We start from the raw sequence: 72,089 nt of genomic DNA, 5'->3' as shown, positions 1-72,089 counted from the left end.
CCCTAAGTGAATCAGGCTAATTCTGCATTCCTGCCTTTTATCCCCAACTCCCTGGCCTCTATGTGTGTTAGGCAAAGCCCCCAGAACTGTATCATAATTAACCATCGGATTTGTCAAGCAGGGAATCTGGGGTTCCTATTTCATTAGCAGGAGCAGAACCATCTCCTGCTTTTAAACAAACCAGTACAGAGACGCCTGGGGTGGCTCAGTCCACTAGGCGTCCAACTCTTGGTTTCAGATCAGGTCATGATCTCAGAGGCGTGAGATCAGGCCACAAGGACTTGGTACTCAGCGTGGAGTCTGCTTGAGATTCTCTCTCTCTCCCCCTCTGCCTCTCCCCCATACCCCACCTCACCCCCCTCAATTACACGCTCTCTATCTCCAAAGTAAGTCTTTAAACAAACCAGTGCAAAGAAACAGAGACAGTGCTGTGTGCTTGACATTCCATTTCCTCTTTCTGAGCAACAAGATGTATGTGTGTGTGTGTGTGCACGCGTGCGTGTGCGTGTGTGTGTTAGAATGTTTCCCATAGTAAGAGACACATGCCCACAAGATATTGATGATCCTGAGATTATTTTAGGTGAGATCAAATATTATTAAAACTTATAATACAATTATCATAACTCTCTGTCTCCCTCGTCCTTGTGATTACACCAAAGGGAAGTTTCATTTTGGTGCTACTGTACCTTTAATGCCCAAGCATTAGCTAATCTCATCTTCTAACAAAGAAAAGGAGGCCTCAAGCTCAGAGCCTGACTCACGGCACAGACTATAGCTAGAATTTAATAACATTGCTTTGTTTTTATTTTTAGGTACCTTCTTTTTATAACAAGGTTCTTCATTTTCAAGAATGACATAAAGCTTTCTTCTAAGATAAATAAAGTGAAATGGAAAGGTTTATAGAAAAGGAATAGAAAAAATAGTTCTTGGAGAAGGCAAAAAAACAAGCATTTCATTTAATGTACACATAGTTCTTGCCATGTGCCAAGCACTATTCCAAATTCTTCACAAACATTAACTTGTCTATCCTAGGGATAAACCTGATGGATGATGAAATTTATTCAAGGCCACAGAGCTGGTGCCTGGTGGGGCCTGAAACGGGCCCTGGGGGGGGGGGGGCAGTAGCTCTCTGGGGCCGTGGGGAGGTGCTGGGTTGAGGCTTGGGTTATCATGATGAGATCCAGATCTCCATCATGGCCCTCCATTTAACTTGCTCCCATCCAAAGACGGATCCAGACTGTCCTTATGACTTTGACTCTATGAATTCCAGCTTCTGCTGGGCCATTAAAGGGTTAAAAAGCATATTTGGGGGCAAAATGCTTCCGGTGAATCCCCCAAGTTCCTTGCTATAATTCTCAGCACTCTTCCTGCCTCTCCTCTTTGCTGTGTTGGAACATTCCATGTAGCTGGCTGTGCCCCCACACCCCCAGCTGTTTTTAATTCTCTCGGAGACTTGCTCTCCCTGAGAGAGTGACACAAGATGGCTCAAGGATTTTAAGGCTGATTTCTTAAAGGACTCCCTCCATTTTACTAAAAATAATAACAATAAAATATGTTAAAACAACTAGAGTGTTAGATTCTTCATGATACAAAAAGATTTCTGTAGATCTCTCTCTCTCTTATTTTCTCTCTTCCTTTGTTGTACTCTCCACCAACTAGAATATAAGACATGACCAAAAAAAAAAGAGGTAAAAAATGTCTCTGCCTAGATAAATCTGCTTAAGCAAAGAACCAAAATAACTTGTCAATTTCTACTACTCCTGGTAATCCTTTTTCATAATGGTAAAAGCTTTGTTGGGAAAGAATCAATCTCATTGGAGATAATAATTTCATTTTCTTTGCAGGGGCAGGTAGAGCAAACAAAATTAAAGGAAGCTTATTTCACATGTGTATTCTAGAGGATTATTTGCATACTATGTGATGGAGTTTCCTGTCACTGGAGATATCTTATAAAAATGCTAATTCAAATCCTGAGAGATATAAGTTCAAACAAGATGAGGTTGCTGGTAAGGCTACTCACAGAACAGGTCCAGAAACTGCTTATCAGAGCAGCAGAGTGGAAATGGCCCTCATCATGCCTGCCATTCTAAAATGCTTTGCCATTTCCCCACACTTCATTTGATGCCAAGCACATTCATCTGCTGGCAGCTGAGCTCCCAAGTATCCTTGTGAACCCCACCTGAGCCCAGAGAACTCAGGTGTGTGAGCCCAGAACCTCTGCTATTTTGTGCAGAGAAACAGCATCAATCAGAGAAAATTGTACTGCTATTTTGGGAGCAGAGAGGAAATGGGATGTGAGAAAATATGCAAAATAGACAAGGGTTGGATAAAACCATGACGGTGAATAAAAAGAAGGCGACCAGTTCCAGACAAGTCCAATAAAATATTTTTAAAAATAAATGATTAAAAAATAAATAAAAGAATGACTCAGGTGGATGTTTGTCAAGTGCTTTCACGTAAGTTATATAATTTTGTCCTATCAGTAACCATTTTTTTAAGATTTTTTTATTTTTAAGTAATGTCTGCACCCAACGTGGGGCTTGAACTCACAACCCCAAGATCAAGAGTCACATGCTCCACCAACTGAGCCAGCCTATCAGTAACCATTTCTATGTGCCAAGTGTTGTGGTTGGCACCAGGGCTCTGAGGAGGAGAAGAAAGACCTGGTCCATGTCTAAGAGTCTTACAGACCAGTGTGGGGTGAGGGCTGGGACAGAGAGACCCACAAGCAATTATAAAGCTCTAAGTGCAGGGTGCTGGGGAGCACAGAGGAGGGAATGGCCAGCTTATCTTGGGGTCCTAAGGCACATAGAGTCAGGTAAGGCTTTCCTTAGGAAGTGACATGTAATCTAAGTCTTGAAGGATACCTAGAACTTTTGTCCATACAAATATTGACAAAGACTCTTCCAGATTCTAAGGGTATATTAGTGAAAAAAATAACATCCCTGCCCTCATGCAGCTTATATTCTAATTGGGGGAAAGATATCAAAAACACACACCTGTATCAAAGAAAAAGAAGATAGTAGGAAGGGAAAAATGAAGGGGGGGGAAATCAGAGGAGGAGACGAACCATGAGAGACTATGGGCTCTGAGAAAAAAACTGAGGGTTCTAGAGGGGAGGGGGGGTGGGGGGATTGGTTAGCCCGGTGATGGGTATTAAAGAGGGCACGTACTGAATGGAGCACTGGGTGTTATATGCAAACAATGAATCATGGAACACTACATCAAAAACTAATGATGTAATGTATGGTGATTAACATAACATTATAAAATAAAATTAAAAAAAAACACACATCTGTATCATATGTCAGGTGCTGATAAGCACTATGGGGAAAATCAGGGTAAAGGGACTGGAGAGTGATGGTCATTATTTTCTGCAAGGTGCTTAAGGAAAGGCTATCTGAAAGAGTGACATTTGAATAAACCTGAGGAAGGGAAGAAGCAAGCCATACAGCTATCTAGGAAATAGGGACAAAGATATCCCAGGAAGATGAACCAGTAAGTGCAAAGGCCCTGAGGTAGGAGCTTACTTGGTATGTTCAATAAACAGCAAGAGGGGAGTGTGGCTAAAATGCAGAGAGAGAGGTAAGGGTGGCATGACATGGAGTCAGAGAGCTGATGGGGGCCAGACTGAGGAAGGCCTTGTAGACCATTGAACAGATTTTGGTTTTTACTCTGAGTAAAGTAGAGAGCTGCTGGAGGGCTTTCAGCAGAGTGATATGATTTGACCTACATTTTTCAAAGATCACTCTAGATTCTGAATGGAGAATAGACTGTAGAGGAGAAAGTATAGGGACAGCCATGAAATCTATTAATACATACAAAAGACAAGAATGGCTTACGCCAGAATGGTAGTGACAGAGGTGGGGAACATGGTTAGCTTCTGGATATATTTGGAAGGAAGAGACTGCAGGGTTTGCTCATAGATTGGATATGGTATGCAGAAAGATGGAAAGTTGTCAGTAACCACGGCTGAAAGTTGGCCAGGTGAATGCAACAAAAAGAAATAAGAGGAAAAGAACCAAGGGTGTATGCAAGGTAGCAGTGATAAGATGGTCTCTACAGAACTGAAACTGATGGAAAGGAAAGTGATGATATGAGGGGCAAGAGGAGCAGTGAAAAGATGATCAGGCCAAGGTATTGTAGGTCCTCATGGCTTGAATAATTGTTGGATTCAGGGCATTTGAGGACAAAAAAATAAAGATCAGAGATTATGGTCTGAATGGAATGAGACACAGAGGGGATGCAAGTACAGATATTGATGAGTTCAGGGTATGGCCTTGGGAATGGGAAGCTGAGGTAGAGCAGGGGACAAGGTCACTGGACAAGACAAGGGTGAGAGGCTGAGAATTCAGGATTCTGCAGAGCCATCCATGCAGACATTGATATCACCAGACATTAGGAGAAGCAGGGTTGGAGAGAACGGTGGTGAGCCAGGATCTAAATCTTCAAGGAATGAAGAGAAATGTCCTGGAGTTCAGGTGGCCTGTAAACTATTTCAACAAAGAGTGCTAGCAGGTACTTTAAATCTGATGACCTAAGGTTCAAGCCGGAAGATTTCAGGAAGGAGAGAGAAATAGTGGTATAGAACATTGGTGAGAAGAGAGGAGAATAGCCCATCTCATAGCCCAGTGCTATGGAAGATATTATGGGTAGGAAAAAGCTGTCACTAATGGGTCTGTAGGAGAAACAGTGACTTGAATGTGAAACAGGTTCCCATCAGGCATGGAACATGAGAGAAGAGAGTGAAGATGGAGGGGATTGTGATGAGTTCCAAGAGCACGGTGGATGGATTTTAGGATTTGGGAGGAAGGCGAGGTAGTGTCAGATTAGAGGCAGTGTAGAGCCATAGGAGAGGAGAGTGCCGGTGAGGAGGAAGGATGTGAGTGTCTCAATCTGCTGGAAGTGGCCAATAGAGCCAGGGAGAAGGACACGGTGGATCTTGACCACCCTCAAGACAAATAACGGTTCTCAGGTTGTAAGTGATAGTGGGGAGAAAAGGGAAGGATGTGTTTTTTTCCAGGATCACACAAAGCTCTAAAGTCATGTCTTCATGAAAACAGCATGAAAGCTAGGCAATAGGAGCTCTTCACATGATGTTGTGGATCTCTGCAAGACAATGAGGGAAATGAGTTCTATGCAGAGAGAACATCGTGTCCAACAACATGCAAGTGTGAACAAGCACAGCGTGTATGGAGAGCCCCGTGTGGGTTGATATGGATGGTGCACAGAATTTACATGGGGACTACTGAGAGACAAGAGTTACAAGGTACACAGGGTTCTCATCAGGGGCCACCTTGTACACCATGTAAGGAGTTCATCCTACCCAGTAGATATGGGGATCCATTGAAGGATACCAAACAGGGGAATGACCCTATCACATATGCTTTGTGAATTAGAATTTTCTTTTTTTTAATTTTTAAAAATTTTAAATTGTAGAATAGTTTAGACTTATAGAAAACTTGCAAAGATAGTACAGAGAGTTCCTGTAGTTCCCATACCCCAAATCTCTTATTTGCATCTTGTCACTTGTCACAATCAATGAACCAATATTGATAATTATTTTCAACTGAAATCCATACTTTATTCAGATCTTCTTAGGTTTTTTGAAGTGTCTTTCTTCTGTCCCAGGATCCCATCCAGGATACCGCGTGTCATTTAGTTGTCATGTCTCCTTAGGCTCCTCTTGGCTGTGATAGTTGCTCATGTGGTAATGGATTAGAGCTGGAAACATCAGAACGTACTCATGTTTAGCTTAATGTAGATACAGATGGATCCATACAGAAATATTTTAAAGTAAGTGTATATGCATGGATTACTACACATAAATATATTCTGTCAGCAGAAAGGACCTGTTAGAAACAATAACACCCTGGTAGGGACAAACACATCTCCTCCAATGAGAGGAGCCAGGGTTCTTTGGGGAGATGGCAGATTCTAGGACTGGTGCAGAAAGTGTACAAGATGAGTCTGGAACACTTTGTAGTGCCAGAAAGTTAGAAAGTGCTCAAAAAAAAAAAAAAAACCCCACAATATTGAAGGGTATGTCAATAGGAAAAAAGATCCAAGTGGGAGAGATTCCAATGACCAAGGTTTACTCCAAAAGTGAGAAAAAACGGCCCCCACCACCAACCACCCATTTCCTTAATTGCTAAATTCTCATATGCACGTATAGTAGTTTTAGAACCACTAATGCATACCCTGTGAGAAACAACATTAGCAACTGAAGTACACTGTGTATGTAGCTGCTTTTGCCTTCAGTCTTACAGACTTCACTCATTTCCTAAGTCACTTAGGCCACTACCCTTACCCCCACCCTTTCAGTGGGGTGGTTCTATACATTTTAATACAGGTGAGTTATTTTGTCATGTTCTGCATTCCATCCTGGGATCCTCCAACCTCTTACATAATTTTTTAATGCTTGCATATATTAAGGTCCACTCTGCTGTGAAGTTTTATGGGTTTTGACAAATATGTACTCTCATGTAGTCAGCACTGAAGTGCTATACAGAATAGTTTCACCACCCTAAAACAATTCCTGTGTCTCATCTAGTTAATGCTACCCCACCCAAACCCCTGGCAGCCCTGAATGATTTATCACCTTCATAGTTTTGCTTTTTCTAGACTGTCACCTCAATGGAATAATATGTGTTTTTATTATATGTGTATGTGTTTTATAATATGTGTATGTGTTTTTATTATTATTTTACTTAGAAAAATGCATTTGAGATGTATCCATGTCTTTGCATAGCTTAATAGCTCATTCTTTCTTAGTGCTGAATAATATTCCATTATTTGGATGTAGCACACCTTGTTTATCCATTCCCCTATTTAAGGACACATTGAAGGCTTATAGTTTTTGATAATTTGGTAAAACTGTTATAAACATTCATGTGCTGGTTTTTGTGTGCACATCAGTTTTCAGATCTGTTGAGTAACTGCCTAGAAGCATGATTGCTAGATGACCTATGAAGATGATATTTAGTTTGTGAGAAATTGCCACACTGTCTTCCAAAATGACTGTACCATCTTGCATTCCCACCAGTAATGAATGAGAATCCCTTTTGCTCCACATCTTTGTCAGCAATTGGTTTTGTCAGCTTTTCAATTTTAGCCATTCTAATAGATACCTACTGGAATCTCATTTTTGTTTTACCTTTCATTTCACTAATGAAAAATGACTTTGAGCATTTTTTCTTAGGCTTACCTGCCATCCATGTCTCTTTCGGTGAGACGCTGTGCAGATCTTTTGCCCAGTTTTTAAATTGGGTTGTTTGTTTTCTTATTGCTGAGTTGTAAAAGTTCTTTGTATAATTTGGATGCAAGGCTTTTATCAGATATGTGTTTTGCAAATATTTTCCCCAGTCTGTGGCGTGTATTTTTATTCTCTTAATAGTATCTTTCCCAGGACAAAAGTTTTTAACTTTAATCAAGTTCAACCTATCAATTTTTCTTTCACAGATCACACTTTTGTTGTTGTATCTAAAAGTTCATTACCAAAGCCAAAGTCACATAGGTTTTCTTCTGTATCTTCTATGTTTTCTTCTAGAAGTTTTGCATATTACATGAAATAAAGTTTTCCAAACTGTATAGGTTTATTCATTTTTCTTCTATTCCACTGGCTATGAGTTCCACTAGGATGTTGAATAAGAATGGGGAGAGAGGACATTCCTTGCATCACTGTCAATCTTAGAAGCATCCAGTCTCTCATCATCGAGTATGTTGTTAGGTGTCAGGTTTTTGTAGAAGTTCTGTATCAAGTAGAGGATGTCACCCTCTATTCTAAGTTTTTGTCATGAATGGGTGTTGAATTTTGTCAAATTCTTCCTCTGCATCAATTTGGTATGATCATATGATTTTTCTTCTTTTATCCTTTTGATATGGTAGATTACATTGACGGATGTTTGATTCGTGAGCCAATTTTGCATACCTGGAATAAATGCCACTTTGTTGTTGTGTATTGCTTTTTGTGTACATTGTTAGACTCAGATATGCTTTTGACATTGATCATTATGGCATCAGTGTTCAAGGTAGACTGACAAGACCTGTCTGGTCAGACTAGAGACCAGATGACTACTTGGAAGACCACTGGAATAATTTGGTTAAGAAATAGAAAGGAATCAAATTCCCTAGAGGTGATGAGAATTGAAAGAATGACCAGTTGGACTTAAGCAGTATTTAGAAGGTAGAATTGGAAGATTTGGCAATAATGGAATATGTGAGAAGAAATAGAGAGAGGAGAGTAAGTTGACTTCCAGATCTGTAGCTTGAGCAAGTGGGTAGTGCCATTTACCAAGTCACATAACACAGTATGGAATGGATTTGACAGGAAAGGGATAGAAATTCTGGGCTTACCTCTGGGAATATTACCTGTGGAGATGATGACAGGACATCAGATAGAGATGCCCAGCCAGCATTTGGATCTATAGATTCAGAGCATAGGAGATGGGATGTGCTCAAGATACAGATTTGGGAGTCACCCGTGCAAGGTAATGATTGAAGCCATGGGGGTGTACAAGGAAACAGGGAGATCATATATGGGCAATATTAAGAATTCTCAAAACGTCCAACTCTACAATGACATGTGAAAGTAAAAAGTTAATTCTTTTTTTTTTTTTAAGATTTTTTTATTTACTTATTTGACAGAGAGAGAGACAGCAACAGCAGGAACACAAGCAGGGGGAGTGGGAGAGGGAGAAGCAGGCCTCCCACTGAGCAGGGAGCCCAATGCGGGGCTCGATCCCAGGACCCTGAGATCATGACCTGAGCTGAAGGCAGACGCCCAACGACTGAGCCACCCAGGCACCCCAAAAGTTAATTCTTGCAAAGATGAAAAGAAACTAGTCCAATCCTTTGCTTTTTCTATCCTCAGACCTTATCCACTTCACTTCCTCATCCAACAGCAACTTCCTTCACTATTTCTTTAGGAAAAATATTCCTGCCCATTACTCTGTCTTAATCACCTTGAACAATGATTCGATCTCACCTGGCAGCAATCCCAGATTCAGCCACAAACTGGATGCCGTTGTAGCTGCAGGTTATAACCCACAACTCTCCCTCCCTGGCTGAATTGTTGAGTTATTTATGGATCTCTCTGGGAACTATGCTCTTTACTTTATATTATACCTCTCTTGAAATGTCTGGCAAATCTTTGGTGACTTCCTGCTTTGTTGAAGCATTAGCTCAGAATTGATTTTGCAGCTCTGGTGAGAGAGAGAGAAATTATTACATCTACATCCTGAAATTAAGCAGACAATGACTCCTACTGGAGTATAAAGATGAATATCAATTCAAGTCAACAGACTTTTATTTATTATTCACACAAATATACCAACAGGCCTACAGGGAGGTATGCGAGGGGAAAGAAGCAGAGGGGTCACTTAGGGCCACCTCACAAAGTGTACAGGCAGCAGAGATCATTTTTCTGGGAGTGGAAAACATGCTATACTTAGAGTGTGTTTTCATTATATAAAGAAATGAGCCTTTGGTTATGACAAATAGAATTATCAGGAAAAAGTCATAGAAGGAGATGAAATAGTTCTATTGAACCAGCATCTTATCTAGTGACAGCCTACAAAAGATGCTAAGTATGGTTTGGTTTTTTGGTTGGGGGTTTTTTTGTTTTTGTTTTTGTTTTTTGTTTTTTTTTTTAGTTTTCATTACTCTCATTCTTCAATTCCTTCCACAGAGCCCAAATCACTAATTCAAAACTTCTTACTGCACTTGGAATTCTTAAATGTCAGGATTTTAAATAAGGCAGAAAAGCTCACCAAATCCTCTTAATTAATCTAAATAGCATGTTTTCCTTTTAAAAATTCCTGTTTAGTCACCACCCATATATTGTCCCTCCATACCAGCACTTTAGTCCCTCCCAATAAACAGGGAGAGAGGGGAGGAGTTGAGAGGTACAGAACTCACAAATATAATGTTGAGTGAAACAAGTCAGACACACCAAGTGCACGCTATGTGTTTCCATGCATATAGAGTAAAAAAGCTGGCATAAAAGAATCCACACTGTTAGAATTTAGAATAATGATTACCCTTTGGGGGGAATGTGACTGGTAGGGAGCAAAAGGGAGCTTTGGGGGTACTGGTGATGCTTCTGATACTGATCTGGATGCTGATTATGAGGGTCGGTCCAGTTGGTGGAAATTCATTAATTTGCACACTTATGTCAACTTTTCTATAAATACATTATACATCATTAAAACTCTTTTTAAGAAGGGAAATACCATTCATCTTCATGAAAACAACTATACGCAAATACTGTGGGAAATATTAACACCCAACATTTAAGGAGCAGTCCCCATGTACTAGGCACTGTTCTGAGCTCTTTGCTCAGTTAACAATTAACTCATTTTTATTCTCAAAAAAAGAAAAAGAAAAAGAAAAACTAGTCTATGAGGCAAGTACTAAGGTTATCCCCATTTTACAGATGAAGAAAATGAAGCTTAGTAAGTCATCTGCCCAGTGTCACACAGATAGAACATACTGGAGTCAACCTGAATTCAGGTTGTCTGGCTCCCAAGCCTGCACCATTAACCACTGCATCTTGTGTCAGAGGAGAGCAGATGCTGGATCCAGAGTGGGGCACCTGAATTGTTGTCCCAGGTCACACTGTGACCACAGACAGGCATCTTCCCACCTTGGGCTTTCCCTCCCCTGTAAAATGAACAGGTTGAGCTCGTTGTTCCCTGCCTGGGACCGCACCAGACACTGCAGGAAGTCTACCATTCCCGGCCCCTAGCCACCGCCAGTAGTGAGTGATTGTCGCTGATTGTCGCAATTAAGACAGCACCACACATTTCCAGTCGTGTGGCCCCTAAGAGGGCGGCACAGCCCTGGTTGAAAACCCATGGGCTACGTGACCTCTACTATCCCTTCCAGAGCCAGCGTTCTACAGCTTGAACTCTGAAGGTCTACTGTGCAAATCTGTGACAGAGACGGGGCAGCTGTTTCTCAGCCCACCTCGCACGTTCCCTGGACGTGCACACGGTTGGTTGTATTTCCCATCCTCACTTGCAGTTGGTTGTGAGCATGTACCTGAGTTGTGGCCCAAGTACACGAAGAGAAGTGATCTACGCCAGCTCCCATGCTTGCAAGCTTCTCTCTCTCTCTCTCTGCTCTCTCTCTGTCCCCTCATCTGCTGGCAGGTGTTGAGGATGGCATCGTGCCCATCAGTCTGGGACCCAAGCTCACTCCACTGGTGACTGAACTGCAAGTCAGCAGGAAAGAAGCGTCCGGCATGTTTGCCACTGAGGTTCCAGGGTGGGTCTGCTCTGTTACAGCTGCTAGCACTGCCCTCACGAACACAGCGAGTGAAGAGCACGCAGTGGGGCCAGGATCACGGAATTCACTGGTCTGACCACCATCCTGAAGAAGCTGGCTTCACAGAACAGTAGAAGACTAAGTCACAGTGTTAGCTGGCTGGCAATCCCTTGCAGGGCTGGGGCAAGGCTCTTCAGGGTGCTGTACATAGTCCGAATCAGCATCCAACATATGGCGCTGTTTCTGCCTTAGCCAAGATCAAGGAACAGAAACGAGAGTTGTACCACTCATTATTAGCCACAAGCAAAACTTTTGCTTCCTGTTCCAAGCAACAATATAAATCAGTCTAACAGACATATTGATGAGCAAAAGAAGCCCAGACACAAAACAATGCAAACCGTATGATCCCATGTATATGAAGTTCAAAAGTAAGGTGCTAGAGGTCAGCACAGTAGTGACGTCTGGAGGGGGCGTGAGTTAGGAAGGAGCACAAGAGAGTTTCCTGGAGTGTTGGAAATGCTCCTTTCAGATATCTGTAAGTGCACGTGCACACACATACACACACACACCCATATCTGAGTCCTCCAATTTTGTAACGAGGTCAGAGAGAGGGAAGGGCTGAGAGGTAGTTCCATAAACACAGCCCCGCGGGAACAGTGATGTAAAGGTGGACAGTATAGGCTGAGTGACCAGCCTGGATCCTTCTAGTCTATCTTCTCTGTAACCTTTCATGAGAAACAGATTTTTATTTTGACCCCAAGAGAAACTATTTCACTGTTTTTCTTAACCTTTGAGATGGATTGAATGATGTCATTTGGCACAAGTCAATTGAAAGGGCAGCATGAGAGGGAATGTAACCATCTGCCCAGGTTTCAGGTTACACAGACCCCAGACTCTTCTGAGAGTCCCACCGGTTATCCCACTTATATTCAAACCAAAGACGGTGGCTGGCTGGGTGCTGGCAACCTGGTGGGGGCTCTGATGGGGCTGTGAGCAACTCATGCCCCTGCAGGGCCGTGAGGTCAGAAAGGCTGAAACTTCGTGGATCTATTTTGTTCATAAAAGGGAATGCTTTGGTAGGTGACCCTGCCACTGCAGGGCTGATGTTACCAGGGTGTTAAGCCGAGCGTATTTGGCAGGACTCACGGAGGGTGATGATGCACCAGGAGCTCTCACTTCACATCATTTAATGCTTGCCTCAGTCTGCAAGGTTCAAGTCTTATCTGTCCTTATTTTCCTGATAAGGAAAGTGGAGTTCAGAATGATCCTGCAGCCTGCCCAAGGTCACTTAGCCAGTATTCTCGAAACCGATTTCTTGCCTGGTTTTTAGAAAGCGTAGCTCTGAGAACTGTCACTCCTAGGCTGCTGGTGGGGACTGGTGGGGACTGCCCCTCTGTGACTATCATCCACAGTGTGACCATCAGGAATGGGTGATGGCCAGCCTGCAGAACTGTCACAAGACAGAAGGAAACACTCCAGCCTGAAGACAGAACTGTAACTGACCCCCACAGTAAGCAGACCTCACGGAGCTGACCAGCTTCACCAAGTCAGATGAACGGTGGGACACCCACAGGTCTGATTCACTCCATGGAACAAGAAACTTTACTATCTTCTGTGAGTCCTTATAATACTCCAACCCTTTGTAAAATGAGAGGACCGTTCATCTCCTCCCACAGTAAGGAGTAAATGAATATTCCTAAGAATAAAAGCACAAAGGAGGCAGGAAAGGAAGAAGCCTACAAGGCATCTTCAGGCTGACTTTTCTATTCACACTATTTCTTTAAATCTTTAATGCATCACGGTGAGGGAGAGGTACATCCCCACTTTACAGACAAGGAAGTCAAAGTTCAGACAAGTGGCGGAACTTGTCCCCGGCCACACTGTAAGGGAATGGTTGGATTGGTATCACAGAGAGAACCCTGCAGGGCTGCCAAGAAGAGAGCCAGCTTGCAGCCAGAGCCTAGTATACGCCCCTCTCATGCGGCTCTCCACCAAGGGGGCTCCGTGCAAGGGCCAAGCGAAACTACAGCTCACTTTCCCCAGCAACACACCCAGGGTCGTGAGCCCCACCGATATCCCCTCACTCCATGCCAGAGGTCACCTGCAGCTTCAGCTCCTGTGTATGTTGCTGCCTTCCTGCCCCCCATACAGGTGTCTCTCTGCCCCAAAGGGTCACACTGACCTGGGAAGTATGCTCAGCCCCCTGGTTGGGCAGGTCAAAGGTGCCAGGAAGTTAACGCCCACAGGGGCAGCCCTCAACCAATGAGGGACGGGGTCAGAGAAGCAATCTCCAGAGTGCTTGACCCACAGGGCACATTGCTCACGTGTCTCATCCAGTCTCCCACAGGGTCCCCTTGGGAATGGAGCCCTGATTGTCGACAGCCTTAACCCTCTCATTGACCGACCCTTAATGGCGTTTCTCCCTTCCCTCCCCCCACCCCCAATGTGATTCCAGGGGTCAGCTCTCATACAGGCTATTTGCATAAAAATCTGTCTCGTTTTGACGTAACTCCCCCCAGAAGCAAACCTTTGATTTGTGCCCCAAATCAAGACATCCAATAGAGGTGTCACTACTATTCCTCTTCACACAAATGTACAAGTTCAAGTACAAAAGGAAAGGCAGCCCTCAATGCTTGATGCTTAACCCCGGGGCCACTGGGCACCACTGGGGGAGCCTGTGGGTGTGGTGAGCCGGGGTACAGGGGTGTGGGGTGCAGATTAAGTCTCTTTTCTCCGGTGTTTCCTACATTGGTCATGACTTGCTCAAATCCTTTTAAACTCCTCTAAGCTCTCTTTGGGGGGGAAAAGTACTCTGAACTGTCCAAGCAGTGAGCATAACATGTGCCATTCATTGATTTCGGGGCAAGCACACGGTCATGGCCCTCCACCGCGCCCCTCCCCCCCGCAGCGTAGACTCCCTGGTCCAGTGGAGCTGAGGATCTCACTGGCCTTAAGGGCCTTCAGGAAACCCTCTGCTTCTTCCTCCATGAAACCAACCAGCCTCCTGTACAGAACCAGCCCTCTGTTGTGTGCAGACCAGGTGCTGAGGCGCTAGAACAGGGAGGCTCACCTGGGTTGGCCTGAGGAGACTGCACTGCCCACCCACCTGCACAGAGCCACCGAGAAAATGGGACACACACGTGCCACCTCGCTCTCCCTTTCTCCAAAATCCCACCTTTGCACTTACCCTTCCGTCCACCTGGAAGGCTTTTCCTCCAGCTCTTTGCATCGTTGGTTCACCTCATCCCTTTGTAGCTCAGCTCCATGTCCCCTCTCCAGAGAGGCCTTGGCTAAAGAGCCCGGGTCAGGGGGTTTCAGCCGCCCGCCATTCCAACACCTCCCTGTTAACTTTCTTCACAAGCACTTATCACCACCTGAAGGTATCATGTTGCTTCTTTTCTTCTTTTATTGTATGTCCCCAGCCCAACATCCTGGTCAAGGATGGAAACACCGTCAGAGCAGGGAGCTTGCATATCTTATTTCTGGCACCTGAACTGTTAGCTGGTGTGGTGACAGAATTCTGGGCCCCCGAGATTCCCCGCCCCCGGTGTCACATCTATTCTCTTAGTTCTTTGATCAAACACTTACTTAGGTGCTGCTGTGAAGCGGTTTTGTAGATGTAATTAAGGTAAAATAAGGGGTATGTGCAAGTGGGCCTGACCTAAGCACCTGAGCCCTTACAGCTGAGTCTAGAGATCAGCTATGGAGAAATCAGGGAGAGTCACTGTGCGAGGATTCAACACAAGGAAGATCCTCCATGGCTTTGGAGACAGAGGAGGACAGGTGTCAGGGAATGCAGGCAATCTTGAGGAGCGAGAAGAGCTCCAGGCAAGATGGTCAACAGGGAAACCAGGACTGCAGGGCTCTGAATTCTGAGTTCCGCCACAACCCTATGAGCTCTGGATGAGAAGCAGCCTTCCAGACTCCTTGATTCGAGCCTTAGGGGACTCTGAGGAGAGAACCCAGTTAGGCCGTGCACAGACTTCAGACCCACAGAACTGGATGTTGTTTTAAGCCACTAAGTGTGTGGTAGTTTATTACACAGCCATGGAAACCCAACACACATGGAACATTTCATTAAATGCAAAAATTGATCAAGTGTCAGCTTTTCAGACTCAATAACATCCCTCCACTGCGAACCCACCCTCTGTGCCCTTCTGTGAGGCGGGGCTGGATCAGATGCTCCTACGTGGCCTGTTGGGGAAGGGGTGATTCCTAGAACAAAGTCAGGAAGAAGGGGCCATGGGCACCCACCTCAACCTTGGCGACCCAGATAGAGTCCAGTGGCTTTTTGACAATGTTTCTGTGTCATCCTACACACAGACACCCCCAGCACGAGGAACTTTCCCTCGGAAATATATTCATATCAACCTAGAGTAGTAAGACCTGACGTGCTCAGAGTACTTCTGCGAATAACAGTTCACAGGACTGGGGAGGTGGGCAAAGAAGGGGGACGATCACCGGCTCCCGCTTACTCTTCTGAAAAGAAAATCTGTGCTGTCCTCAAGTTGAGAATTCCCGAAGAGCAAGGAGGCTTAAAAAGTGAAACACTGCCACCCACTGGAAGGGAAAAGCCTGCAGAGGGGACTGGAGCTACTCCAGCCATTCAGACCCCAGCAGCTGAAGGGCTTTAAACAGAACTATCCGTGCTTTGCCCGCACTCCAGCGGCGTGGACAGTGACTTTCCAAACACCAGCAAGAAAATCACCAAGAGATCACTTTCAAAGGAAGGTTTAATCGGGCAACTGTGCCCTTTGGGCATTCTGGATTTTCAGTGTTGTTGCTCAAATGACAGCAGGAATGGTCTAAAGACAAATTTCTGCCGGACGATCCTGCCTGGGATGAAGCAGGTGTCTGCTTGGGGAGTGGAAAGTGCCCGTTGTTTTCTCTCATGGGTGAAACATACAAAAACACCAAAACAGTTTAGAGCCAACTCGGCATTTTCCAAAGCTCTGTCCTTTTCCTCCCACACAGAGAGAAAAATCACACTCTTGATAATTTGGGCCTAAGAAGGGGCCTCTTAGGATTTATTCAGGACTGACGTTCACTGTGCTCTCATTGGGAGATTTATGGATTGAGAAAATGGGCTAGTCGGTGGTGGACTTTATTTTAAATAAGTGTAACTTTCATTTTATTCAGTTGGCCTTAAGGAATCACCTAGGTTTTTGATCCTCATGATTTTTTATTTTATTTTATTTATTTATTTGACAGAGAGAGGGAGAGAGAGAGCACAAGCAGGGGGAGCAGCAGGCAGAGGGAGAGGGAGAAGCAGGCTCTCCACTGAGCAGGGAGCCCGATACAGGGCTCGATCCCAAGACCCTGGGATCATGATCTGAGCGGAAGGCAGATGCTCTACCAACTGAGCCACCCAGGTGCCCCAATCCTCACGATTTTTTAAGAAAATTTACTTAACTGGGGCACTTGGGTGGCTTAGTCCGTTGAGCATCTGCCTTCGACTCAGATCATTATCCTGGAGTCCTGGGATTGAGCCCAGCATCCAGCTCCCTGCTCAGCGGGATATCTGCTTCTCCCTCTGCCCTTCCCCACCTCATGTCCTCTCTTTCTCTTTCTCTCAAATAAATAAATAAAATCTTTTTTAAAAGAGACAATTTACTTAACTAACGATGCTGTATATCTATGTGGAAACTTTGGCATGAAAAGTATACATTTTCAGAAAACATTTGGTAGATAAAAAAATTCTAACTTGGTAATGTGAAATAGAAAAAGCAAGAGACCAGGTTTCGTGTAGAGGGGTGGCTCCTGATTGTTCCAGGTGTTTACCTATGCCCATGTGTCTGTGTTTCTGTGTTTGAGTAAGTCAGAAAAAGTGCAGCAAAGAAACACACCAAAAAGTTCCCAGTGTTTATCTCTGGGCATTGAAATTATGGTTGACATTGTTTTCCTCATTTTTGTCTGCATTTTCCAATTTATCATGGCGAAAGCGAATTGTGTCTTAATTGGAAAAAAACTGTGACTTAGAAAGCTTTCTAAAAATAATATAAAAATTGTAAACAATTATATAGGCCATGGCTGATGGTGATTTTAAAATATGTGTATATCCCTAATCGTTGTCACAGTTGGAATAGTCAAGGTCAGCAGCTCTCAAACATTTTGGTCTCAGGGCTCCTTTAAAATACTAAAAATTATACACCCACCACCACCGTGGTTTCCTATGAGGATGGAGTTCCTTGACCCTAAGGGAATAAACAAAATATAATGAGGCTGGGAGAATTTCTGGTTTTAAAAAGTTAAAGAACATTCTGCCCTTCTCCTCTTGGCAACCACCCGCTAAAAACCACAAGGAGAATGAGAAACATAATCACCGACAAAAAGAAGCGAAGTTTGTAACCAGACCACTGCACATGAAGATGGAAGGCAGATGGTTGGGATGGGCAGGTGGCTTTTCAGAGCAGATAAAGGGGAGTCCAACAGAAAATAGAGTTCATTATAAAGAGCACTGACTCCCCCAAATCACACCTCTTCCTCATCCAGCTAGGATGTAAGGAGAAACTGAGTCAGAAAGGCTCAGGCAGGATAAGGCACAGGACGGAAGAGAATGGTTAATAAAACCTTGACTCCACCTCCAACTTGAAGTCTCTGAAACCTCTCCTTAAACCAAAAACAGCACAAGTATCCCTACCGCACCATTATCACTGACAATCAACAGTGTTCAGACCCAGAGAAAACACCTGCAGATCCAGACAGTTGGAAGCACCCTAGTAAAAAGCAACTTCCTCCTTCAGTGCCCACCAGCCAACAAATCCCACTTGTGCACACAACTGTCCCAATGATCTTCTGGGGGACACCCACCCTTACATAGACGATCACCAATCTTTACAGGAAAACCTCCAGAAGCACAAGCAGGGGAAAAAAAAAAAAGGAATTCTGAGAAAAACAGAGACAAGACAGAGAGCAGAAGAAAATATCAAAAGAAAACTAGAATTAATATCCTCATGGTGATACTAGGACATATTATATCCATCCATCCCCTTGCATTGGAAAATGCATTGGAAAATGCAGACAAAATAAAATAACCCCATTTTATGGATGTTATAATTGGAAAGGGGCACTAATAGTTACAGCGCAATCATTTTCACTTCTGTATGTCGACATGGGAATGCAACACATCATTTGTTGATTCCTCTATTGATTTTTGGATTATTTCCACCAGCACCGTTTTTTTTGCTATTAAAATTAATATAAACAATGCTGCTACTTACTTCTCTTAGAAGTAAGAGATTTTTAGGGCTAGAATTGCTGGATTTCAGGATACGTAAGTGCACACCTTTGCAAGCTTGTATCAAATCATTTTCCAAAAAAGCTTGTTCCAATTTATACCCCACCAGCAGTTTGCAAGAGCTCCCACTGGGTAGGTCTTCTCCATGTGCACACCTGGGGGTTTCTATCTTCTGGTGTCTTTTTTTTTTTTTTTTAAGATTTTATTTATTCATTTGACTGAGACACAGCGAGAGAGGGAACACAAGCAGGGGGAGTGGTAGAGGGAGAAGCAGGCTCTCCGCTGAGCAGGGAGCTGGATGCGGGGCTCGATCCCAGGACCCTGGGATCATGACCTGAGCCGAAGGCAGACGCTTAACGACTGAGCCACCCAGGCGCCCCTATCTTCTAGTATCTTAAATACTTTGAATCCATGACCACCTCGCAGGGCCATGTCTCCCATATTCAGAACACAAGGGCCCAGGAGTCAAGGAGGGGAAATGGGCATGGCTCCCATCATGACTACACTAATAAACCATTTGCAGCATTTCTGCTTTTCCATCTGGAGATTTTAGGCTCCCCAGGGAGGAATGCTTCCTCCAGGGAGCACAACAAAGCTTCCTTTGAACCAGTAGTTGAGACTGCCACCTGGCCACCTTGGACTTCTCATGTCATTGAAAAAACAGGTAACCAAGGGGGTCACTGCACTGGCCAGGTAACTCTGGTTACAGGGAAACTGAATTGCTTACCACACCACGGGCAACATTAGTCCAGTTTCCGCTCCTCTCCCTCAGCCAGGCGCTGCTCCTTCCTCAAATCCGAGTCCCAGCACCACAGGGGACCTCCTCCCAGCTCCTGGGTCAGCCTCAGCAGCTCAGTGGTGCTGTCTCCTTAGCAGTCAGCTTCCAGACTCCGGAGGGCTCCTCCTTCATGCTTCTAGGTTGTGGCAACGCTAACCTCGTTCCAGGTTTACTTCAGACCTGGGGGTAGAATTCCTGCTGTTACGGACTCTGTGTTACCTCAGGTTTCCTTTTTCCCCCAAAAAACTGTTCACTGACTCCCTTTATTTTACTTATCTCTGTTAAAATAATAATGTGGCTTCTATTTTCTACATAAATCCTGATAGACAAAAGAAGTTCTTCATAACAGTGCTGCATAAATTCTTACCACCTCATTGCTAGGAACTTGATGTTTTTGCCATTTTAGTACCTTTTAAGATATTTAATTTTTGTTTAGTCCTGGTGAATAGCGTTGCATCTGATTTTTAGCTGTGATTATACATCTATCCATGTTGCACTTACTATTTCTAATAATCTACTAGGTTAATTTGTTTTCTATATAAAGTTATATTATCTGTGGATAATGGCTATTCCTTTCATTGTTTCCCAATCTTTTTTTTTCTTACTTCACTGCTAGAACCTCCCACATATGATTTAATAAAAGTAGGAATTATGGGTATTTTAATCTAGTCGCTGAATTCAAAGGGAATTTTTCTCTTTACCACTAAAATGATGTTTGTTGTAGGTTTTTAGTAGATACATCTTAGCAGGTTGAGAAAGTTCCTTTCTACTCTCAATTCGCTAAAAACATTGCCTTTTTTTCTTCTTTAATTGGGTGTTGCATTTTATCAAAATCATTTTCTGCATCTATTGAGATGATCATATACTTTTTAAAATTTTAGATGAATTGTATTAATAGATTTGTTAAATGAACCTTGCATTCCTGGAATAAACTCCACTTGCTATCTTTTACATATTTCACAGGGGTACAGTTTGCTCATGTATTGCTTACAATTTTGCAACTACATTCATGGGTGAGATTAGACTGTAGTTGGCCTTTCTTGACCCCTTTTTCTCTGAATTTGCCCTCAAGGTTATACTAGCCTTGGAGTTCTCCCTCCTTTTTATTTACTGGAAGGAATTTGCATAAGTTGAAATTATCTATTCTTTAAAAGTTTGGTAGAACATACCTATAAAATTGTCTAGATTAGATGTTTCCTTCATAAGATTTTAAATTACTGATTTAACAGTTATAGGAATATTCAGGCTTTTGGTTTCTTCCTAAATCACAATTTTACTAAGTTATACTTTTTATAATTTTGTCAATGTTTTCAAATCTACCAGTATAAATTGTCATATATTCTTTTTTTTTAAAGATTTATTTATTTTAGAAAGTATGCATATGTAAGCAATTGGGGGGGGGAGGGGCAGAGGGAGAGAATCCTCAAGCAGACTCCCCGATGAGCATGGAGCCCGACATTGGCTCCATCTCAGGACCCATGAGATCATGACATGAACCGAAATCAAGTGTTGGCCGCTCAACAGACTGAGCCCCCCAGCCACCCCCTCTCATATATTCTTATAACTTTTTAAACTCTACAGGATCTAAGGTGATGACCCCTTAATTCCTAATGCTATTTTGGTTTCTTCTCTTTTTTATGATTAATCCCACTTGTCTTTTGGCAGTGGGCTTCCTGTTGTATTTTTGTTTTCTAACTCATTAATATCAGCAGTTAATCCTTTTGTAAAAGGACTCTCCATAAATGGTCCTAGTTTTAATGTGCCATCTGCCTCCATTTGAGACCCTGATACACTCTCCATCCCCAATAATGCTTTTGTCTTAAGGTCTACTTTGTCATATGTAAATATCAGATTTCTTTTGGTACCTAGTTTCCTTATCTGTCTTTTCCATTATTTCATTTTTAACCCTCTCACATCTCTAGGTTTTCAGGGTGTCTCCTGTAAACATCAAGTTGACAGGTTTGGGGGATAGAATTCAACCTAACAGGGGTGCCTGGGTGGCTCAGTCGTTAAACGTCTGCCTTCGGCTCAGGTCATGATCCCAGGGTCCTGGGATCGAGCCCCGTATTGGGCTCCCTGCTCAGCAGGAAGCCTGCTTCTCCCTCTCCCACTCCCCCTGCTTATATTCCTGCTGTCGCTATCTCTCTCTGTCAAATAAATAAATAAAATCTTTAAAAAAAGAATTCAACCTAACAATTTGGTTGTTTCTTTTTTTTTAAGTTTGCAAGTTTAGTCAGTTTATGTGTATCATGATTCCATGAATTTGGGTTGTTTCACCATATTTTTGCTTTTTTTTAACCTGCTTTTTCTTCTCTTCCCCCCCTTTTTTCTTATTTCCCAATTCCATTTTTCCCTTCTACCAGTTTCAAAGTTACAAACGCTATTCCTTTAGTGTTACTCATATTTTATCATGCATAATCCGAATCATTTCTAGCTATTTCCATGAACCATCTTCCATGGAATACTTCCATGAACCATCTTCACCGAAGTCATCAATACCTCACATATAGATTGTTGCACATACTCAAATTCCATGCTTACCCATTTATTCTCAACATACCAGCCAGAGTGACCAAATAAAATGTCACACTGTATGCTTTTCTGCTCAAAACCTAGTGATTTCACACCTGAGTCCAAGTGCTTACAATGCCCAGTAAGATACCAAACCTTCTGTCCTCTTCTGCTCCCAGATCTACCCAACAATCTCCCTAGCTCTGCTTCCCAGTCTCATCACATTTCTTGAAGTTCCTTGGACATGCTACGCATGCTTCCACCTGAGAGCCTTTGCACAGGTGGTTTCCTCTCCCTCAACACTCTTCCCCAGATGGCTACATGGCTCACATTCTCATTCTTTGTTTAAATGTCTCTCTCTTCTTGAGGTCTTCTCTAATCAGTTACTGGTGAACTGTAATCCCAATCCTTAGTGTTTCCCATCCTTCTCACCATGACTTTTTTTTCCCATAGAATCACCACCCTCTAATATGCTATACTATTTTGTTTAGTGTCTGTCCCCACTAACTAGAATGTAAGCTCTCTGACGTCCAGAATTTTTAATTCACTGATCCATCCTTAAAAACTAGTACCATGTTTGCCGTTTAGCAAATGTACAGTAAGTGTTGGGTGTACAAATCAAAGAATATTATTTACTCTCTAAAAAATAGTGAGTATAGAGTGTTTTAACCCTGCGTAAAACATCTCCTGACTCAGATGCCATTATCTTTTAGGATTTTAGTTTCCCTACTAAATCCTACTTTTAGGATTTTCTGTTTCCCTACTCCCAAATTAAACATCATTTTTATTTTTATTTAGAAAAAAATTTTATTTAGAAAAAAATTTAATCAACATTTTAATCAACATCTTTGTGCAGCACTCCTCATATTGCAGAAATTCCTTCTGGAGTAATTCTCCTTTATTTGAATTTTGAATTTTTTTTTAGGTGAGTCTAATAATAAACTTAGTAACATATTTGAAAATATTTTTTTTACCTTTGTTGTTGATAGTTTTGCTGGATTCACAATGTAGGCTAACATTTTCTCTAAGTACTTTTGTGATGTGATTGAATTGTTTCCTAAATTCATTATTGATATGCATTGGATTTCTGTACCTCTGGATTCATCTGTTCTGGACAATTCTCAAACATTTTCTCTTTGGAATTTACCTCACTTCATCTTTTTCTTTTCTTATTCTGATCCCACTGACTAAAAGGACAACAAGGGAATAGAGGCATACCTTGGAGATATTGCGGGTTGGTTCCAGACCACTGCAATGAAGTGTCATACTATAATGTCAAATGAAGTTTTTGGTTTCCCAGTGCACTTATGTCTACATTACACTGGAGACAATTTTTTAAAATTTTATTTTATTATGTTAGTCACCATACATCATTAGTTTTTGATGTAGTGATCCACGATTCATTGTTTTCGTATAACACCCAGTGTTCCATGCAGTACATGCCCTCCAATTTTTTTTTAATTTAAATTCAATTAGCCAACTTATAGTACATCATTAGTTTCAGATGTAGTGTTCAATAATTTATCAGTTTCGTATAACACCCAGTGCTCATACATCACGTGCCCTCCTTAATGTCCGTTACCCAATTACCCCATCTTCCCCCCCACCCCCCCTCCAGCAACCCTCAGTTTGCTTCCTAGAGTTAAGAGTCTCTCATGGTTCTTCTCCCTCTCTGATTACTTCCCATTCTGTTTCCCTCCCTTCCCCTAGGGTCCTCTGCCCTGTTTCTTCTATTCCGCATATGAGTGAAACCATAATTGTTTTTCTCTGATTGACTTATTTCGCTCAGCATAATGCCCTCCAGTTCCAACCATGTCAATGTAAATGGTGAGTATTCACCCTTTTTGATGGCTGAGTAATAGTCCATTGTATATACCACATCTTCTTTATCCATTCATCTATCGATGGACATCTCGGCTCTTTCCACAGTTTGGCTATTGTGGACATTGATGTTATAAACATTGGGGTGCAGGTGCCCCTTCAGATCACTACATTTGTATCTTTGGGGTAAATACCTAGTAGTGCAATTGCTGGGTCGTAGTGGAGACGATTAAGTGTGCAATAGCACTATCTAAAAAACAATGTACATACCTTAATTTAAAAAAAAACCTTTGTTGTTAAAAAATGCTAGCCATCATCTGAGCTGTCAGTGAGTTGTAACCGCTGATCACAGATCACCATCACAAATATAATAAAATTTGAAATACTGAGAGAATTACCAAAATATGACACAGAGACACAAAGTGGGTAAATGGTTTTGGAAAAATGGTGCCGATAACTTTCTCGACACAGAGTTGCCACAAACCTCCCATTTGTAAAAAATGTAATTATCTATGAAACAATAAAGTGGAGAGCAATAAAACGAGATATGCCAGTACTACGTACAATAAATGCCCATAAACTCAATAATTTAGATGAAATGGACCAACTCCTTGAAAGACCCAAACTTCCAAAACTCACTCACCCAAAAAAATAGTTAACTGTATCTATGAAAGAAATTAAACTTGTAGTTCAAAATCTTCCAAAAAGAGAACTTTAGGCCCAGATAGTTTTACTAGCAAATTCTACCATAGCAAATTCTACCAAAATCAGACCAAGATATTAGACCACCACAAATTAGTATCTTCAGGAATACGGACATAAAAATACTCAATATTAGCCAATCAAATCCATCAGTAGATAGGATAATCCACTGTGACCAAGTTGAATTCATACCAAGAACACAAGGCTGATTAAAGATTCAAAAACTAATCAATGGGGGCCCCTGGCTGGCTGTCAAGTTAAGCATCTGCCTTTGGCTCAGATCATGATCCTGGGGTCGTGGGACTGAGTCCCACAGCAGGGTCCCGCTCAGCGGGGAGGTTGCTTCTCCCTCTCCCTCTGCCTGCCACTCCCCCTGCTTGTGCTCTCTATCAAATAAATAAACAAAATCTTTTAAAAAATCCGTGTAATTCACCATATTGAGTCTAAATAAAAATAAACCATATAATCATCTCATTGAATACAATGAAAACAAAGACAAAATCCAACACCCAGTCATGATAAAAAAAAAAAAAAACAAGAACACTTCAGTAAGTGGAAGGGAACTTCTTTAACCTAACGGTCATCATGACATTTAAAAATCTATAGCTAACATCATACTTAATAGACACTGAATATTTTTCCCCTAAGATGGGGGAACACAGCAAGGATGTCTGTTCTCATAACTCCAATTCAATATTATACTGGTAGTTTGGTCAGTGAAATAATGCAAGAAAACGAAAAGGCATACAGATTAGAAAGAATAAAATGTTTTTATTCAGAGACCATATAATCATCTATGTTGAAAATCTCCAAGAATCTACTAAAAATTTCACTAAGTGAGCTAGCAAAACCAAAACATCTAAGTCAGTCATAGTCCTATATACAAGCAATGAATAATTTCAACATGAAATCTTAAAAAATTTCCAAAAGCACACAAAAATGAAGTACTTATGAAGAAATCTAACAAAACATGTAGTTTATGTATGCTGAAACTACAAAACAGTGCCCACCCACCCCAAAAGTTATAAATAAATGGAGAGATATTTGTTAGGGTGTCAATTGTTTGATTTATAGATTTAATATAACTTTGATTAAAATCTCTGCAAAGCTTGTGTGTAGATATTGACAAGCTGATTCTAAAATTTATATGGAAAGGCAAAGGAACCAAGGAGTCAAAATAAATTCAATTCTCAAAAAAAAAAAAAAAAAAAAAAAAAGGAACAAAGTTGGGAAGACTATTCAATTTCAGTGTGGTATTCAAAGGACAGAGACACTGCTCAAGGGAACAGAAGAAGGAGCCCAGAAATACAACCCACACAAATGTCAACTGACATATATATATTTTAAAACTGCTTTATTGAAGGACAACTTACATGATAAAATTCACTTGTTTTATTTAAGTGTACAATTATTTTGGGGGGACATTTCCAGCACTCCAAAATGATGTATGCCCATTTGCACTCGCTCCCCATCTTCACCTTAGAGAACCGCCAATCTACCTTTTCTCTACAGGTTTATCAACTGATTTTGATAAAGGTGTAATGACAATTCAATGAGGAAAAGAGAGTCTTCTCAAGAAATGGTACTCTATCAACTGCATGTCCATATGCAAGAACAAGCCTCGACATAAATCTCACCCCATATATTAAAATTAGCTCGACATGTGTCCAAGACCTACACATAAAACTGTAAAACTTTCAGAGGAAAAATTTGCATGACCTTGGGTTTGTGATGCATTTTTTAGGTAACCGCATCAAAAGTACAACCCATTAAAACAAAAAGATTCCACAGAAATTAAGAACTTTTGTTCTTTAATAGACACTATTAAGAGAGTGAAAGGACAAGTCAGATTGGGAGAAAATATTTGCGAAATCCGTATCTAACAAAGGAGTTGTATTTAGAATAATTTATGGAACTCTTAAAGCTCAGCAATAAAACCCAATTTTTATTTATTTATTTGTTTTTTAAAGATTCTATTTATTGGAGAGAGAGTGCGGAGCGACAGAGAGCACAAGTGGGAGCTGGGGGTGCCAAGGGGGAGGGAGAAAGCAGGCTCCCCACTAAGGGGGGAGCCCGATGCGGGGCTCGATCCCAGGACACTGGGATCATGACCTGAGCCAAAGGCAGAAGCTTAACAGACTGAGCCACCCAGGAGCCCCAACAAAACCCAACTTTTAAAATGTGGACAACAGATCTGAGTAGGCACTTCAGCCAAAATATATGGGTGGCAAATAAGCATATGAAAAGATAGTGCTCAACATCATTTTTCATCAGGCAATGAGTATTTCAGCCACAGAGAGTTACCACTGCAACAGAAACTCTGCTTCACTGCTGGGGGGATGCAAAATGGCAGTCATTTGGGAAGACAGTGTGGCAGTGTCTTATAAAGTTAAATATACACTTACCAAATGAGTCAGCAATCCCACTCCCAGCAAAACGAATTATATTACAAACCTGCACGTGACCATTAAATGATAAACAAACCTTGATACAACCATACAACGAAGTACTCAGCAAGAGAAAGGATGAGCTATTGATTCACACAACATGAATTTAAAATGCATTCTGCATTGCAAGAGGCTAGATTTAAAAAGCTACAAATTGCACAATCCCACCATTTCTGTGACATTCCAGAAAACCAAAATTATAGGAATGGAAAACAGGTAAGTGGTTGTGAGGGGTCGGGGGGGGGGGGGAGTAAAAAAGGAATTTTTAGGGTGATGGGACTGTTCTATATAGTCCTGCGATGGTAGAAACACCATGCATCTGCCAAAGGCCTATACAGAGCAAATTTTATGGTATGAAAAACTCAACTGAGATGTAAGAGACCCCAGATGGAAGGCACAGCGTGACAAGCGAATCTGTTTTACAAATGTCTGACATAACCTAACGAAGGAAGTGGGAAATAAAGGGAGCTGAACTAAGTTACTTTGGAAAATGGTGCTTGGAGTAGCTAGTGTAAGGCTCAGGACAAAACAAGTACTTGAACACTGTACGCCAGTGGGGCCATTTTTCTCACAGGGGTACAACTTAACTATTCTGAAACCACTTTATTAGTATTCTAAGGTTCAACAAATAAGCAAGTAAATTGTAGATAAAGAAGCCAGGGTTCTCACTCTCAGAGAAAGAAGTTACAAATGAACACAGAGGCAAAACTAGAATGAACCTTGCAGTGCTGGTTCAGTGAGTATAACTGAATGTTTAATTTAATATACATACATATAAACCTAGAAATACTTATAGAGATGTGTACTACATACTGGTTAGTATGCCTATTAGTATCTCTGAGCACATTTCACAGAAAAGGCGTAAAAGCAGTAGCACTGAGCACACCCAACACCCAGATCTTGGTATCTACATACCAGTCTCCAATGAAAGCAACCAGGGCTTCTTGGAGAAACAGCTAATTCTAGGTCCTGCATCCAGGTAATACTTGGCATTGCTAGAAAGTAAAAATATGGTCTTAAAAAAAAAAAAAATGAAGGCACATCAAAAGAATTTAGGAGTCAACCTCAAAGAGTTCCCAAAAGCCTAAGTTGAAACAATTTACACTATTAGACTTTAACCTAAAGTATAAAATAAATAGCCATGATCACATACTAATATAAACAAAGGATCAAATAAATAGGAAAGAGGAACAAACTTTAAGAAAAATTCTAAATAATATATATAGATACTACCCTCCTCCCCTTGACTATGGGCTAGACCTAGTAATTCAGTGGGAAAATACTTTACAGTAGAAATACCTAGCAGACACCAACTAAGCCAATGAAGGAATATCACCAGTAATGCCCACTGACATCATGTACCCTATGATGTGTAGAAGGGCACATCACCTCTGTGTATCCTTCCTGATAAAGCATAACCTCAAATCTAATCACAAGAAAACATCAGACAAACCCATTGATTAAGGAACATTCTACAAAATAACCAGTACTCTTCATAGTGTTGAGGTCGTGACAAACTATGAAACTGTCAGAGACTGGAAGAGACAAAGGAGGCATCAATGACTAAATAAATGCAATGTGGTGTCCTGGACTGGATTCTGGAACAGCAGAACGACATTAGTGGAAAACAGATAAATACCAAATAAAGTCTACAGTATAGTAAATAGTACTGTCCTAAGGTTAATTTCTGAGTTTTGACAGATAGGCCATAGTTTATAAGGTGGTAACATTAGGGGAAGCTTGGGGAAGGGTATAGGAAACATCTCTGGACTATCTTTACAACTTTCCTATAAATCTGAAATGAAAAGGTCATTAAAGAAAAGTATAGGAAAGCCACAGCACTGAAAGCACGGCTGTATTTAATATTAAGAAAGGGACTTACAGATTATATACACATTTTCGCAGTAATTTGATCAACACCACAGTTTATTTGTAAACATATTATATGTGTCAATAATCAAATTGACAACACTTTATACACTTTGTTCCAGAATATTAACATCATACCAGAAAAACAATCCACTGTACTCAGTTACAGAGTTTTGGTACTTTAAAATCTTTAAATACAAACTGTATCTGAAACACTGAACATAAAATAGAAACATGAATGGCAGAGAAGACTGACAACATTAAGTAAAAGAAACTGATATTCCCAATAACGAATACAAAATCATCTGATTACATATTTAAAATGAAAGAATGAAAGGAATCGAGAAAATCAGATATGTTTTTAAATGACATAAAGTTGCATTTCTTTAGACCCACCTGAGAGGTGAAACTGTACCATACCAAATTCTGTGCCCTTTCTGATATTTTTCTCTTGGTTTTTAATGAATGTTTCCCATGGTTTAAGCACATTAAGGGGAGAAAAGAAAGGGGAGGTAGCACAAAGCCAAATGAAATTACGTTAAAATTCTTTCATAAGTCTTCTTTGGCAAATGAAGTCTACACTTAAAATTTAACGTTTTGTTGAACTGGATCAACACTTGTAGGATTAGGAGATGCATCTTCCCATGAGTTAACATATGGATGAAACAAAGCCAAATTCATAAAGCAAAGCACAAAAGCAGCTTTCACATTTTACTAACAGCTCGAAAAAGCAGATTCTCCCTCCTTAAAAGTACGAGAGGTTTTCAACTGGGAATCAGAACCTTTCCTCATTCATGGGAGAAACCAGAGTTGTCCACCTGTTTTTCCAGTACTTTCCCTAAAATTCATGATCACTATTAGGTTCTAATTCTTCCTCCATTATCTCTCGAAGGAAATATAGCAGCAAATCACTCCCATATTTTAAGTTTTCAATTCACTACCAACTGGGTTCACTGCCAACAACTACTAATTATTCCATTCTTTATTAGTGTACATGTCATTACAGTAGGCTTAAACTGTTAATACAGGAATAAATAAAACAACTACAGTTGATATAAACAAAGCAAATGAAAATGAGATTAAAGAGCCCTGATCAAGTGAAATACTTACAACTTTCTATTGAAAAACTGTAAAAGTTACATACATACCTAATAGCACTAGGAATGTACAATATCAATTATTGGAAAAATAAATGGGTGATTCACAGTCGTAAATTATTTTAATATTGGTATGTATTTTTCCTTTTATAATAAGACAAACATTTATAACATACACTTGATTTCTACCTCATATAAGACAAAGTAGAAAAGGAAAGGTTACTGCACTTACCCCAAAACACAGCACTGAGTGTGCGCCACAGTGACCTGCTCTGAGATACTCAATTCTATAGGTAGGCCATGGTACTGAATGCATGGTTCTGTTAACAGTTTTAGGAAAGGCATGTATTTCCAGAACTATGTTAAATACACAAATACCAGTTCTATAAATAACAAAAATTATCAGCAAAAATGTTTAGGTTCTAACATTCCCAAATTTTCTAATGCTTTAAGTGTTTTAGATATATGTTGTCTGACCAGTTAGTTTGGTTACAGTTTTAAATGAGCAAACCATTATCCTATGAAAAGAGCTACACTAAACTTATAACACTGCACAAACTTCCCAAGGAAGATAACTTAGAAAATCTAGAAAGTGATTCCAATTATTCTAATTACCATTTGAGATCTAAAAGAATCAATGACTCAAGAAACATTTTGAAATTACTCAACTTTTCTTTATCAGTTCCTCCAAAACGATTCACATAAATTTAAGATCCAGATTGCCTAAGAATGTCTTCAAAGTAGGTTTATCACCAAGTGTTTTTGATCAGAAGACATAGCCTTAATGCCCCTAATATGTAATTCTAACCTAAAATCACAATCCTTGGTTTCAAAACATCAAATTCGATTTCATAACAATTCACTGGTAAAGCTACTAATAAACAAAATGCCAGTCTGGGTGAAACCACACAGCAGCCACAATAACAAGAGTGGAAAATAAGTTCTACTTTCCCATAAAGACTCTGAAAATGTAAAGCCCAAAGTGAGTGACAACAGAAGTCCACATATAAACATTGGTTTAAAAACAGAATGTTTTCCAAAGCTTCTCAGGAGATGTCAATGTATAGTCATAGTCGGAGTTGAGACCTTATAAATCAAGGTTAAGTTGTACATAACTATGCTGATTTACATACCGTCGACAATGTTCAACTCATATACATAATTTACAGACACCCACAGAAATTCTTAATGCCCCATCATATCATCTCTCGAAACTGGATGTTTATTGTTTTATAGTTTTGCTACTTTAAGTACCAAGAAGCCTTTTCAGAGGAAGAGTTCCGACTCTTCCCGTGATCCCCTAAAGAGTAGGTAACAAAATATAAAATTAAACAAGATTTATGTTTGATAAACTAACATATAAAATTACCACTGCAATATTCATAGTGACTGCTTATAAACATAACAGTCATCATAAAGCCTATAAAGTATATATCCTCAGTCTTATAAAAGAAATGCAGATTGTCTCAAGGTAAAAAATACAGTGCGGGCTGCTAAAAAGCTCTTTGTTGCGTTAGGAGGTGCAATAATGAGGAGAACTTCAGAAAACGCGAACGTGTTCCCCAACCTTTTACATCGGTGAAGCGTGAATTGCACTGCGGCAGCACGATGCTTTTTAGTGGCTGGCACCATAAAGCTAACGTTAAGAAAGAAAAAAGGCAGAAGTGTGAGCAACAAATGGTGGAACCAAATTATTGCAAATGGAGATTAGCAATAAGAAGCGAAGAAGGTGACCGTCCCCTCCATTCTGATAAGACGCCATCTTTAAATATTAAGTTCTTTGCAGGAAGTGGAACTCCCATCTCAGCGCAGGAGGGCTGTGAGAGCACGCTGGAGAAGCTGGCCTCCGTGGGAACATCCAGGGTTGAAGCACCTTCCTAAAAGATCAAGGAACAGGAGAAAAATCCTATAACCAACACTTTACCAAACCACTTCATATAGCTCATTATAAATACGGACTTTGATGACCCAAGAAATGTTTATGGAATGCAAAGCACTGCGGGAGACGCAAAGATCTACCTCACAGACGCCGAGATCATCAGTGGCGGGGTATCACCGCATGCGATAATGACTAATACAAGTCAGACTACAAGTGCTTAGAAATAAATAGAAATAATGGGCCATGAGACTGTAAGAGAAGACAAACGTTCATTCTTAGACCTAATCTCTAAAAACCCCTCACATAGCATCAAGCACCAGAACACTCCATGGGCTTCCTGGGCTCTCAGATTCTCATATTTAGCACAGACCTTTCCCCAGGACTCCAAGCTCACACACCCACCTATCTGGCATCGGCTCTTGAGTGTTTCACCATCCACTCCACACCTACCGCGTCCCTAACCTTCATTCTCCAAGCTCCTCCCCTGTCCTCCCTACTCTACACATCGAGCTAGTCCAGAAACTGGAGAATCATGCTTGACTCCTCCCTTCCTTTCACCCTCAATCTTTTCCTCACATTGAATTAACCGCCAGGTTCTAGCAATCTACCTCCAACATGTATCCCAAATTACTTTATTCATTCACCATAGCCCACCACCATAGTCAAGGCCAGTGGTCTCCAAAGTGGGGTATGGGACTATAAAAATTTTAGAAATCCCATATTGATTACTGCATCCTTAACAAAATTTCTATTTTTGTGTATGTTTTATAATATATACAATTTATTGATATAACAGTACATACGGATAATAAACTTTTATTATGGATACATGCAAAATTTGGGGGTACTTTTAATTCAAAAGGGAGCTCAGCTACCAACAACTCTCACATGGTCTCTGAACTGGTCTTGCTTCTATGCTTGTCCCTTTTTAATCTGCTCTCCAAACGGTAATTAATCTTTTAAAACAGTAGATCAGAAATAATGTCATTCCTGTTTAAAAGTCTTTAATAATTTCCCTTTGCACTCCAACATAAAATACAAATTGTTTACCATACTCTAGAAGGCCCTGCCCTCCCCTACTCTTCATCCTCACCTCTCGCCAACCCCCCAACTTTCATGAGGCTTCCGCCGCACCAGCCTTCTTTCGTTTCCTTGTACACAGAGTGTTTTCCCGACCCAGGACCTTTGCTCCTACTAAGCCCTGCATGGCATACTCCTTTCCATCCCTTAGAAGTTTCAGTTTATATATCATCTCTGTCCATTTAAATCAGGTCTCCCTTTGGATTCCATCAGATTCCAAGGAGTTTGGCTCCTTCAAAGTGCTTACTGAAATCTTTAATTACTTACATAATTCAACGTTTACTTGGCTATTTACTGTCTCAAACATCATTATAAGCTCCACTAGTGTCTTGGACAGCACTTCTTCCCCGGCACATAGTAAAGGGTCTGGCATAGAGCAGACCCAAGTATTTCTTGAAAAAATAAATGAAACAAAACTCCAAACTACTGATTTTATAACACTGGATCAGATATTCTGAACAGAAATACTCCAGTCCAAAAAAAAAGTTCATCTACAAATCAAGTCTACAGAGTATCCTTTCTTTCCCCGGGCGAAGCGGGAAGACAAAAGGTCTAAAGCACTGGCTTGCGCTACAAAGAGCTCCCTGTCAGCAACCGAGAATCACTGCAGATAAGGGAACAGTATCGTACCCAGGAACCAGCACCTAGCATGGTACGTGGCCCATGGTAGATGCTTACCACATTTCTACTGAATAAAGCACTGACACAGAACAGAGAGTTCCAGCTTTAGACCCCCTTCACCCGGCCAGTAAATCATGTGCAAGAAAATGAACTTCCTAAATCTCAACACCTTTATTTATCAATTAAAATTAATGCTTATTTCATTACTGCGGAGGCCCAAGATAAACACGGAAGTGTTCTGAATCCTATAAAGCTCTATGCAAACACCATTTGGATTTTTTGTTTTGTTACCTGGAATGAGTGAACAAAGTTAAGGACTTGTAGAGAGAGTTTTCTACTGGAATGTAAGAGGTTCTGAAGGCTGGAAAACAGGGGTAAAAAGTTTAAAACAAATATGACAAGAACGAATATCTCACCAGAGTTTAATTTCAGCATCTTAAATGCATTTATATATGTAAATACATTCTGATTAATCACATAAAAATTTTCTTAAAATTTCAATGGTTCTCGTCAATGAAATCTCTGCCAGTTTTAATATTACTAAAACTGGGAGTTAATAGTGCCTAAAAAGACCATTTTGAAATAAAAAATCATGTATAAAACCAAAACTGAGAAGTTACTATTAGAAAAAGCTTATACTATTAGCAAATATAAATGTTAAATGAAAGAGAACTTTTAAAATGAAAACTCAAGGAGGAATGACAATTATGATACAAACTTCAAATACCCAAATTAATTTTAAAATACATGCTGATAAAAAGTCTGACAGATTTACTACACATCAACCCACTGAAATCAAATATTTTTCAAATATGGAAACTGGTAACAATTATGGTGGCAATCTTTAAAGCTGTATAGTATTCCTACTTTTTTTACTCATGTAGGTGACTTTCAGAGAATTACTGAAATTATGTGTCAACTGAGTACTTTTAATCTTCTGATAAAGTATATTAAGCCAACTGAATGAATTACTTATTATCCAACTGTTTTCTTAAATGAAGAAGTCAAGGAGACCTGTGGACATCAGCTCTCCCAGCAGCCCTGCCACGACAATCAGATTCAGGGACATTCCTCTCTGCTCAACAGTCACAAAACTTTTACAACACTGCCTCTTAGCAATGGCTCCCAATGGCTCAGAGTCGGCATGCGAGATAAAACTTCCATGTCACCTCTGATAAGTAATATCTGCTCATTTTAGAAAATGTGGAAACTGAAGAAAATTTAGAAATTCAGCTATAATTCCAACAAAAGAGATAATCGCTATTTACATGACATAACTTGAGTGTGTGTTTGCTCAGAGGGACAGAAGGGCACAAGGGAAATGTTCTACAAACACGTACACATTACAAACACTAGGCATAACCTCGTATAAGCATGCTAATTTTATCACACTCTTACCAAATCTTGGTAACTAAGTTAACATGATTAAAATTAACCAAAATATGTGCCCCCAATGTTTGCATGTGTCAAATTTTTGAGATGCTGAAGTTTAATTTTGAAAAATATAGTAAACCCTTAAACTAGCAATCTTTATTCAATCAACGAATAAACACAAGGCAATTACTATGCTCACGTGTGAAATAAAAGAAAATAAGATGTGGCAACTGACAGCCTAAAGGTCTCACAGATGGAAAGATGACAATGAACATAAACCCTTACCTCTCTTTTCTGCAAAGGCCATGTGTAGCAATTTTTCTACAAACTTTCCGATTTAATTCAGAACTAAACAATGGAATTCCAAAGTACAGCTCGAGAGGAACCCAATCCGCTTCTGTTGTGGCAACTACAATACGATATATAGTTAATTAATCACGTATGTGTTTACATATATTACGACTGACCAGGGTTTCTTAACAGACGTCCAGAAATTTTCAGATTCCTCCCACCCCTGTGGTCCACCAATGGGCTTAGCAGGGGAGAGGATTCAGAGGGGGTCAGAGAATCTCTGCAACAGGAAAGAATCTTTATTGAGTATGTACATGCTTCTGGGGAGAAGGTACATAGCTTTCACCAGATGCTCAAAATGGCCTTTTACCAAAAAAAAGACACTGCAAGACATCGACAAGATGAAAGAATTTAACACAGGAAAATTGAAACTGAAGTCACTGTTCTCAGGTCATATTTTTGTAACACTTTCATTGTTATTCTAAATATATAAACATGGTTCCTAGTAAATACTTATTAAAAAGCCTGTTATGGATAATCAGAACAGACAAATGACATCCAAATGATTTAACAGAAGAGTTATTAAATCTCAGAGACTAGTCTAAAACTGCAAATAATTCTTAAAGCCTTACCAGAGTTTTGTTTTGCTGCCGAGTCTATAGCTGCTTCCTCAATGACCATTTCAAAAGACTCTGTACTCCCATTTACGTCTGAGCCAGAAGCCAAATCAGGTTCTCCTTGCAATGAGAGGACATACACAGTATTAGGATTCTCATAGTTAGCACAAGTCATCCATCAGCCCTAACGGAAGAGAAGACTTCCAGCAACAAGAATGACAATGGAGAACGAAGGGTCTTCAGCCTAAAGCAACTGTTCCCAACTAGGGGGCAATCCTGTCCCCCAAGAGACCTCTGACAATGTTTGGAGACTGATGCAAAGGTCATGAATGGGGATAGGGATGCTACTGATATTTAGGGATGCTAAACATGTTATACTGCACGGGACAGGCCCCCACAATAAGGAATTATCCAGCTCAGAATGTAAACAGTGCCAAAGTGGTGAAACCCTGGCCCAAGGAAATGACTCAAAAGGCAGAACTCAAGTTCAGACTTTCACTTAGATCATTACTGAAGTTGCTTCCATCCCCATGGAAACATGCAGTCAGATTATGTCATTCCTCTTCAAAATTCTTGGACTCTTCCTATCTTCCAGCACATAAGATCCTCCAAGATCTCCTGACCTTACTTACTTCTCTACTCTCATTTTCTACTATTTTCCAACAAATTCTTTCTTTTGGCCAAGATGAGCTGCTCTATTGCCTGATTCTCTCTGCCTGAAAGGCTGCTACCCTCCAAATAAACAAACATCTTTTATATACCCAAATCCTCACTTTTCAAAATTGAGTTCAAACTTTACCTTCTCTAAGAAGCCTTCTCTGATAGCTCAGTTGGGCTGAGATACACCTTCTCTGTCCTATGGTAGCGCATTAAGCTGATGCCAAGCTCTATCACAGACTTTTAACACTACACAGCAAGCTGATTCACTGGCTTGTCTCCCTTGCTAGGGTTTTTTTTATTCCTTAGGTCTTAGTAATTTCAATCCTTTCAGCATCTAAGCGGGTACTCCATAAATGTTTGTGGGACGAAAGAAAGAAAACATGACTGTAGCAGCCATGTTTTGAAATGACTGCCTAAGCCATACCCCCTGTTTGGAAAATGCCCTGTGATACGTGGCACCCAACTGTTAAAATTTACTCAGATCCTCTGGCCAAAGGTAAAGAACTAGGGCTGGATATTTAACTCAAAGGGAGCCAATCCAATGCACTGGGTGGCGAGCAATCAATCATATTTACTCAGGATTTCACGCTAAGAGGCTCAGGGAATCAGCGTCAACCAACGACAGATGTCTGAGCTGAAAGGTTTCCTAGAGTCATGGACCAGAGCTGGCACCTCGGCCACCAAGGCCGCCTACAAGCCAAAATTCTGCCAAAGCAGAAACAATCAGTAAGCAGGAGAAGGTGATGTGAAAATACATTTTTTAATTAAAAAGAGAAAGGAAAATCAGCTGTTGTCAACATGTAGGCTGTGCTGGAGACAGAAAGAAGAATGAGGCCAGGAAGGGTAATGAGCAAGAAAGGGACACAGACTAGCATGACAGTCACGGTGAATTTAAAAAGGAGAGAAGGGAAGACAGGATATGAGAGACATTTCTAAGGACTAATTCACAGAACGTGGAAACTAAATGGACAGCGTGGCACAAGAAGGAAGAGACAAAGGTAAGATTCTAGGCCGGGGTTCCTGAGACAGTGGTACCTTTTACAGAGAAAGGTTCAACCGGAAAAACTGTTCATTCTACTTTAGGAACATTTTTAGACAGAGACTGAAGTTTTGAAGCCATCATTCCACAAAAGAACTTAACTGAAAGCCCACAGAAATGGAGATGACAGTAAAGGGCTAATACCCCACAGCCATTCTGTACTCCAACCCCAGGCCAGCACCCATTTAGCTGGGCACTTAGTATTTTCTCCATTCGAACAACTGATACTTGTCCAAATGATGTCACAGAATATTTTCTCACCTTAGTGAAAAAATACCAAGTATTAAATAATTCAACATCCCCACAAAAGTCTCCCTGCTTCTTAAGTGTTAAGATTGCGATATACCCCATACAATGATCTTAATTCAAAGAACCCAACTGTTGGCTGACCTCGCTCATCAGAAGCGTCACTGAGTTTTCTGCTTGCAAGTTGGCTAGAAGCATTCAACATGGTGACATATCCACAAAAATGCTGCAAGTCCACTTTGTTCCTTAATATTTGCAATGCTTTATGAACACCCATATTGACACGAGTAAACTCTAAGGACAAAGATTGACATCACATTATTATAACACAACATCAAAAATGTAAACATACTTTTATTAAACAATTCTTAGAACTACTTTTATACTTTAATCTATCACAAAGAACTACCTGTGAATGTGAAAGGATGGTGTACCCGTATTATTTACAGCCTTCAGGAGGCATTTATTGTATCAAAACAAATTAACTGCTAAGCAAGCAAATAGGACCAGTCAGGGGCAAATTCTCTAGGCTTCTCTTTGTGGTTCTATTCTGCCTCAAATGCTTACTTGTTGGGCTTCTGCTAGGAAATGTATTAAATACACACCATATTTTTGAGAAATTTTTAAAAGTAAAATTATTCTTATTGAAACTAAAGCTAAAAATGCACTTCAAATTATATCCTTAGTAAATTATTTAAATTTTAGTGCAAGTCCTCATAAATAGGTGAACTTATAAACAGAAAGATGCATTATACTCAAAAACGAAGATTCCTTTCTTTTATAATTCACACAACAATCTCCCAAGGCAAGAGATCTATTAATCAGTTTTTGAGATTTTATAAATTTTAAGATCCTACTGTCCCTAGCCTATATCTTCAGGTGAACAAATATTTTTCCCACAGAATCTATAAAGTGTCAAAGGATTAAATAGCAAAGTTTAATTGCAGAGAAGTACTTATTTCTGAAAAAGGGGCTGTTTTTTGGAAGAGAAAATTCATCTCCAAATTTCATGCACATTTATTCACAACAGGCAAAAGAGAGAACTGAATTTCAAACGCAAGGCTTCTGCAGTCTAGCTATGTGAAGAGGAAAAAAATATTTGAAAAACCTTCCTTTTTCCCTACTTTGGAGGGAGTCAGGGAGAGTGGTGACTATCATTTTGGAAGAACATTAAGTTCTTACATAAATCAACCTAAGTTAGATTACTTGACCCATTCACGGCTCTCTAAATATTCAAGCAATGTGGCTCTTCTTTGGGGCGCCTGGGTGGCTCAGTCGTTAAGCGTCTGCCTTCGGCTCAGGTCATGATCCCAGGGTCCTGGGATCGAGCCCCACATCGGGCTCCCTGCTCAGCTGGGAGTCTGCTTCTCCCTCTCCCTCTCCCCCTACTTGTGTTCCCTCTTTCGCTGTGTCTCTGTCAAATAAAAAAAAAATAATAATTTAAAAAAATAAAATAAAAAATGTGGCTCTTCTTTAAGAACCAGAAACGTAAGATTATAGAACAGCAGTTTTACATGAAGTGGGAAATACAAGTGCTATATGAATATACATCAGTTTTAATCCAGGTAACTTTTTTTTTTTAAGATTTTATTTATTTATTCATGAGAGACAGAGAGAGAGAGAGAGAGAGAAGCAGGCTCCCAAGAAGCCAGATGCAGGACTCGATCCCAGGACCCTGGGTTCATGACCTGAGCCGAAGGCAGACACTTAACCATCTGAGCCACCCAGGCGCCCCCATCTTTGCTAATACTCTTTAAAAGCAGCATGTTAAGACCCTAGAACTTAAAAATTTTAAGAATTCACTTCCTACTATGTTTTCTACCAAACTATTGACAAAGATTAATGATAAAGAGGTCAAACAGATATAATTCAAAAGTAAGATACCTCCTTGTAGTTCTGTTTCATCAAATGGAAATGGTATGTGGACAGTTTCTCCTATCCCATGCAAACCGTGTCCCTAAACATGAAGAAACACAGTTGAAAGGTATACAAGAAACCTGTATTTCCATGAACAAACAGATAATCAAACAATAAATGAGACTACGCCATGTGACGGTAGATCCTACATTAATATTCCATTAAAAAGTTCTCAACAGTTTTTTTCTCTCCAGCAAGTGAAGACCATCTTAAGTGCATACTAACTTATAAGGCCACCTATCTCCAATGGAGCATACGGCTAATGAAAAACAAAGAGGCCAATTTAACAGGTACATGAGGTATGAGACAAGCGAAGACTGAAATCAAGCACACTCGCGCAAGGGTTAGCTGTAGTTCTGAGAGAGGACGGTGGTAAAAGAATCCCATCATCAATCACCTGGTGCACCATGAACTCGGAATGCAAAACTCAAAAACCTGCAGTCCGTGACACATATTCAAAATTATATAATTATATAAGCCCCTCAATAAGGGTTAAATAAATTAATGGATGTATTCTCAAGGCAGCTGCAGAAAAAAAGAGAAAAAAGAGGAAGCTCCCTACGAACTGAAATAGAAAGGTCTCCACTTGCTAAGTGAAAAAAGCATGGGGATGGCACTGTGCGCTGCCTCGCGCATGCATAAGAAATTCTAGACGGCTAGAGTAGAAACTAATAAATGTATCTGATTTAGAGGAGAAATGAGGAGAATGGGGCAGATAGTGCTAGAAGTGCAGTGATACTTTGTGCATCTTTTAATAGTGTTTTATTTCTGAATCATGTGAAGGTTCTATCAATTCAAAAATTAAGAAAAATCTAACCACTCCACTCCCATGCTACACATAATAATTTAGTTTTAGCCATTGCATTCAATTAATGTTCATTTGAATTCTGTTAGTTTTAAAGTGTATTTTTGTATTTAAATCCCTAAATTTGTTTTGGTGTAAGAATAATAAGCATGAAGAACTTAATGTTCATGTGCATTTAGAGGTGTTCTAATAGAAAATTTAAGTTAACACTGGGGATCTCTGCATTTTTCCCTTTCAAAAAAACCTATACATTATTGAAATTCAGAGTACTCCGATATAAAAGAAAAAAGTCATTTCAGAGAATAATCGCACTCATTAAGATAGTTCATGTAACAACTTGAACATATTTCTTCAGACAGCTCCCTTCTACTTCATTGGTACAGTTATGATTTAAACCCTGATCAAGACTGTTATGATGACAGCATGGCTTTAATCAAACTCTTAATTTTGTTTTAAGTTCCAGCATGGTGAATCTCTTCCATACCACTTACTAAAGGAGGCCTTCTTGTTGCGCAAAAACAAAACACTGCAACCAACACTGAAACTCCTCTGTCTGCTTCTCCTACCACTGCCAGGGCACAGCGAACATCTCAGGAGACCTTCCTGTGTGCTAAGTGCAGGACTCTACCCATTTCATGCAGATTATGCGATTCGGTCACAAAGTTCAACAACCTTTTAAGACAGGACCTGTTATTACTTCCAGTTTGCAGGCAAAGGAATTCAAGATAACTGAACTCACCCGAGACCCCTACTAAGTGGTGGAATCAAGATGTGGATTTAGGCAGACGGACTCAAGCCCACACCTAACCCATTCCGTTACGTCATCTCCCACCACGAACCCCTGCTCCGTGTTCCTCCCTCCTGGCTAATGTGTAGGCTAACCGTGGTTTCAAGTGCCTCCACGTGCTGATGCGGACACTCAAGTCAGTGTCTCCCATTCAACTCTTGTCTGGATTTCAAAATATTTTCAATTACCGATTAGATAGCTCCACCATCTAAATGTCCCACAGGCACCTTATACTCAACATGCACCAAACACAACACATCATCTGACCCCCATCGACTGGCTCTTCCTCCTCTATTCTCTCAAGTAGTGATATCACCATTCGTCCACCTTCACAAGCCAATACCCCAGGAATCATTCTCTTCCTCTTCTCATATCCTTCTCAGACATCTGATCAAGTCTACCAATTTTAATTTGTAATAACTCTTGAATCCATTTTTTTCCTTTCAATTCTTATTACTACTTCCCTGATCTAGGCTGTCCTCACCTCTTGCCAGGACTCCTATACTAAATCCTAACTGGACCTCTTGCTTCAGGTTTCTTATTACCCTACTGGTTGGGGTAGCACACTTGGGTAGCGATCTTCCCAAAACACACTGACCACAGAAATCCCCTGCTCAGCACCCTTTACTGGCTGCTATCAATCTATAGGGTACAGTCTAAGCCCTGTAGCACAACTGTCAAGGTACACTACACTCCAGGGCCTGCCTACAACAACCCTCATGAGAAACTACTCTGAGCCAGGCGCTGTTCTAGGTACTGAGCAAGTAGCAGTGGAGAAAAAGAAAAAAAAAAATCTCTGCCCAGAGATTTATTCCTGCTAACCCTTCTGCCTGGCCTGGCTCTCTTCTGTATCATCCTTCTATACTCAGCCTGAGTCTCACTGTCTCTGATGAGTGTCCCCCAAGCCTTTCTCCTTGCCTCAAGGCTGAACTGGGTACTATTCTCTAATGGTTGCACCATATATAATCCTATTCACTCTGCAAAAAACTGAAACTAACTGCTTATGCAACATTTCCCACCAGACTTAAATCCCTTAAACTCAGAGACTGTGTCTTATTTGTATATCCACATTAATTAGCACAGAATATGGCACATATGATTGTTAGTTGAATAAATTAATGAAATCTTTATGGAGAACCTACTAACGAAGCAGAATGCACGCTGCACACTTCACACAGTCTTATTTCATTCAATAATCCTAAGACGATAAACTGCTTATGTCATCATTAGCTGCTACTATTACTTTTTGTTGCTATACAGTAAATATTGCCATCTCCGTTTTACAGGTGGGAAACTAAGTATAAGAGAAGTATCTTCAAAATGTCACACAGCTAATTAGCACATGAAAAGAGGCTCACCATCATTAGGCATCAGGAAAATACAAATCAAAACCACAATGAGATACCGCTTCACATCCTAGGAGGGTTATGATAAAACAAGTCAGATAATACCAAGCGCTGGTGGGAATGTAAAATGGTGTAGCCACTCTGGAAAACAGTCTGGAAGTTCCTTAAACAGTTGCACATAGAATTAACATATGATCCAGCATTTCCACCCCTAGCCACATACCGACAAGAAATGATAGCACGGCCACACAAAAACCTATAAATGACCATTTATATATTACAGTGGTTACTATTATTCATAATGGCCAAAAGGTGGAAACCCAAATGTCCATCAGCAATGGATGGAAATACAAAATGTGGTCTAATCACACAAGGGACTCTTATTTGGCCATAAAAAGGAATGCAGTACTGATTCATGATGGACTGATACACACTACAATGTGATGAGCCTCAAAAACACTCTACAAAGTGAAAGAGGTCAGTGACAAAAGACCACATATTATGTAACTCCATGTATGTGAAATGCTCAGAATCAGCATTCTAGAGAGAGAGCCAAGTAGATCAGCGTTGTTTAGGGCTGGGGAATAGGGGAGTGAGAACTAAGCGTTCAGGAGTTCTTTTCTGAGGTGATGAAAATGTTCTAAAATGAGCATGGAGAGGGCTGTGGATACCTGCACCCACACTAAAAACCACAGAGTTGGTACGATGTAAATTGGTGTATTGTATGCTATGTGAATTCTAGCTCAACAGAGCTCTTGTAAGTACAGCCACATGGGCAGCAAAAGAGGAAGCTGGAATTCAAGGCTGGGTCTAACTCCAAAGTCCAGGTTGTTTCTGCGATTCCCGCACTGCCAGACAAAGGCCAGGACAAAAACCCACAGCTGATCCCTTGCATTTCAGCTTTACAAATTTTAAATTACTGACATCTGACTGCGACTCGGCAGAAAGCTAGACAAACTATAATCTTCAAAATCAAAATCCAAAATTGGTTGTTTCAAATAAAGCAACGGTACCTGAATCAAAACTGCCGAATGTGTCAAAGCGTCATTCAACATCGTGAGCACATTTGACGTAGGAACTACCCCAGGATCATGACCCCAAGATGTTATGAGTAATCGATCATAACCCTAGGGGGAAAAAAATGAATAAAAGATGAATAAAATGGCGTTTAGAGATGTAAAAAAAAAAAAATTTAAGAAGGTCACTATCATGCTGCTTACCAATTTCTACCCTCCTCAAAAAGAAAGAAAGAAACACGGTTCACACAACATACCTGAAATATATCTGGCAGTTTTCGAAGTCTTGTACCTTTGGACAGTAAAAGAGATGGCGGTCCTTGCCCAGTGATGTAGTAAATGTATAGTTTAAACCAGACAGAACTGACTTCTGGGATAGCTGGTCCAATATGCTGTGATCACAAAACGGGGAAGAGAAAGTTGTAATACTTAGCTAAAGCAGCCAAATCTCATAAGGGACCAAGAATGGTCTTACAAACAGCTACTGCCTCACATAAATGTTCATTGCTATTATCCTTATGAAAATAAATTTCAAATGCTCCATTCAAACAGTTTCAATTTTATCCTAGAACTGAGAAAGCACGTCTTATGCAATTGGGAGAATGGACTCTGGAGCAGAACACCAAGGTTTGAATCTTGGCTTTGTCCCCTAAGCTATATCATCTTAAGAAGGTCATTTACCAAAAAATAAAAATAAAAAAAATAAAAAAAGAAGGTCATTTACCCTCTCTGTGCCTCACTTTGCTCTTCTGTAATGTGGCCATAAAATATCTACCTTGTAAAGACACAAGCTTACAAGCTTGTTCAAAAAGGTTTAAAACAGCACCTGTCATATAATAAGCTCTATTTCAAAGTGCTAGTTACTGTCATTAATCACGTGAGATTTTTCACAAAAGGGGCTATCGAACCTTCCATCCATCTTACCATTCATTCAGTTCATGGAATCCTACTATGCCTAGAAGTCATGTTACAGAATGGGAGGAAGTATGTATATGTGGTTGCGGGGGGAGCACACGAAGAATTATTTTTTAAAAAGTTGGTAAATGCCAACCTATAACCACACCTACTGAACAGAGAACAAATTTGGGGGTGTGGGAGCACAGCATTAAAATCAACCTTGTACAAGGATCCCTTCCTTTCTTCTACACCATTAACCTCACACATCTAGGAGACCAGGCAGGATGTAACACTGAAGAACAGCAACATGATCCCCACTCTCTGAAAATGGTATAGGCCACTATGTCCTTGCTAAGTATACAAATACACAACCGAATTTATTTTTAAAAAGACGAGCAGTAATGTTCATAAGTCAATTCTGAGATACCTAGAGTTCTAGTTTTCAAGCACAATCTTTCCTTTCCGGCTTATTTAGCAAACATAGACCCATTTCTAAGACATTTTATTTTTCCTAATTAAATTGACTTTATCCCTGAAGGCAATCCAGGCTTCCTTCCTAGAGCATCTAAAACATTCTCTTTAAAATACTGCAGTCCTTCGGCTCAGGTCATGATCCCAGGGTCCTGGGATCGAGCCCCGCATTGGGCTCCCTGCTCAGCCAGGAGCCTGCTTCTCCCTCTCCCACTTCCCCTGCTTGTGTTCCCTCTCTAGCTGTCTCTCTCTCTGTGTCAAATAAATAAATAAAATCTTTAAAAAAATAAAATAAATAAAACAAAATACAATACTGCAGTCATCAATGTGGCACCTGGGTAGCTCAGTAGATTTAGCATCTGACTCTTGGTTTCAGCTCAAGTCATGATCTCAGGATCCTGAGATTGAGCCCTGCGTTAGGCTCCATGCTCAGTGCAGAGTCTGCTGGAGAATCTCTCTCTCCTTCTACCCCTCTCCCCACTAATACTCACGTTCTCTCTCAAATAAAATCTTTAAGTAAAATAAAATGCTGCATTCATCAAGAAAACTTCAATGTGCCACAAGTCACTAGATAATACATGAGTAAAACATACCAATTCTATATCACAAGCTGAACATCTTACAACAGCATAAAATACAAAACTACTTTCTGAGTTACTGATTTTAATATTTGGCATCCGCAAATTGAGAAATAACACAGTCAAACTGGTAAACCAGTTTGACTTCAGGTCACCACAAGGAAGTGTGAAAGGACACCATTTGCAGTGTTCCAAGTGGCTCCTTACCTGAGGGGTGCAGCTGCTCACGGGCCGGATTTCATTGGTGAGAGGAGCCATGGACACGAGCAGTGTGTAATTTTTGTTTAGAACTCGGCTGCAAGTTGCAGGGTCCAAACCAAGAAGGCTCTCACAGCGCAACAGATCGAGAGGAAAACCTGAATTATGAGCAAGCATATAGGTAGGCTGGAAGACCGACAAGGTGGAACAGCAATGTCTAAGATAAAATACTGGTAACTGCCTTGGTGTTTAAATATTGTTTCAATAGGCAGAGTATCTCTATTAATAAAGTGCCAAATTCCCTCGGAAACCACGAAGACACTTTAAGATTAAAGCTAACCGTCTTTATTCCCTGACCTAGGAATTCCCTGGTCTACTGGCGTTCCTTTTACATTAGAAATATGTGTTTGCTCTACTTTACTTCCTCTCTATCCCCAGCCGCTCCTGGGCAGTGGCATATTATGAAGACTTACATGCCACAAAAAAGCTGTGTCCTGGCCTCCCCCGACTTCTGCAAAGAGCTTCATGGCCAAGTTCAGAATCTGGTATAGGAACATTCCTCATTAACAATATATGCCCAAGTCTGCGGGTCCACAAAGCAGGAACTCCCTCAGCATGTACCAGATTTTCAGTGTTCCCGTTCTTAACCCTTTCCTAAAATACCAGTCCTATTTGTTCTCTAAAAAAGATAGGTAAGGCTGAAACATCAGGAGACCAAGTTAGCCCATCTCGCCCTCAAGCAAGAATGAATCAAAAAAAAACATATGGTCTGCTGGAAGGGCCCAGAAGCACTGACCACAACTAGCCCCAGCACTTTGGTCTTTAATACCATATTCTAGTAAAAGAAACCAGGCTCCTAGGAGAAAAGGCTGATTCCAAGACTGAGACAGAAGTACAAGAGAAGACTGTTTTGCCAGAAAGTAAAGAACTGCTCCAAAAGTAAAGATTTTTTTAAAAGATGGAGGCATAGCACAAGGAAACTGGAGACAGCTTGAAGGGAATCCTACTGGCAAAATCGGACACAAGTATAGCACACAAATAATAAAGGGAGAGCAGTGATTAATTATAAGCCACTGAAAAAAAACAGGAATTCATCAATTTATACTGAAAATATAAAACAATGCCTAGTCCCAACTGTTACTGGAAGAACTGGAGTTGGAAAAAATGATCAATTTACAACCATCACAGTAAAGAATGGTTCAGGCAGGACCACCACTGGATGGTCCATCTGGGGGGGAGAGATTGATGAGGAATAGGATACGTGCATGGTCTGGAAGTATCTGCCCACAGATTACTTAGTCACTGTGGGTGGGGAGAATATTTAACTATATAGTAGAAAAATCAAAAACACATAACCTGGGTGATCAAAACTAACAATGGGGGACAGACGGAAATCACATGCCTCCGAATGTCATACCCTTAGAAAAACATGACGTTACTTAGGTAATACTCCGGACTCACAACAAAACATCACACATACCCAATGTGAGAAACTTTCTAGTAAAACCAACAAAAAGGGACTATATTCTTAAAAAATAAGAATGTCATAAAGGACAAAAAAAGGTTACAGATTTGTTCCAGAATAAAGGAGATAAAGGAGACATGACAATTTAATGTAGTATCAGATCTTAAACTAGATCCTGCACTTGAGGGGGAAAAAATGCTATTAAAGACATTACTAGGTCAACTAATAAACTGGAATACGAATGGCAGGCTACTTTTTCAATATTAAATCTTCTATTTTTTTTAAGATTTTATTTATTCATTTGAGACAAGCTGATGTCAGGGAATAACCCTATTCTTAAGAAATGTACCCTGAACAGTTTTGTGGAGAAAGACCATGATATGCAACTTACTCCCAAATTCTGGGTTAAAAGTAATTATGCTATTCTTGAATTCCTAAAATTTTTTTGTAAATTTAAAATATTTCCAAATAAAATGTTGATAATGGAGGAGAGAGAGTCATACAGACGTCAGGAAGAGCATCTGTTACATACAGCCGACAAACAAGGTGGGGGCAGGAGAATGAGAAGCGGCTGTAAGACAGGTCTGGCTGGAGCCAGATGTGAGGTTCATTCTGAAGTAAAATGAGAGTTGAGCAGGTGGCTTAGGAAAAGGAGAGAAGGGGAAAAACTCTATAAAGACTAGAGAAAGGGTGCCTGGGTGGCTCAGTCGGTTAAGCGTCTACCTTCAGCTCAGGTCATGATCCCACGGTCATGAGCCCCGTGTCAGGCTCCCTCTCCCCCTCCCCCTGCTCGTGCACAATCTCTCTCTCAAATAAATAAATAAAATCTTAAAAAAAAAAAAACGAGAAATTTATGCTTGATTACGTACAACAAATCAAGAACAAATTTAATAAAACTGAGAAATCACAACCATGAGTGAAAAAATGTCAGATAAAAAAATCTTAGTGAGAAATGAAAGATCTAACAGGTACCAAAAACAGTCAACTATCAAACCAACCTCAAAAGTTAGAATAATACTTAACTACTTTCATATAGATACGGTTGAGGTTTTTCGTTCAACTTTAACTTTTTGGTACATAGACTATTCATGGTGAAAAACAAAGTTTAGTCCAGACTACTAAGCAATAGATTGTTTATGAACGAATCGATAAAAAGTTTAATGTTCAAGAGAAGATAATAAAAGGGATAGAGCAAAAAAAAAAAATTTTTTTTTTCAAGAAACATGGATTTAAGTCCCAATTCTTCCACTGACTAATCATATAGGCCATTATGACTAAATAGGCAGGAGACTTGACCAATACAAACTTCGCTTTCTTTATGTATAAAATGAGTTACACTTGCCTGGTCACTAGCACTAACATTCTTGGACGCCACGATGGGCAGGAAAGAATGGTGTATTTCAAGATGTCTCTAACAGTATTTCAAATATTCTAACCCATTATCTCCCTAAATCACTAAAAAGTCCCAGTAATTTCAGGATTTTTACATATAAAGACATCTTCAAGATTGTGTTGCTTGTAAGGTCACATGATCTACTTGGTAGCCAACAAATGGTTACTATTAACGAATGCTTATGAATAAGTGGTTTGGCCTCTTGGCACTTAGTGACTTAATATTCTCAGTTATAACTACTTGTGAATAATCTCAGAAAGAGCCCCAGCATGGAATCAGTCCTAATTCTGCTAAAGTAGAACTCTGACCCTGACATGCTAGGGCTGAAGAAGCCAGTCACGAGGAACTGAGTGTGTCCAGCTTCACTCAGCTCAACTACCCAGTTGACCTCACCTCTGCGACCACTTTTGTGAAGTGACAACTGATTCCATCCTTAAATGTTTAAATTGGGCTGAAAAGAAAGCCGGATGCTGGTGAAAGAATTAGAATGAAAATGGATATGACTCAGAAACCAATGGTTCTTGGCCAGAAAAACAGAACTTTTAAGTAAATGAAAGAATGAGTGAAATTCAATGTTCTCGTGGTGCTAAGAATTCACAGAGTTGCAAGATGCAGCTCTTGTGAATGAGTGAGGACTGGAGCCAAATGCTCTTCCCTGGTGCCCAAACCATGTCATCTTTTTAAAAACATGCATTCCTGAGTGGCACTGCCCTACTCAGGACCTACCGTCCATTGAGCTAGAGTTTGGGAACCCCCCCAATCTATCCCACACCCAAGAGTGCACCCCAGGGCAAGAGCCACATTAGGGTTCATCACAGATTAAAACTGCCACTGTCTTCTTTCTTTTACTCTCTAAAAAGTTTCTCTGTTCGCTCTCTTTTTTTTTTTTTAAAGTAAAATACTTCAGTAAATACTACAACAGCATTTCAATCAGAAGCTCCTGCTTATTCTTTTTATACAATGTAATCTTTCATTCAGGAAGTGTTATGCTTCCTAAATCAACTAAATTTTGGCTTTGTTCACCCCTCAAACTGAGGCCTGTTCTAAATGCCATCCAGCCATTTAAACAAGTTAACACTCCAACGATTTTTGTAGTTACTAAGCAGATTGAGATACTACAAATGTCAATGACACCTAAGAAAGGAGAAAAAGTAAAACAAGAAAGAGTTGACGATTGGGTGCCTGGGTGGCTCAGTCGTTAAGCGTCTGCCTTCGGCTCAGGTTATGATCTCAGGGTCCTGGGATCCAGCCCTGCATCGGGCTCCCTGCTCGGTGGGAAGCCTGCTTCTCCCTCTCCCACTCCCCCTGCTTGTGTTCCCTCTCTCGTGTTCTCTCTCTGTCAAATAAATAAATAAAATCTTAAAAAAAAAAAGAGTTGACGAGCAAAGAAAGTCACAAAACAAGCCTCTAGTTGCAAATTCAACATGCCGTCTACACAAAATGCATTAAGCGATGATTAAATAAGCGAGCATGACCTGTTTAATTTCTTAGAAAGAAGTTCCATAGAGTCATGTTTTCAAAATCAAGTACATTTATCATACCATAATTGGGTTGGTCTGGCTGTGCAGTCTGCGCAACTAGATCTTTATTATGACGCAGAAACAATATTGTGTTTCTCAGAGTAAGTGCATGATCAAAATATCTCTGTGCTTCTCCTTCACCAGTGCTCTGAACCTAAACCAAGAGAAAATAAATTTTGCAATACCAGTCTCAAACCATTCATCCTAATATATAATAGCCATATAGTACAGACATTAAGACATTATTAAGAATCAGTACACCAAAAATTTGCCCAGGCAATACTGAAACAAACCTTAACCTAAATCTCGGCTGAGTTTCCATTTGAATACATCTTTGAAGATGACAGAAATTATCCCAGTAAGTAAAACTAACAATTTTAAGCAACCAAATAATGCCAAATTATACCATTATATATAAATTATACCTCCCACATATGATTCAAATAGGGTGCTTTAAAAAAAAAAGCTAAAATCTATATTCTGCTTCATCCAGAAAAGTACTCCAATCCATGGTCACCAATTATGCTTCTAATTCTCATCACCATATCCACAGTTCTGTATCACTGGCTGCAAGGGACAATGGAGTATGTGATTCAACATAGCTGTTTCAACACTACTGAATATACAGCTTAAATTCATTTAAAAAGGGTTCACCAAGTCCCTATTAAGTGCTAGGTATGACCTGTATGGGATGCAGGGACAGAATAGTGGACAAAACCCCTGTGCTCTTCTGACACTGAGTCAGGTACTTCTTTAATATGTAAAAATACATACATCCCAGAAACAACACAGGAAATGGAAAGAAAGGTCTGTAGGGGAAAATGACTAAATTAGATTGGCATTAAAAAAATAACATCAACTGGGTACCTGGGTGGCTCAGTCAGTTAAGTGTTGGCCTTCAGCTCAGGTCATGATCTTAGGGTCCCTGCTCAGGGGGGAGCCTGCTTCTCCCTCTCCCTCTGCCCCACCCCCTGTTCATGCTCTCTCTCTCCCTCTCTTGCTCACTCTATCTCAAATAAAATCTTAAAAAATATATAAGATCAATTAAGCTTAATCAAGACAAGGCTTCTTAAAAAATAGCTAAGGAACTATTTTTAACAACTAAACTTCAGACTAAAAGGCTTTCCCAAGAATGGCTATGTGGCACAACAGGATATAGATATATAAAGAATAAAGTGATCTTCTAATTTGCTATACATGATAAAAGACTAGTTGAGGTGAGAAAAATAAAAATCAGGAAAACAGAACTTAAAATGTGCTAGAAAATAAAAAATTTATTGGCAAAAGATGATACACAATATATGAGAAATGGAATTAACAAGATATTAAAAGCACTGAGGGAATAATGGATATATAAAGGTAAAAATGAAAGAGACCAATTAATAGCAAGGATTATCTCAACTATAATTCTGCATTATCAAACTAAAAATCCTATGGAAAAAAAAAAATCCTATGGAGAAGGAAGAGTGAACAAATGTTATGGTCTTTTTTTTTTTTTTTTAACATAAAGAAGTTAATGAAATCATCAAAAATCCTTGAAGTAGCACATTTAATATACAGAGTTCATCACTAAAGCACAAAAGGTACAAAATTATTAGTTAAGGAAGAGATTCAGCACACAAACTATTAGCATAAACAGCAGACAACAACAAAAAAAAACCCACAAAAAAACAAAAACAAAAAAACCCAGGAAAAACCATGAAGGACAATCAAGATTTAGAGCTAAGGACAACTAGGGCTATTTTCATTCGGGAGGGAGGGGAAGGGAAGAGATGCCTAAGAGCAAATATAGCTGAAGTCTTCAAGATGCTAAAGGGGATAGTGAGAGTGGACATAAATATGGTATCCAGGGACACTGCTCCAGATTTAAGACAAGGGGAATAAAAACTTCAAATAAAACTGCAGAAGAGGAGATCTTAGAGAGTCATACCAAAAAAAAAAAAAAAATAAAAAGCTATTTTAGAAGAATGTAATTTAAAAACTTACATAGACTATTTCTATACCCCATTTCTTTTTTTCTTTTTTTTTTAAGATTTTATTTATTTGACACAGAGAGAGAGCTATCGAGAGAGAGAGAGAGAGCACAAGCCAGGGGGCGGCAGGCAGAGGCAGAGGGATGCGGGGCTCAATCCCAGCCGAAGACAGATGCTTAACCGAATGAGCCACCCAGGCACTCCACCATACCCCATTTCATTAAACCAAATCATGCTAAGTGATGATAAGGTCCACAAACCACTTTGCAAATTACAAAATCTGTTCATCCACTCAGTATTTTTAAGTATAAATGACCACTGCAGTTTTAAGGTGAGGAATGAGGTAGGAATAAGCAAGAATACATCAAAAGTCAACACAATCAAGCAAGGAACGGTACCAAATGCCCCGACATCCCATAATGAGCAACCAGATTTACCTTCTCTAGTTCTATAAGAAAGCTGTCCAGAGACTCATCTGAGAGTTTGCCAACTTCAAACATTGTGACCGCATGGCTTTTCAAGTTCTGGCATAAAGAAACAAAAACAAAAAAACTAAAATGGATCTTAAAACCTTATACAAGTCTATTATGAGTAAGTTCTAATTTTCTCTTTCTATATGAAACGTAACATCTTATATTTCTATTATGCTTTCCAATATAATCAAAGTTAAAGATGAGTGAGGTGTGAGGCTAACCCTCACTAAAAAGTTACTATACTCCTCTAAGGAACACAAAACGAAGACAGTTGCATTTTGTGTTTTCAGGAATAAATCCAGTACTTAAAAAAAGGATCTCAAAGCATGAACTGTTTTACATCTAATCTTTAAACACTGTCATATTTAAGCAAGAATTTGACTTACTGGTGAAAGATTTCCCATCATTAAAAAGGCAGTAAGAGTTGAGTCAAATAGAAAAGCAATACGCTTTGTATATCCTGTAGATAAACTCAAACTGCTTACACTGGCTGTGTCAGCTGGGAAAAAAAAAAAATCGTAATTTAAAATCGAGTAAATGAAAATTATTCTTCACTCACCATTTGGAATGAGAAAGAATTGCATTTCAACTTGATCTAATAACTGAGAAGTACTTAACGAAATATAAGCAATTTTATAGTCCTAAGGGGCCCCAGTCCTATCTCCACCAGAGAAAGTTAAAAAAAATTTTTTTTTAAGTACTCATTTTGTGGTAAATTTCTTGAAAGCCAATAATAAACCAAGACTTGGTAACTATCAGAACCCTAACACTAGCTAGCCTCTTCAGACTAGTCACCTGGCTCAGGTCAGAGCCTGGGGTAAGAACAGGAGCCTACGCAGGGCTCCTTTCCCCCCCACCCAACGTGAAACCATGTGTAGCCCCCTCATGCACTGTGCTTTGCCTCCCTTTGTGCTTAGCCCGTGCTGAGGCCTTCCCTCACCCACCACCTGGCAAGCTCTTACTCCTTCTTAGCCCAATTATCATCTTCTCTGCGAAGGCTTCCCAAACCTCTGAGGCAACAAGAGAGCTCCTCCCCTTTGCTCCCCACAAGCACCAAAACACTTCTCACATTGTTGTGGGTTTCTGTGATTATACCACCTTGTCTCTCCCTAGACTTAATCCTCAGAAGGAAGGTACCATATTCAATGCCTCGCATATGGCTAAGTACTCAAAGACTGCGTATCGAATGATATCAAGAACAAAGTCGAGTTTGTGTCTGTATAGACACATGGCGTATCTATACACAGACTCTAAATTAAACTGAGTAACTGCTAACCTGGATCTTCTTGACTGTTTGTATCTGTGTCAGTAGCTGATGAAGCTTCTTGTACGGGACTCCTACTTTCCCCACCATCCCATGATAGCAGCATCTTTTGTGGATCTAAAGTACTCCTATTAATGAAGAATACATGCACGTTTTAAAAATCATACAAATTATATCTTACATAAAAATAGCTACTGAAATCAGCACGCTAATTATGAATACCCACCCAGTCCAGTCATGTTCAAGCCCCAAACTGAAACATAGCCCCAAATGCTCTGCCCACATACAGCAGTGGTTCTTAACCAAGACCCACGGATGGGCTCCAGGGAATCTAAGAACTCTTTAAAGCTGTATGTAAAATACTGTATGTACTTTTCTCTGGGGAAAGGGTTCTTGTTTTCATCAGATTCTAAAAACGATTCATCACACAAAAAAAAGATTAAAAACCACTAATATCCAGGGTTCACCTCAACTGACAGCTTGATAACGAAAATTTTTGACATAAAACAATGTTTTTTTCAAAAGGAAACTCTAATATCTCATACTGAATAAATGAGTTACTTTAATCTGTTTACGGATGGAACATTCCTCCAAGATGAGTGAAGCTGATCCAGATTTATTACTTGTCCCTTCTTATGGGCAAAGCCCAATCGGCAATACATTGAAACAGCATTCTGAAAGAATATAAAGGAAGTTAGCATTTAAAATAAACTAGGCATCAGAGTATTTGTAGAAATAAAATATTGTCATAGATTCTGCTTATAGTGAACCTCAAACGTTTCTATCCTGTAACTAGAAAAGGCCGTTTTTCAGTAGGCCTGCTCTTCACCTAAGGTGTTCGCAGATGTAGAAGAGAGAGTGCTTCCCATCTCTGGCCTGGTGCTTTGTAGGAAGCAGCGGCAGAAGGGGCTGCTTTCAGTGACCTCATTACAAGACACTTAGGGCTGCTTCCTGCACGCACAGGACCGTGAGGCCAGCTTTAACTCCCTGGGGTGGAACACTGCCTCAGGGCCCTTACCTTGCTCTCTTCTATCTCTACCCCCCCTTACTGTCCTCACTCCCCCGCACAGCCAATAAGAATCTCGCTATCTCTCTTTCTCAGTAGTGTGTCAAGACAAAAGTCTGTAATAAAAGCCATTCGGTATTTATAAATAAAAAGAGTATAAAAATCACATACCTTAACCAAGGATAAGTCTATTTCAAGGACATTTGCAAGCTAGAAAATAAAACAAAAAATTATTTACATTCCTAGAATTATTAATATTACACAGCTGTCATAAACAAGTGAACTATAATCAGCAAAATTTTATATTATGAATAATTCAAAGGCTGAATACATTTTGAAATCAGAACTTTCTTCTTTCCTTATGTCTAAGATGCTTACAGTAGTATGAATCCAAACAGCGACCACAACGATGGAAGATTCTTTACATTTTAATTTAGTCTCATTTAAAATAAGAAAATGCTCGTATCAATCAATAGTCTACAATCCTTTTACCAAGAAATCATATAAAAACTTATTTACCAAATTATAAGTTATTTACTAAAAAAAAAGTTACTACCTATATACAGAAAGTAACTTAAGAATTGACTTAAGTACATTAATGGTCTGTGATCTACCCATGTATAGATTCTGAAAACATTTTAACTTTATCGTTAAATAACTTTATCCACTTTACACAAACTTATAACCTTGAGGTTAAGTTCATTCATAAGACATTGTCATACTTACCTCTGCCACGTTAGTATGCTCATCTATTGAAACAAATATCTTATAGAGTAGAGTTTCAAAATAATCACCTTGCACCCGATTCATTACAAAACCTTCAAGAGGAGGAACTAAAACAAAAGTAGACTTTCATCAGTGATATGATTTTATAAAATAAAAAAGCATAATTCAAATACCTATTCCAAAAGAGAAACTTCTACTTTAGGGACTAAATTCAGCTTTTGATTTAGTTTATCCACTCCACAGCAAGTTTTCTAAAACCCGCAGAGTTAAGGCCATATACAACCCCGTCTACACAGAGGACTCTGATAGTAGAGCACAAATCCTACAGAGAGTAATCCCAGGGAACTCTCAGCATTACTGAGGCAGAGGAAGTGCTGGAGGACATGAACTGGGTAGAAAGGCAAGGGGACTGGGGCTGCTTCCGAATGGGGAAGGCCACAATGGCTGTGTTTTAATGCCTCATAGACAGCAGGGGTGACTGGGCTAAAGCAGAAAAGCAAAGGACACAGAACTGCTGTGCTATATACAAAGACCAGGTGCACAGAGAGAGTACTGACTGCCTTTGTCCCATCATCCCCACTCCATCCTGAGGAGAGAGGAAATTCATCTGCATGACTGCCACTTTTACCAGCAATCACTAGGATCATTTGCTCTTTGGGGCTTTCTAGTGTGTCCTCCTCAGTGGCCTTAGTGGGAAGACGGGCAAGACCTTCTTCAGCACAGGAGGCAGCCCAGCAGTGGATGTCCACCTGAACGGGTATTCATATTCATTTCTCTCCATCTCTTTGGTCCAGACACTCTAAACCAATTTACTAGAGCACTCTGCCCAGTTCATAATGAAGAGGCACTATGCCTTCCTTTACCATACTCCCTGTGCAGGTTTCCCTTGAAAATATCCTGGGAAGGCAGAGTGCCTAGGGCATCAAAGGATTTGAGTAAGTATCCCCGTGTCCCCTGACCCTAATACCATCTAATTGTACCCAAAACCTAAGTTCTTCTTTACAAAGAGAAATCAGAGAAAACTGAAGTGTTCAAAATGAAGACACCGTGAAAAATCACAATGTACATTTCAGGACAGAGTATTCACTTTCCAGATCTGGCTCATATCACTTTCTAATTTAGTGTTACCTATAGTTCCAGTCATCCAAGTACTTTTAAGGATCATAAGTTTTCTTTAGAAATATTTTAGAAACCCCATTATTTGCTATCATTAATTCTTTTCCTACACTATCAATTGTGTGAGTAACAGCAACCATTTACTGAGCACATACTAAGTGCCAGACTACTGCCAGGTACTTTACGTACACAATTTCGTCTAATCCTCTTAACCTCATGAGATGTTCCACACTATAACCCTGTATTTTAGAGAAGAAAAACCAAGACACTTAAGAGGTTACAAATACATAAAAAAGTATGACCTAACTCTACATGAAGAGATACCGAATAGTCTCCAATACACATTAAGTTAAAAATACAAAGTACGAACTACAACACACCATCTGTGTAAAACTAAGACCACACATAAAAAGATATATACATACACATCTATGTGCTTAGCATACTTTTGGTAAGATAAACAAGAAACTTAACAGTGGCCCCTGAGAGAGAAACTGGGTGGCCAGACACAGGGGTCAGAGGCAGACGTTTTTATACTCTTCTATAAATTTAGAATTGTATATCCTAACTATTGCCTACTCAAAAATATGGTTAAAAAAAAACAAGCTCACATATACAGGGAGCGGACCGGTGGTTGCCAAAAATTGGAGGTAAGCGAAATGGGTAAAAGGAGTAAAAAGGTATAAACTTCCAATTATAAAATAAGTAAGTCCTGGGGGGGGGCGCCTGCGTGGCTCAGTCAGTGAAGCGTCTGCCTTCGGCTCAGGTCATGATCCCGGGGTCCTGGGATGGAACCCCACGTCGGGATCCTGGCTCAGCGGGGAGCCTGCAGCTCCCTCTCCCTCCACCTGCTGCTCCCCCTGCTCGTGCTCTCTATGTCTCAAATGAATAAATAAAATCTTAAAAAAATAAATAAATAAAATTAAATAAGTCCTGGGGGCGTAACTTACAGCATAGCAACTATAGTTAATAATGCCGCACTGCGTATCTGAAAGTGGCTAAAAGAGTAGATCTTAAAAGTTCTCATCACAAGAAAAAAATTTTCTGCTAACTCTGTGTGGTGATGGATGTTATTAACTAGACTTGTTGTGGTGCTCATTTCACAATACATACAATTATCAACACTACAGTTTATATCTGAAACTAATACAGTGGATGTCAATTATAACTCTGAAAAAAAACAAAATAAAAATTTTAAACATGTCAATAAAAATAAATAAATATAAAGAAAAAATACCCGGAAATAGCCAAGGAAGTTATTAAAAAAAAAAAAAAAAACTCACAAGGAAGTCCTGGCCATAACTAATATTAAAGGTTACTTTAAGTCACTGTAATGAAACAACACAGTATAAAAATAAAAATAAATCAGTGAAGAAAAAAGGATATCAGAATTAGATCCAATGCAGAGAGGAATTCAATGTTTGACAAAAGTTAACACCTCCATTCAGTGGTCATGAGTTACTGAAAAAACCGTCCTAGCATTTATCCAAAGGTTATTGGTTTTCCAAACAGAAGAAAACCAAGTTGGGCCCTTATTTCACCTCAAATACAAAAATAAGTTCCAGCTACAGGTTTGGACTTGTATGACAAAAGCTAATTTTAAGACGTTTTAGACTATTTTTATATATATCCTAAAAGTAATCTATTCAAGTGTAACAGAAATCTAGAAGCTATAAATGAAAGGGGAGACATAAACTAAGTATATGGTTTGATGCATGATGGACTAAATATGTTTTAACAACAGACCCCTTCGTGACTATTCTCTTCAAAGTACTCCTCTCCCCCAGTTTGTTCCACCATCGTAGTGCTTGTTTCTTTGAAACACAGCTGAAATGCTTTCTCTGAAATCAACTTCAGGTGTCTTCTGTGCTAAATTTGATGGCCTCCATGATGTCAAACTGCTTTCCTTTCACAGGTTATTCCAAATTGGGGAACATCCCATGTTCCATGGTGACGAGGATGGTATATTCAGCACTTAAAAGAGCATGAGTCTGTACCACCAAAAATCGCTAGACACTAAGAAAAGCCTGGCAGAACACATCTCTGTAATGGAGTAGCCATCCACTTGGCCCTTCTCTGATCACACCTTTCAGATGCACTTAGTGCTAATGTGAGGCAATGTTCAAACAGTCAACAGGGACTGAAAGGAACTAATCAAAAACCAATCTTTCTAGGTGATTCTCAAATGAGTCAACATCAGTTTATCGATGAGAGTAAAGACTAGAATAATGCATAATGCATTCCTATTTTCCCACAGTGACAGGAAGCCACTACCAGCCCTGTCCTCCAGAAATCATTTCCTTGTCAAAACCTTTCCAACTGTAAAACTAGTATTTTATTTGTTATAGCAGCAATTAGACAAACCAGAATTAGTATTTCATTACTTTCTGACCGTCTTTCCAAACTTAAAATAGAATTCATGTATGCACACGGTTCAAAATCCATTATTAAAGAATCACAAATAAAGGTCAGGACACACTACAGCATGATAACCTGTCAGGATTCAACAATGATATGAGGGACTATTTTTGTCATGAGCCCCTACCATCACTCAATAATTAAGAGCAAAGTCATTCCCTGGAAATTTTTGACATTTTATATTTGATTACACAAATATTAAATATCTTAGTATGATAAAAGATACCAATGAACAAGAACAATAGCTGAAAGATAAGCCAGAAAACATACTTGTAACACATAACCTAAATATAGTAAGTGCTACAAATTGGTAAGAAATCTAACCTAGAAGAGAAAAGCTCCACTGTGTTCAAGGATGTTAACCACATCACTACTACAGCAAAAAAATTATAAGCAACTAAATAACCAGCAATAGGGGAATGTTTTAATAAAACGGATACATCCACAAGGAAATACACAAGGGCTTTAATATCGGTTTAACTTGGGGAACGGGTGAAGGAGGAAGGGAGGAGTAGATAAAGACAAAAAAGACAACAGTGACACGAAAAAATAAGACAGGCACATGGGGTGAAAATATCAGAGATGACAGGACTGAACATCTGTAAAACCAGTTACGCACTGAACACAGACGAAAAGGACACAAATCTATAAAATCACTGAGTTGATTCAGGACGTGAGAAATTTATTTCAGACTTCCATTATTTTAACGTCACATGTACAACAACACGAAGATAAAAATAAGGAATTTAAGGAAAACACACTGCAACGTGTTACAACATAACAAAGGAGAAATGTCTTTCTTTGAAAAATTCTAATATCATAGATCTTAGAATGATACGTGTCTATAATTTATTAGGGTGATATATGCAATGCCCAGCACCCAGTAACCACTCAAAAACAGTGGAAAATATAAGCACATACTTACCTGCTATACAACTGTCATCAGATATTGGTACATCCAGATAAATAAATCCTTTGTTATATAAGCCTACAGAAGCAAAAGTACTTGTTTTAGATGGAATACTAAACAACAGTAAATATAAAACAAAACAAAACAGATTCCTGATTTTCTGTAAAGATTCTTACAACTGAATGCTAGGTGAAGGAGGAAAAAAAAGTAAACAGAAGAGGAAAAGAATTAAAGGTTTCAAATCTGTTTTCTTCATATGCTCAAAACTACAAAAATTTCCTTATGACTCATTTGTATAAATTTCTAGTGTATGTGAATAAGTGAATAACAGCCACACTGGGAAACAATGGACTAAAGTCACAGTTCAAACAGTAACATGCCTTAGGAAACAGTACTATGTGTATCTAATTGATAAAAATTGCTATTGATTGTTGATGGTTTAAAACAAGTTTTTATGTTGACAAAAGACCGTTTCTACTAACCACTTACTATGTACTACATTGTAATCTAGTGATCCAGAGAGCTGAGGGCCCGCATCGATGATCCTATCAATAGCGCATTTCTCAGGCAAAGTGCATATCTAAGAAAAGCAAAATATTTTCAATTAAGTTCGATCCAAATTAATTCATAAGTCTCCTGAAATCTTCATGTTTAAATCAATTATTATGATTACATATTATTACATTTTATATTGTATGTTATACATGATTATGATTATTATGTGTCATTAGCTAATACCACCAATTTTTTTCTTTTATCACTCTAGAATTCAAAGGAAAAAGCTATGTACATAACCGTCAATTAAGGTACCATAATATGCTACCAACAGAATGGAGGACAAAGTAATTATAAGTACCAGTATTGGCTGTTAATTATTAAGTGTTACCTAATAAGTACTAATATTTCATCATCTTCTCTGAATGGGAATCAGATACATTTGCTGACTGAATCTCTCAGAGCAGAAGCTTATTCAGACCCCACACGGATACATCAGTGACAGGAAGTTCGCTATCTTATGACACAGTCTGACAGCCGTTAGGAAGTTCCTACACTGAAGCAAAATTTCTAAGCCTTCCGCTCACGAGATTTAATCTGTCTTCTGAAGTAAAATAAAATGCAAACTAAAAAAAAGTCCCCATGCTCACTTTCATTCCTTCAACCACACAGAGACATGACCTGGTCTCTGGGCCGGCTGGTCACTGCTCCACCCCTTTTCCTCTAAATCAGCATTTCTTCTACCACGCATAGGCTTATCTCCAATGTGGTCTGGCCACCGGGACTATCATTTCCCTTGATCCGGGCCCTCGGCCCCATCAAAGCACCTCCCCCTTTGGTACAACACTTCAGCAGAGCGACTAGGAGCAGCACTCCCGTAGCACACTGCCTGAGGTAAAATCCTGGACCTTCACCACCACTGTGACTTGAACCATTACTTCATTCCTCTGTGCTCACTTGCCTCATATGCGAAATGGAGTACAAATAGGACCCACCCTGGGGGCTGTTATGAGAATCAAATGAGACAATATAAAAGGTGCGGGGAAGAGAGCCTGGTGCATCTAGGGCGCAGCAAGTGCTCAAGAAGTGCCGGCCAGTATCACGGCTGCTAGCTGCAGCATCACATCACTTGAGATGAAACTTCTATCTAATCGAAGTCCCCAGATTACTGTACATGAACCTAGTCAAGTCTCCCTCATTATTTTATTTTTAAAGATTGACTTACTTGAGAGAGAGAGAGAACGCACATGCATGCACACACAAGGGGGAGAGGGGCAAAGGAAGAGGGAGAGAGAATCTCAAGCAGACTCTCTGCTGAGTGTGAAGCCTGATGCGGGGCTCAATCTCACCACCCTGAGATCACGACCTGTGCCGAAATCATGAGTCGGATGCTTAACCGACTGAGCCACCCAGGTGCACCTCCCTCATTATTAAAGAGTATCTTCAAAACCCCCCAATATTCTAGCCTACTATGGTCATTTAAAATTTTGAACCTACGCTTAATTTTCTTCAGGAAAACCAAATAGTGTTACTTTTAGAAAAATTAGAGAATGATAATTAAAAATTATAAGATAATTTAAAAAATAAAAATCCTATGTTTCATTTCTGAAGGTATCCACCTTTATGTCATCTTCTGTGATATATCCAGCCTGCACCACCCACCACGCCTCTATGGCAATCTCCACCGGCTTCACTGGTAGAAGATCACGAGCTGTTTTCCTTCTGAAAAATTTCTGCAATGGTACAAACATCTGAGAATTTGCAATCAGCCTGAAATCACTACTTTTAATGATCATAGTATAAGACTGTTTCTCACAGGCTAACTAAATCTTTTTAAATTCTGCTTTTAAATCTGAAGAATTTTAGATATACTGAATAGAGAAAGTCATTCTTCAATTATTTCAAAGTAAATTACTTTAAAACACTAATCATCAAGTCTAGATCTAAATCCAGAAGCTCAAAGGAAATCTAAGAGGTAAAAATGAATTTGGAGACTGTGTCCTTATTTCACCCATCCGGTGAACGCTGGGAGTGGAATGAGCAAGTAAAAAGACCAGCAGAGCAAAGTTAATTTTTAAAAAGAAATGTTTTATTCCTTAAATATTTTAATTTGATAATCGCACAAGCATAACCTAGAGAATACAGAGGATTTGTTTTGGTATTATTTCTGTATGAAGCATTATTTCTTGATCAAAGAAATTACAATTCATTATTTCTCCCACTTAAACCAATGAGAACGCGTGGTAACAAGGAAGAAACGAGAAAGAGGGCAACAACTAACTTACTTTTGATGACCGACACTGATTCATCAGATCAATGTACTGGTTTCTTCCTATGCCAAGAAGCCTTAGACCTGAAAGAAGGAGCCTTTCCTTTAAAAACATTTAATGTATCTCAAATATCAGTACACCCAGATCTTTTAGGAAAAAACCCTTGGCTTCTGTTCATCTCTGATGACTGATTAACAATCAATATCAAATTAAAAGGAATTCTTCAAACAAGTAATAAAAGAAAACCAAACTGGGAAAGATGAACTCAAGTTGACACCTCTGACAATGTCACATGGGAAAATCTTTAAAAAGCAGAAACCCTCCCAACACTGGGAAGTCAAAGTGTACTTCTCAGCAAAAGTTTCTCCTTACACAAGAGAACAGTGTCACATGTCAAATATGTATTTCCTTAAAATAAGCATAATAAAGCAAATTATATTAAGTAACAACTGTGTATCATGCTGCAAAACCATCATGTACAAATTTTCTTCCCTCGTTTGGTACACAACACAGCCCAAGTATAGAAAGAACTTCAGTTTCTAGAAATATATAGACTAGTCTCATTTTTCTCATTTTACCCCCAAAATATTCCTCCCTTAGACATTTAGGCTAGACCTTAAACTTGACTTGCATCACCTGATAAAATTCCTACCAACAGTGCTGCTTGCTGTTCCCGGGCTTGAAGCGCTTTAGGTTAAAGACACATGACAATACAAACAACAGCATGCACGCACAAAGACAGACTCTAATCGTTACCTTCAGCATAATTAAATACTTACAGTCAGCAGCAGTAAAATTGGGCAATGAATCATAACTTTTCTCACTGTTCATAATGTCCTTTCAAAAAGAAAACAATTAAAAATTCTAAATGCAAAATGGTCCTTAGATAAAAACACGTGAATAAATATGTATTGCAATAGCCAAACAGAATAACAACAATTATTGCCCGAAGCACTGAGATTAAAGTGTGCAACCTAACGCATGCATGCCACATTGTGGTACTTGCTACGTGGTCCCAACCTAGTAACTGATGATCAGACCTTCAGGTCACGGTTTCTCCCAGCACTCTCTGTGAATCCCAAACATCTGCCCTGTAACTTTCTGCCCTCTGGAAGCTAAGCAAGGAATACCTCTTTTAGAGCTCCAGGTTCCTGCCTCTCCATCCCTCATGCCTGATCCTAGATTTATGCCCTACGAGAGGGGCATGATGTATCACAGTTCCATCAACAGGAATCTGAGACACGCACTACCGACAAAGACTGTAACCACTTAGTCATCTTTGCTCCTACGAGACCCAACCACCGGCACAGTTAAACTCAGTATCCAGCTTCTTCCAATCCCATCTGTTTCTCCAATAATAAACCAACTGTTTACTGTGGGGATAGGGCCTGTTTTCAACCCAGGAGCTACACCCAATGATATAAGAACAGAAACCAGAGAGCAGCAAGCACATGGATATAACTGAAAGCTGGTAAAGGGGGAAAAAACCTTCCCCTATTATCTCTCCTAAACCTTGTGGTCAATACCAGCAAAATAATCAAAGAGACAGCCACAATTATTCTACTTACTGATTAGCTGCCACATTCATTCTGCTGCCCTGGTTCTAGGGAAAAGGGACTGACAGAAACCAGGGCTGTCGGGCCCTGAGCTTTACGCTAATCTTTCCACCCAAACAGGGACACAGAGACACGGGAGACACAGGACGGCCTAAGTGTTTGTGAAGAAGGGGCTCAGGGAGAAAAGCAAAGGGAGCTCCTGCAAAGGAAGCCAGGTCGGAAGGAGATGCCACTGTTCCTGCACGCTCCCAGCTCCTTCAGCTCCAGGCCCCCTGCTCTGGAAGCGGCGAGTGGGCCCAAAACAGCAGCGTTCGGATAAAGTTAAGTAGCAGCTGAGTACTAGAAAAACACTGCCAACCTTCACATACAGCTCACTTAAAAACAGTATACTTGGGGAGCCTGGGTGGCTCAGTTGGTTAAGCAGCTGCCTTCGGCTCAGGTCATGATCCCAGGGTCCTGGGATCGAGCCCCGCATCGGGCTCCCTGCTCAGCAGAGAGCCTGCTTCTCCCTTTCCCTCTGCCTGCCACTCTGCCTACTTGTGCTCTCTAGCTGTCAAATAAATAAATAAATAATATCTTTAAAAAAACAAAAGCAAAACAGTATACTTAAAGTTACTCGACACAGGCCTAAAAACCGCCTTTGGAAAAACGCTAACACCCAAAAGTTAATAAAAATGGCAAGAAATTAGCAGCCAGGACTACAGATCTATTTCTCTTTTTCTAACACACATGTATTGCATGTTGGGTTTATAATCATTTATTCTTTCTCTAGTCAGAGAATAAACTTAAGCATTAAGTTTCTCTGAACGCAATGTTCAATTCTGTCACCCACATCTTCAACCTTATGCACGTGTTAAAAGCAGTCGGTTTTATAGAGACTCTGCTAACATAAATGACTAATGCTACAAGAGCACAGAAGAAAAACAGGTACCTTTCGACTATGAAAGCCCGGACAACAACAACTCCCTGTACAGTGTGGATGACACAGTTAGCTTGTAACCAACACTCCTTTTTCCACTGTAAGCTCAGAAACAATGCCCACTGGGGCTGAGACGGGCCCAGCCAGTCATTACTGGCTTCGGCATTGACGACATGTAGTCCTGTCCCATTCCTAATGGCCCACGTACACCGTAAACTCACCTCCATGATCCCGGTATAATACGAAAACGGTGTTATCCTCAGGCCCTTTACCATTATATCTGACAGATGGTAAGGGTACAGCATGAGATGATCACGACTGTACTTTAGTAATTCCTCATAGTATTTGCGTTCATCTTTCTTGACATGTTTAACTGGGGAAAGAGAAATTTTCCATTTTGAGGTGTCTTACAGTTACATATAATTATAAATGCAATAAGAACTACTTTACAAACCAACATTAATTAAAAATAAAAGCACAGTAGTTGGAAGAGAACAAACAAAACGATCTAAGTTGGAACAAAGAAACAATTATGCCACAAAAAACAGACTTCAGAGTACACAAGCGGAATCTGTAACAGGACAGATAAGTAGAGAAAGAATTCTTACCAAATCAGAAAGCCAAGAAAGCAATCGTGGAATGTCCTCTCCAAAAGATGCAAAACGCAAGCTAGAATTCATCAAATCCCTTACTATATAACAAGAGAGTCAAACTGAATGGTAGTTTTCAACGAATCAAGTCTATTTCAAAAAATCATTTGATAGTTTTTGTTTTTTAAACGTAAAAAGGCCTCTGACTTCCATGAAATACATTTAAATAAAAAAACTATCTCTGAACTACTGTGCTTAAACTGAGAGTAACACACAGACAGGAAGACTAGCAGGGCAATAGAACAGACTAATCAGTCATCTGACAAGTAAAATGCAAACATTTAAGGAGAAAGCTAAAAAAAAAAACACAACCAACTATGCTTAAAACGTGTTCTAATTATTACAGAGTTTTCAAACTTATATTTGGAAAATTTATGGGAAAAAAATCCCACAAAATTCAAAATCAAAAACCACTAAGAACTAATGTACTTCTTCTCTTCTGGCTTATTTTCTCACCTAAAGTGAAAAAAGTACATCTGAATTGAGATTAATATTCTATAGGTAAAATGAAACTACAAATGATACTCTAAAAAAAAAATAATTTGAATCAGATTTAGAAAGAAAAATCTACTTGCTAATACAAATTGTTGTTAGGTGAGATGGCTCAGTACAGAGCTTCTTAAATGTCCATATGGAATAATTTCAGTACTATGAAATATGCATTGAAAAGATAGGACAGATTAATGAAAACGGTAAATAGCAAGGCATTTCCACCTTGAGGTAAAAATGTCTCTACTTACCTAAGTTGTTTCTATATCGTAATTGATTGCGGATACTGTACAGGACAACCTGCTTTTCATATTCTCTCTGTGAATTTCCAAGACTCTAAAAAACAAAAGTACTTTTTCCTCATACAATTTCAAAACCATGCCCCCTAATTTTATCCTAATACCTCTAATTTCCAGAACAAAGAATATTTTCTTAAATATTATTATACTAATTTTCATGCTATAATATTGAGCAAAAATTCAGTGTGTTTATTTTCAGTTTGCCTTTCTAAAAGGACTTACTGAAATTACCTAAAGTATTTAATGTCAAATAAAAGAGCAATCTGAGAGCATAACTTCATTAAGTTAACAAAAAACTAAGTTCTACTTAAGATTTCTTTCTTGACTGTTCCTAATTTGTGTGTGTTGAATGAATGAATGGATGGATGGATGGATGAATGGATGGTTTCTTGCACTTACATATTTTTTTAATTTCAGAGTGACAACTAAAGACAGATCCCTGTCTGCTAATTATTTACATCTGAGGGCTATGATTATTAAAAATTAACACTTCTGGAGAATGTACATTTCAAATGTACCTCTAAATGATGACTTTTTTTTTTAAGATTTATTTATTTATTTGAGAGAGAGTACGCACACGCATGCAAGCGTGGGGAGGAGCAGGTGAGGGAGAGCCCCAAAAAGATGACTTCTTAAAAACATCAGCTCCTTATGGTTTTGTTAAAAAACATTTAGACAATTTAGAATTCTAATACATTTTTTAATGAGCAAAAACCTTTCTAGCTGTGCTTTGGTGTTTTAAATTCAAAATTGGGCTCTTATAAAAGCAAAGAATAAATATGTCTGATTATAGTCAACATCATATTCAATGTGCAACCATAAACTGATTTTAACATGACTGCTCTCCCCCCTCTAATTACTAGGCATGATCTTTCCAACACGCTGTAATATAAAATTAGACATCTCAGGAAACTAATGGCAGAAAGATCAGAGGATTCAGTTATTATATTTCCTACTCACAGGTCTGAAAGGCAAGGTAAATGTTCATACACCTACTTTCACCCAAGGCAATCTTCACAAGACGGGTAAGACTCACATTTGAATAAACTGGCACATAACCGGACCCACTGGTGGGATGTATTTTAACAAAAAAGTGATGATGTGAGAAAATGAAAATCTTTCTTCCTGCATCTAAATCAATTAGTCAGTCTGTTACAGGTTAAACTGTGACCCACACTACTGCCAGAATATATGTGCTTTTATTTTTTCCATCCATTTTAACATTTCCAGTGGTTAGGAGCAAAGTTCATCATAGAGAAACTACTCTACATCTTCTATGCAGCACCAAAGCCCGGGTCAGTAGCCAAGATGTTGAGGGGAATTAATATACTGGGCTTGCTGTAAAACTTGTAAAGGGTTTTCTCTAGCTTTGCTGCCAGATAAGTCTCTTTCTCAAGGAACACAAAACACACACGCACACAGCACACGGTTTTGCTAGAACCTGAGCAACTTCCACACTTGAGGTTTTGCTCTTCTGTTTTAAAATAAATCTCTTAATTTATCCCAACTTACAACCGTGTTCTCCCTTTCTAACCTCATGCCTGGGAACTCCAGAACAAAAAGTATAATCAAGCCACTCATACAAAATATAAGAGCCTATTACCTGTAAGCCAGTTAGAGAATGCAACGTCTAAACATCTAAGCCTTTGTGCCAGGAATTAAGTAATGACTGATCCTGATCAATCAATACATACGTGTACCCACAAATATCTAAAAACTGTATTAGTTGATTTTGTTCTTCACTACCCATATACATGAAATATAATTGCTTTTGTTCACAAAGATTCTTTGGCTTCTCTCCCACTCCTACCCCAAATTTCCCACCATTCACATTTTGAAACACTGTTACCACTACAGGAGGCAAACTAAAAGAAGGGTCATTTTACCCTGGGTGGTGCTGACCCTTCAGAAATACTGACCAGGTCTGACAAATGAAGCGGAGCTGCATATAAAAGGCACTGTAACAGATGCAGAGACACACAGGTGCTGGCTGTGAAACACCCATTGTGCATCAGATTATGCTAACAGCAGAACGAATGGTTTTCTAAAGACTTTGCTCCTACAAACCCCAATCACAGCCCCCCACAAAAAAGATACGCACAATTTTTTAATCGACCTTTCTTAGATGATACAGAACCTCATTATTTTTGAATAATGAATACAAGATACAGATAAGCTACAGAAAAACCTTGAAATAATGGCCTTATTTACAACTTTTAATGTATTTTTTTTAAAGTCTTGCATAGCCCATATCGCATAAAAACATTTCATCTCATCCATATAAAAGCTACTGGTTTTACGTACATTTTGTAAAAATCTGAAATCCCCTTCCCGCTTTACACTTCTAAAAAAAATCTGAATTCACCTTCCCCCAGTTTTCAGAAGTGGCAAATGAGTCATTTCCAAATTAAAGTCATCAAAGCTTACTGGAAACTCTATCAAAGTATTTAATATCTGTAATGGCAAAAAACAAATTCTTTCCGTACAAGAACTATTTCCCACTTTTAAAGTGACTGAGCTTTAGTCCTGGAAAAATATCTCTGACTGATACCATCACTCATTCGCTCCAAAAATATTTACTAAAAGCCAACCATGCGATAGGTGCTCAGAATACAAAAGCAAAACAAGTAATGTAAGCAGCAAATGCAACACAGTGGGGTTAAGTGCTATGGATGAGAAACAGTGCTGCGGAGGGTCAACTTCTCCAGATGTAGAAGGTCAGGGAAACCTTCCTGGAGGAGTTCTGACATTCAAGAAGCTACAAGTAATCTATAGGAGACAGGCAGTACAGGATTGAATTGGCCTTTTAGAAATCTCACCCCAGTGTAGTGTGAGGAATGAATGTGAGGGAGTCCTACACTGAGGAAGAGAGACCAGATAGAAAGCTGATGTAGCAACTGAAGGTGGAGCTTGACCTGGGCAAACAGTAGTAAGGCTAGATAAAGTCCAAGAAAGTAACTTGTACAGATGGGTTTTCCAAAACCTTCTACAAGTGGAAGCTTATCCTAAGCTAAAACAGCTATTTTTTAAGTGATCTTACCAAAACAAATTTTAATTTAATGTCACATTTCTACCTAATTATAATACTGATCTGTGATTATTTTTAATAGTCTTGACTAAGTATTAGATATGCTTTTGCCAATACTGAGATCAATTATTCATGCTGAACATAACTGAATCATCCATCTTTCTTCCACTATGCTACATTTATTTTTGTGAAAGGAAAAGTAGAGAAAAGATGGAAACCAAGAAAAGGACTGTTGGGACTTCCAGTTGTCTTTGGATACACCACAAAACCCTAAAGAACAGAAGTACCAAAGCCCTCATTCAAGCTTAACATGAGAAACTTACTCTTTCAAGTTTAGAGCTTTGTTCCTCCAAGTCAAGATAAATGTCACATGGGCAGCCACTGACAACCATGAATTCTTAGTTCCTTTATCTTTCTACTTTCTTGTTTGTTGGGTATCTTACAGTGAAAGCACTTTCCTTGCCACGTGATGTATCGCCAGAACCTTATTCATTTCCCAGTACTATGCCCCCATGCCCAGTGAGGAAGCAAACTAATAATCCTATACCATCACCACCAGCATCCCAAATTTTCCAAATATAACTGCCCAGCACCAATGGAAAACAGAATTTCACTCTCAACCAAGTAGAAAGGAGGAACTTGAAGATCAATCTATGGCCAGAGAAACAGTGCCTTATATGCAGCATGTATCACTATCTTCGTAAGATTCAACACCACCTGCCACATTCAGTACTTGTTCATTTACTTGTTTACTGTCCTTCTTTACTAAAATGTAAGCTCCATGAAGGCAGGGTCTCTATCTTGTTGACTTGTGCAAACTACAAGCAGCTAGAACAAGGCATAGCATGCAGGTGTTCAATTAATATTTGTTGAGCAATTGAGTAAAAATGACACTCAAGCAGTTGAGAATTAACCCTCAAGAAAAAAACAAAAACAAAAACTCCCGTCACTCTCTTGTTGAAACATCTCTGGTAAACCTATCCTGCCTAGAGGATACAGTCCAACAATCAAAGTAGGAAAGCGCCTTCAAAATCTGGCCCTGCCTGCTTTTCCAGCCTTACCTGCTACCAACCAACCTCCACTCACTCACAAAATCCCACCTCCAAACACCAATATACCCACACCTCCACCTCCCGTGATACTAAGTTGCTAGCTCCTCTCAACACGCTCTTTCACTCGTTCAAGCCCTTAAAATAACTTTCCCTCTCCCCGGAAAATCTTACTCCCTCTTATCTCTCATTCGTCCTTTAAGGCCCAATTTCAATGCCTCCTCCACACGGGCTCCAGACACTCCCCGGACAATTTCTTACTCCTCTGTGTGCCCACATATACTACAATGCAAGTACGTGTGAGCGGCTATCATCCTGTAACGTATTCACTTGTTTCTCGTCTATTCCCCACCATCCTGAAGTTCTGGAGGTCAAGGGCCGTGTTAAATAGGTTTCGCAAGCGCCTAATCCAGTATCTGGTTTTAAACGAGGCTACGGGCAAAGGTGCCAAGCGAGTCCATCCCATTTAGCAACGGTCCCATCCTGCCCCTGTGACCCCAGAGCCGTCCCCTTCGAACCCCTGACCTGCGGGACCATTTCCCAGAGACCGCGGCGGGGGAAGGGCGGGAGTCAGCCACGAGGGGCAGCCCCGGCCCCGCGGGCAAGGTGAGCAGGTGATGGCAGGGCGGAGCCCCGACCCCAGGTTCCAGCCGTACCTGCCTCACGTTGGCCGGCAACTTGCTCCAGGGGTAGTTGTGCCGGATGTGGAACTCCACGTCTATGTTCATGATGCCGGGAGCCCGGCAGCGGCCGTGACCGCAGCTGCAACGACGCCTCCCGCTTGCCCACCCTCGGCCTATCGGGGAGCCCGCGGGAGGCCCCGCGCCTCACACTGCGGGAGGCCGGGGCTGCCCCATCGCCAGGGCTCCCGACAGCTCAGCGCTGCCGGGCCACGGGGCACAGGAGCAGCGGAGATCCGGGGAAGGAGCGCCTCTGCAGCTCCAAGTTTCTTCCTAGTTTCGGCCCGCCGGAAATGGCTTTGGGCTTGCGTCACTTCCGCCCGCTGGCGCGAGGCTGAAGGGCCGGGACACCGACTGGCCTCCTGCCCCGCCCCCAGAGTGTAGGGGGCGGGGCAAGAAGGTGGTGAGGCGAAGCGCCGGGTAACCGCCCCCTGCCCACGCGTTTGGCTCCTCCTGTCAATCTCTGGGTGAATAAAGATAAATTCTTGGGTCTGCATTGCCATTGTTGGATGTCCCAGTTTTCTCCAGTTTCAGGCACTGGAGTAAGTTGTCTAAGAATGATGGGCTTGGGGAGGAAGTCATAGCTGGCTTCAAATAGTGGAAGAGCAATGAGCCCTCCTCCCAAAGCCAACCCTGAAGAATCTCTCCAATCAGTGGGGTTGGAGAAACTGGACATCTACAAGCAAAAGAATGAAACTGGACCACTATCTTACATCATACACAAAAATAAATTCAAAATTGATTAAAGACTGTAACACCTGAAACCAAAAATGCCTGGGAGAAAATATAGGCAGTAAGGTCTTTGACATCAGTCTTAGCAGAATTTTTTGGACCAGTC

The 72,089-nt window shown here is 40.0% G+C and overlaps 1 protein-coding gene across 1 annotated transcript; it reads right to left on the bottom strand.

The window, feature by feature from the left end:
- Positions 1–28,672: 28,672 nt before the first annotated feature.
- FAM91A1 (family with sequence similarity 91 member A1) lies at positions 28,673–71,535 on the bottom strand. Its single transcript, XM_021688780.1, has 24 exons — positions 71,228–71,535; positions 66,447–66,531; positions 65,278–65,429; positions 63,361–63,418; positions 62,597–62,664; positions 61,931–62,044; positions 60,306–60,396; positions 59,832–59,894; positions 55,373–55,479; positions 54,818–54,856; positions 54,202–54,314; positions 53,653–53,768; positions 52,763–52,875; positions 52,341–52,427; positions 49,952–50,084; positions 45,562–45,710; positions 43,666–43,800; positions 43,406–43,519; positions 39,422–39,494; positions 37,682–37,831; positions 35,608–35,712; positions 34,970–35,093; positions 33,602–33,671; positions 28,673–31,607 (listed from the first exon to the last, which is right to left on the bottom strand). Exons 1-24 carry the CDS (start codon positions 71,297–71,299, stop codon positions 31,422–31,424), a joined length of 2,517 nt encoding a protein of 838 aa, XP_021544455.1. The 5' UTR covers positions 71,300–71,535; the 3' UTR covers positions 28,673–31,421.
- Between the last annotated feature and the right edge of the window lie 554 nt (positions 71,536–72,089).

Source organism: Neomonachus schauinslandi, chromosome 4 (assembly GCF_002201575.2).
Source record: "Neomonachus schauinslandi chromosome 4, ASM220157v2, whole genome shotgun sequence".
Classification (NCBI taxonomy): Eukaryota; Metazoa; Chordata; class Mammalia; order Carnivora; family Phocidae; genus Neomonachus; species Neomonachus schauinslandi.
This window is presented reverse-complemented; position numbering and strand designations above follow the sequence as displayed.

Bases quoted from the DNA above. Each gene is read 5' to 3' on its own strand.
- FAM91A1 (XM_021688780.1), bottom strand. From the start codon at position 71,299: ATGAACATAGACGTGGAGTTCCACATCCGGCACAACTACCCCTGGAGC. The intron at 63,419-65,277 runs GTGAGTTTACGG...TCTTTTTGAAAG, and splicing joins ATTATACCGGGATCATGGAG to GACATTATGAACAGTGAGAA. The intron at 55,480-59,831 runs GTAAGTATGTGC...CTTTTGTTTTAG, and splicing joins TGATGACAGTTGTATAGCAG to TTCCTCCTCTTGAAGGTTTT.